Raw genomic sequence first — 72,089 nt, 5'->3', positions numbered from 1 at the left:
ATTCAAATGTTTATTTCAGTTGATTTGATGCTAGCTTGTCCTGTAATCTTGATTGATATTAATTAACCAGATAATTAATCGGTTGTGCGCTACATCGATCAAGTTCTTCGACCCCATATTTTTTGCAACCCCAAAATCATACATTCCAGCAGGAAAATGCGCGTGCACACACAGATGGAGAAACTGTGGACTTCCTGGAACAAAATAATGTTAGAGTCATGTCTTGGCCCGTGTTAGGTCTTGATTTAAATCCTATTGGACATTAATGTGAGGAAATGCAAAGGCTATATACGTAAAGTAGAAAAACTCATCCCTTCACGTTTAATTGGAAATATACTTACTTTTAATTCTAGACACCTGATTAAATCTGTGGAATTTCATGGGTCACTGTTTTATGACAAGTTCACAGATATGTATTATTTGTAAAAGATTTATCAATCAATATTTGTTACGTCCGCTTTTATTCATTTTCATATTTGATGTTCAACTTTCTGATACCCAGTATTAATACTGAGATACCTTGAAGTTTTAAAATGGATTTGTATTTTTAAAAAATAATATTTTTAAAAAAGATTCAAAGAGCTGTCGATGTACAATTTATGTGTTAAAGAAAAATCAATACTAGCAGGTGATCTATTTGACTAAGTTTGCAATCACCATTTTTGCTATAGACACCTTTACCATTCCTTCAGAGTTCGATTAAATTTAAACATGCTCGTTCAACTCTAGCTAGATCTTCTATTTCATATTCAAATATTGTAATCAAGCTAGATAGGGCTATGAGGTCCCCTCAGTAGTAATCAAAGATTCCAAGGGTTTTAGATCTTCATTTACCTTTGATTATTATATTTAAGATATGGCATAAAACGCACTTATTGTATTTTGAGAAATTATTTAAGAAACATTTTTTATAACCAATATATATTATATAAATATTGCATGTAGTTGAGTGTAACATTGAAAATTTTCACCCCTGGAAAACCATTGTCAACCGAGGCGCAGCCGAGGTTGACAATGGTTTTCGAGGGGTGAAAATTATCATTGTTACACTCAACTACATGCAATATTTATTATATTATACTGAATGTTTTATACAAATACATATAACAGTGAATCGTGCGCGCATACATTCTGCGCAGTCGCTATTTTTTGGAATACCACCCGTCGTCATGCAATGTTGACTGTTGCTACGCAGGAGGGCGTGGCTTCATTATTCAGCGGGTAATAGTGATTTTTATCAAATGTTTCTCGACGAATCAGATTCAAGTAATTTACGTGAAAGTATAATATTAATGAATGCAAACCTGCGCATCCTCTAAAGTTGAGTGGGGCTAATAGGATATTGATTTATCTTTAACAACAATGTCAAGCATCTAACACTTCCTACATAGCAAAATTTCCTTAGACAAATATAAACATAATCTTTAATTGAAAATTAATTAAATGTCGAGTAATTAAAACAATCTTTCAGAAAATTTATTGAATTCGAAAAAACATCATTAGTGACTAACCAATATTCACTTGTTGAAATGTCCAACCATTCAGTAAACTGGAATAAACATTTTCAAATGGAAATGTTTAATCGTTAAACTTTTAGTATTACTTGTAGTATTTTCATTTCAAAACAAAAATTTATCTATCCACTGACAACATGCAATCCGGTTACATGTACTGTAAATTTATCATATTTAGCGTGTACGATATTTGACGGAAATTGATTTTTGAACAAGTTAGCGTAGAATTGATTTAGTGGATATCTTAATGTTCTTATTTCTGTGTATATTTGCAAAACATTTAGCGTTGTACTTAAATTAGCGGGACTTTCTCTCCGCCAAAAGCGCTAAAAAGAATACACAGCCAAATGTAATACGGTCACACTATATTAGATGTAACTGCCGTAAACTTTGAAAGAATTATATTACTTTTTTTGGGGTGGGGCACAAGCCTAAATAATATCACAGAACGTGCTTTGAAAAATAATCAATATATATTTCTAACTATTTTACAGACTTAAAAATTCATGTTCAGCGTGATATTTTATAATGATATATATTCTTAGAGCATTTTGAAAAAAAAATCTTACTTTGCAGTTTTAGTTTTTAACATAATGACAGAAAAAATACATTATCTAAAAAATGAAAATGAAAGCCATCTATCCTATTGTATTCAGTAATTTAGAAGTGAAAAAGAATAGCATAGATGATTACACGGTCAGTTTGTACTGGTCCCTGTTGACAAAGCAGGTTACAACATTGTCTTTGTTTGTAAGGTCGTTGTTTAAATTGTTTTAAGAGGAACTGGAATTAAAATCTACTAGTGGTAATCCAACTTATACCCAAAGCTCTCTTAAAAAACTGGACTAAATTTAAATTACCATATCTATATTGGACTCCAAAACTTCACATAATCCGTACAAAAATACGCGGGTTTCAGTAAATGTTCTACAAAGTCTCTTTCTTTACCCTTCACTAATACATTAACAGTAGTAAAGGAGAAACTTCAGGAGAACTTTGCAACAATATATACGAGAAGTGATAGTAAATCATCTGGATACTTAAAAAATCCGAGGAACTTTTGGAAAATTTGAAATCACAAAATTTAACAAAAGTCAACAAAATAGCAATTACGACTTTAATACCATTCCTCACGATAAATTAAAGTCCTTTTTTATATCATTGACAGCTGCTTTTTCAAAGAATGGAACTTGCAAATTAACTCACTTCGTTAATGGTCACTTGCATATTATTGTGTTTAAAACATTTTGATTTTACCCACATGTAATCTGCAGTTGATATAAAAAAAAAGATGCTTCAGTTCTTATTGACAATATATATGGTTTTTGGAGTCCAGATCTTCCATCAATCTTTTGGAAATCCCATGGGTACCAATTGCGCCCTGTTATTAGCAGACCTATTTTTGTAGTCATATGAAGCAAAATTTGTCCAAAGTCTTGTACGTGAAAATAAGAAAACACTTGCTGTGGCCATCAAATCGACAATTAAATATATCGACGACCTATTGTCATGTACAAATTTTTATTCCCATCCTTATGTCGATACGATATATCCCGATGAGCTTGAAATGAAATATAGCACAGAGTCCGACGCATCTGTTTCATATTACGAGGGGTGATCAAAAAGTTAGCAAACTATCTCTATATCTACAAAACCAAAATTAAGATTAGAATGAAATTCGGTACACACAGAGTGATACACAAGGTCTATAAATAGCATATGCTGAATAAAGATTTTCTCCTTGTTTGTGACGTCACAATGTGAAAATGACGTCACTATGTAGGTCACTTGTGACGAAAAATGCTTGTCTCAGTCGAACTCGTTCAATAACGGCTGTACAATTTATTGTATATCTTAGAAATCCCTCTTCAGTATCATATAATAATTTGTTCACAGTTTATTAAGATAACTGAGTTCCCATAAATTCAATTAATGATTGGATTGATCGTTTTAGTGAAGGAAGGCAGATGGTTAAAAATGGTACTTGTCATCTTGCCCAGTGAAAGCAAGTTTGAAAAGATATGTGTTCTTTATTAAGCAATTTGCTATCAAAGACCTCCAATTTACACTTTGAAAAATAGTTGAATATTTGAACAATAACATAATTATTAAGTACCTAAGATATCGTTTACTTTAGATTTTAAACATATTAGATATGATAAAAAGGAGGCACCCATTCTCTATCCACCTTGAATAAAGGTCTCTTCCGAGACAGAAGATTTGTGTTTTAATGGTCGCCATGCTTATTTTTGGAAAGAATATTCTTATCCACCCATTCTGTTGCCAAAATTTGACCATTTCTGACAAATTCTTCTGTTCTTGTCATAAAAATTAACTCACATGGAAAGAAATATAAAACTCAGAAAAATCTTTCAACTTTTGTGACAGAACGCTACGGAGGTGGTCACGTGACCGCCAATATCACGTGATTCGCGCATGCGCAGAACGGTGGTTGAAGTGCATTAAAATCGGGGAGGATTAATTTAAAATATAATCAACATTGAAACCAAATATTGTTTCTTGTATGGTAGTTATTCAATTAGTTCGCGAACTTTTTGATCACCCCTCGTAGAAGATGTTGTACTTGAAAAAGACGTGAATTGTAATATATTTACATTTCCAATGTCTTTGTCCGAGATAAAAATACAAATAATTTATGTACTTTATTTCAACATAACATTTACTGGTTCATCGATAGGCACAGTTAAAAAAAATCACATTCGGACGGGACAAATAAATACAGAAGCGGGACTTGTAGCACGTTGATGTGTGGAATCAAGAGCATGTAAATAAATGGAATAACTGTCAGATTTTTTGATTTCATGACGATGACGATGATCAATCGATTGGCTTGCGTGATAATTTTATGCAATGCATATTTAATGCGTTTATGCAAATTATCACGCAAGCCACGCGATTGATAACCCACAAGCTACTTTTGCAAGCTGGAGTCTCGAAATTTTACAAATAAAATTATATCAAAATTAGAAATAAATAACGGTGAGGTTATTCATGATCAGTCACATATCTTGAAAGAAATTAAATCTTTCTATGAAAAATTTAAATCTTTCTATTACAGACCATTAAATATATAAAAAATACTTCAATCTAGATAATGAATTTAAAGATACTAAATGCTAAAAAACTTTCTTGTGAAGAATCAAAAAATTTAGAAGGCACAAATAACAAGGTAAAGCCTCAAATACTCTTTGAATATGAATTCTAACAAATCTCCAGGATCTGATGGTTTTTCCACAGAATTTTTTTTAAATGTTTTGGAAATATATTGGGTATTTTGTTGTAAGATCTATTAATTATGGTTACAGGAAAATATTACTTATTAAAGGGAAATTTTCAGACTTCAATTAATTTTCGAAAGATACTTGCTCGCCCTTTCGTTGGAAGTGGGCAATTTAAAACGGTACGAATTCAAAGTAAACAGTATAATATCTTAAACAAAAATCTTTTTGGGCGAATTTTTTAAAACGTTTTGGCAAATATATTTCCAAATGTGAAAGGGCGAAAATAACACGGGGCGAAAATAACCCTGTATACAGTATGTCTATTACACAAAGGCATGGAGTTATAACATTATTACCTAAAGGCGACAAGCCAAGACATTTCATTAAAAACTGGCGTCCTATTACATTGCTAAATACTATATACAAAATAGCATCTGGCTCTATTGCAAATAGATTTTTAAAAAAATATTTAGATAAAATAATCAACCCTGACCAAACTGGTTTTATCTCGAACAGATATATTGGAGAAAACATAAGATTGATATATGATATAATGCACTTTACAGAAGAAGAAGATATTCCAGGACTTTTATTATTAATCGATTTTGAAAAGGCTTTTGATTCTCTTTCCTGGAACTTTATACAAAAAACCTTGCACTTTTTTAATTTTGGCCCTTCCATTAGAAAATGGGTCACTCTCTTCTACACTGATATTAAAGCTACGGTTAATCAAGGAGGTAACTTTTCTGATGTAATAAAATTCAAAGGGGATGCAGACAAGGTGATCCTTTGTCTCCATATATATTTCTGATATGCGCGGAGATTTTAGCTATACAAATTAGGAAAAATAAAAGGCATTACCATTGGAAATGTAGAAAAAAAGATTTCTCAACTGGCGGATGATACTTCTCTTATTCTTGATGGTAGATTCTAAGCAGTGTAATTTTTGTCAAAGAGAATGAGAGACAATTGAGCATATCCTACGGGAATGTGACCTTGTACAATTACTCCTTAAAAATTTTGAATATCATCTCCAGCAGAGAAATCTCCAGTTGCCCATAACAAAAAATATTTATTTTAGGCATTGAGGGAAAAAATAATAGCGAATATCATAATTTTATGGCTAAAATATTATATTTATACTTCTAGATATACAAAAAAAAACTCTAAATGTGCAATCGGCGACATCACACTTGAATCAATTTTACCAAACACAAAGAAATATATCATATAAAAATGGCGAAAAAGAAAAATTTTACACTCAATGGAACAGGTGGAACCAACTTTTTCTATAACTATCTCTTCTCTCTCTCTCTTCTCTCTCTCTCTTCTCTCTCTCTATCTTCTCTCTCTCTCTCTCTCTCTCTCTCTCTCTCTCTCTCCCCTCTCTCTCTCTCTCACTCTCTTATATGTAAAAATACACAATTCTGTAACAAAGATTTTTATTGTTTCTGTATAAAATGAATTGTGTTAAAAAAAATTAATTAAAAAAAAACTTTTCTAACGTCACCTTCGCTTACTTATGCAGCAATAAACCATTTGCAAACGGGGTTATATTTCTCATATAATTCGAAACACAAGATCATGCTCTACGCACGAACAATGTCTCAAACGAGGTGAATTATTGACAAACAAGTTTCTGAAATAAGAATATCATTAGTCTCGTTCAAAGTCATCATTTCGTGTTTTCTCTATGATCGATACATTGATCTTGTCAGAAAATACATTTTGTTAATTAATCAAATGCTGACTGACATTTTTAGTAATAATTGTTAGATTGTTTTTTAACACGCTAAATTGTCAACGGATGAAGAAACATACGGCGAGTGTGACTGGTCGGCAGGTGAATGCTCACTCCTCCATGGCACCTGATCCCACCTCTAATGTCTTGGAGAATCGCGTTTGCTCTGCTCTTATTTTGTATTGTTTAATGGACTTTTGAGCTTGAATGCCGTTCGTTTTCTTTATATAAGTGAAGTAAGTATTGGGTGATATTAAGATTCAGAAAAAGCCTTTTTAATGAGAATAATTAGGTATCTAACTAACTTTTCACTAATTATTCAGTGTCTTGATCAATTTTATTAAGGGTTTTATTTAGGGTTTGCAGAGTAAGACATTTTATTTTGAAAATCAGTTTTTATTTTCCCTTCTTTTCCATAAGAGTTCTTATATTTGGAAGTTAAGGGTTGTATTACTCTTATTTTACCGAGAAGCCCGACGCTCAAACCACTGTGGCACAGTGGTTTGAACGCCTGCTCTAGAGTCGCAGAGTGAGAGCTGATCCTAACGTCGCAGGTTCCAATGCTCTGAGGAACATGGGGATCGGTCCTTTGGAATAAACCATATAAACCACTTCGCAGAAGGTATTGACACGCAAAAGGCTCCTCGCTGCTCTGTGGCCCAGAGTGCAAAGTATTGGTGTAAATTTGCATCCCTCCACTGCCAATGGTGACGTCTCCATAGTGAAAAATTCTCTTGAGGAACGTTATACAACAAACAAACAAATAAACAATCAAGAAGCCCCCTTTCTTGTGCAGAAAAAAATACACCTTGGGAGGACAAATTTAATAAAATTCTTAATGAATTTTATACATAAAAAAAGCTATATTCATTTTATTTGCAGTAAAACGAAAGAAATGTTTTTCAACATTATACTCCACATAGAGGGAAATTGTCATGAAATTGCAAATGGATTTTGTAAGTTTATTTATCTGCATATAGTTTATGATTCCAAATTTCCAGCTACAACGCCATACTCTATCCTCTTAAATAATCTGTAATAGTCAAATTTTATTCTTTATGAAAAAGCTATCTGAATCCTTAATATCATCATTACATTTTTAGCAATACTAGTATTACTTATCAAGGGTTCGTAGTTTGGCTTAGGCTTTTTGGTTTTCCATTAAATTTGGCTAAGGGATGTTCCGTTTTCCTGATTAATACACAGTGATCACGGCGGGAGTGACCAGTAAACACGGAATGCTCATCCCTTCGAGGGACGTGATCTTACCTCTGCAATTTCCTGGGCATGGTATGTATGTCTTAATCACAATTTTGCATTGATTGCAGTTTCTAGAGATGGACCACCGTTCACTCTCTTTTTCATTCAAAAATTTGAATTTTACTTCGGACAACCAGAAAAATTCATATAGCTTTTAAATAGTTGCTTAAAGATGGACAATAATGACCACACGTCTTGGGAAAATGCATTTGCAAATAGGCTGTAGGCGGACTTGGGAAACCGATCAATGAATGATAGAACAATTTACACCCATTTATGGCTATTTTCAGACTTATATAACTTGGACTTTGTGTGAACAGGTACACATAGAAATAATAACTAAACATTGATAACATTAGATTTTCATTTCATTTTCGTTTAATACAATTTTAAAAATCTGCTCAAATTGAAGTGTTCAAGAAATATGAATGAAACAAATTCCACTGGTTCGTTGAACGTTGTGAGCCATGAAAGACTTCCAGACGCTATTCATTATGTTTTTGGTGTTTCGTTCCTCATCTTTGATGTGGCAGCTACCAGCGGTAATATTGCCGTTCTCTTTGTGTTCTTCAAGAGTGATCAGCTTCGATCTGCAAACTGTTTTCTTGTAGCTGCTCTCTGTTTTGGTGACCTATTGATGAGTTCGGTGGGATTAACAATGCTGATAATCTCTAGCTTTGCCACTCACTGGATCTTAGGAGAAAAGGCATGTACAGCATACGGAACTTTAATGACCTTTTTGGGTCTTTCACAAATCACATTACTTGCTGCTATAGCCTACACAAGATATCTTTTAGTGGTCCACAACAATTGCATCAGACCTTTGATCGCACAAATTATCGCCCTGTCTTCGTATGTTTATGCCCTGGGAATCTCTCTTGCTCCGATTTTAGGGTGGAGTGTGTTTGTTTTGGAGCCAATCGGAACGTCGTGTGGTCCAAACTGGGTCGGGATTGATTTGGAAGATATCAGCTATAACATGACACTGCTAATTATTTGCTTTTTGGTGCCATTTTCAATAATATTGTTTTCTTATACCAACGTATACATAAAGGTAAGATTACCCTCTAAAAGAAAACAATTGAATCTTCTCCAGTATCCAATTATTCAAATTATTAAATATTCAAATGTAAATATTTGTGAATATACAAGGTAAGCCAAACACTTTTCTCCATCAAGGATAGAGTTTACCTACAACCTATCTTGACGCTGTGAATATTTGAAAATAATGCTGCTAAGTAATAATGACCTTGTAAATTCTGAAAAATGTTTGTTATCGACAAATTTACTACTGTTATTATATTTTATAAATATATTTAAAAATGATTTATTTTATTTTTATAAATATATTTATGCCCCCCCCCCCTTTTCTTCAAGAGCTGGAGTTAGGGATAATTTACTATTTAGCGCTGGTATCAAGACAATGCCTCAATTCCTACTGAACTATTCTTTGTATTAAACAAAGTATTTATGGCCAAAATGCCTTTTATATTGAATGAAATGATGGCAAAATGTAGGCGGGAATCGAGAGTTAGAGTGCGTATTTCTTTAGTGTGTTAGTCAAAGAACAGTAATAAAAAAGAGCCATTTTATGCATGAAGTGATTACAGGTTTTCATCATTTTTTTAACAAAATTGATAAATTACCAAATCTACCGAAACCGAAAGCGGGGTATGAACACCCCCCCCCCCTCCGGAAATATCAGAAGTGAGATCAGCAGGCTATGAGGAGTACTAGCAGCCCTTGTCGACATGTCAAAGCATTCTACCCCAAGTAATGCATCAACTTTTATTTGAGAAACAGGTAGACGAAACAGTAGTCAAATTTAGAAAAAACATAAGCTTATCAAAATGGTAGAAAACACGTCAGCCAATATACGTTCCAATGTGAGGTAAATTGTATTAACAAGGTCAACAGGGAATATGCGAACTATAGACTATGAACGAGATGGTTGGAATTCCCACAGCATCATCGAATCTGTCATGATCAGTTTCTGCATGTATGGCAGAATGTTTGTTTTTGTTTGTTTTTGTTGATTGTTTTTTTGTTTTTCTTCTTTTTCTTCTGTAAAATTACATGAAGTTAAACAAGGGCCATGGCAAAGGGACATCCCTTTCCGTTTCGCATAAGGACAAACTAAAACATAAACAAGCGCATGAATATAGCCCTAACAACCCCTTTGCAAGGGGAAAATAATTTCGACGTTGAAACAAACTTTGTAATTGGAAAATTTTCTATAAGAAATATACCTCCCAAAATTATAATTAGGCAGATTCATATACTCCTCCATGGCACTTGATCACCCCCTGATGTTTTGGAGTGTCCGTGTTTGCTCTGCTCCTTTTGTATTTTTTAATGGATTTTTGAGCTTGAATACTGTTCGTTATCTCCATAATTATATTTCTTTGCAGCAAAGTCAGCGGGTACTCATTTGTTGGCAGAAATATGAATTAGCGATATATACTCCCACATAATGTGTTTTCATTTATGATTTATTAAAGGTATCCAATTTTTGTCTCGAAATGATTTTATCAAACTCTCACTCATTTAATGCACCTGATCCCTCTTCTGATGTTTAAGAGGATCGTGTTTCCTCTGCTCCTGATGTGTATTGTTAAAATGGACTTTTGAGCTTGAATATTGTTCATTAGACGTCGCGCATAGTATTGGGGTTTAAAATTGAGTAACTTGTAACACTGTAAACGACGTGCGTTAGTATTTTGGGTCATTTTTACGTTTTGGCTACATGGATATTTCTGCCAATTTGTACTAATCTTCTATAACGTCCTGTGATGATGTCAGGCAATATTCATTGATAAATTTTCAATATACCGGCCGATTCGGAGTGTTCGTAAAATGGAAGCATTCCGTAATATGCCGTGATCTAGACTAGTTACAAGAAAAGATGGAATGTTTGGTAAAGACTTTTTACTACAAAATGTATACAGTAGGTTCTTTTCGTAACACTAAAGTGATAAATGCAATGCGCAAATCAAGAGGTTTCTTTATAAAATTATAAGCAAGTAATAAGAGAGATTGATAGGGCTATTTTGATGTCTAGGAAGTTTTGTAACAACGACACAATTATTCGTATGACGGTTTTTAACTCGGCGTATATATCATTAATGTGAGCTGTGATCTCTTTTTAATGGACACACTTGTTACAGATAAAATCTTATTTTTAAAATGTGCAAATAAATTAAATTTTGTATTTATAAAAACACCAAAGAGTTTGACATTTTTCAGGTAGTCCGATCCTCCGGTTTATAAAATAAGCAGTTAAGTAATCAAAAAAAACTCATAAAAGTATCACTGAATCCACAAAGTTATGTAAATTTATCCACAGTATTTCGTTAAAATTAAAGATTAAAGTTAATCATATTATGTAGGGAAACTTGTCAAATCTCATATTTTTGCAGAAAAAGCGAATTGGAATATCAGCAATGCATTTTCTAATTGCAAATTGATCAACAAATATTTTAATTTTTATGTTAAAGAATGATAGGTATCCAGGCATTCAGAGAAATTGTCATGATTTGTATACGCATTTGGTATTTTTTGTCTTGTATTTCCGTCATGTATTCTATAATACATATAGTGTAAAAGGCTTTAACTATCATTGCAAGACACCATAAATCACTTCTTATTTCATATCATGCTAATAAGCATTGGTATCTACGGCTGGATTCAAGAAAATCTTATTTCTCTAAAACTGTATAATTTTTTTTCCTTTTAAAGGGTACACATGTCAACTTTTATAGTACCTTTTCTAAGACCTCCAAAAACCTGCAATCTTATGAAGATGAATAAAATGAAAATTGTTTCATGAAAAAATTTCATTTTCAGGCTTCATTTTGATGCATTTCAAATTAAATATTAATTTTTGGAGTTATCCTTCCTGATTGAGGATCGGATATCCGTAAGAAAACAAGAGTGGAAATTGAATGTTTAGTCTCGTTTGTTAAATCTTAAATCATCTTAAATTTTTGACGTTTGTACGCTCAAACGACGTATGAATAACGTCATAAATGGATATTTTGACGTTACAAAATCAGCCCTTATTCTGTGCGCGACGTCTAATCTCCATCTATTTCACTCATAGCTAGATTAGAAAAATGTATGCCCATTCCTAGCACTGCTGCAGTATAAGAGTCCTTACAGACTAGGGCTCTTAATCATTTCCACTGCCATGCCAGAAAAATGTATGATAATTCTTCAAAATAATACTAGTATCTACAAAAAAGAGTCTCAAAATGAAGCTTGAAATTGGCGTGCTTTTTGCAACAATTTTATTTTAGGCATTCTTTTTATATTCAAAGTCTAGGACGCGATGTTGCACATGTATATTTGTACCCAATTAAAGTACAAAACTGTTGTTGGAAGTCTTCTTTCCTTCAGATAAGCATTAAATACCGTTTTTAAGTATTAAAATAATTCTTAAATTAACAAGAAACAATTTGTTTTTATCTCAAAAATATCTTTCTTTAATTTAATGTCCAATAAGGAAATACATCGCTGACGCCCCTTTGCATTTCTTCAAATGATATTTAAGATTATGTAATATTATTAACAACTGTGATAAACTTTGGAAAAATATCAAGGACAGATAAATAATAATGAATTCAAAGACATGTTTGCGAGCTTAAAAATCATATAATAGATGAGATAACAAAAATCAATCAATCTCACAGACCTAGTTATCAACACATTTATCGCGAGTAAGGCATAAGTCGGATTCAAAATGAATTGCGTTTGGGTTTTACTTCAAGTCTCATTAAATTAAAATAAATGAGAAGTACCGTATAAGCAGAATTTTAGTGAGGAATATATATTGGCATTATAAAAGAGGGAACTGAGATCGCTAAAATGGAATGCCGCTAAGAAATAATTGCGTTTAATTTGTAATACCTTGTCTTGTTAGCATTATAAAATTGCTAAAATTACTTCTCGTTAAAAAAATAAATACCAATTTTTAAGGATAAATCGCAATTTTTGCGTCCGGCTAAAAATCTTAATTAAAAAAAAAAGTAATGCAATTAAAGTTCGGGAAAGAACAAGAGCGAAATCCTTGTCAAAACAAGAATATTTTATTGAATTTCACGCCATAACTACAAACAATTTTATCTTCAACACCTCAAAATCGAATGAATAAAATGCTATTTATCTTGTATAGCTCGGAAAAAATTACACCAATGAGTTTATATAAGGTTCTCAATAAATAAACATTGTCAATAACAAAAACAAAGCATTTGTCATATTTATGTAGCATTAAATTTAAAGAAAATGGTGCTGCACCATTCCCCTGTGGTATAAATCTGAAGCAAAATAGCATGGCGCTCCGTTATGTGCCTTTTTTCTCGGTACCATGGACTTTTTCCAGCGCCATGCCCTTTTTTCTTCATCAAAAATTAATAGATATGCGCAGCAGTTTCAAGATTCACTAACTGAGCTATATCTCCTGAAAAGGATGCAAGAATTGCAGTGCATGGACATGATTACATAACAATAATAAAGGATGTGTGGCTAAAATATGTTTATTCGATGCATGCTGATTAATCCCATTGTTTTTATAGCGCACGCAAGTTGTGAATTCAGGACAGGAAATCCCTTCTCAATTGAAGGCACACAGCTACATGGTCTGGATATATGTTTGTTTTTATGTTGTTTAACGTCCCTCTCAAGATTTTTTTCACTCGTATGGAGACATGCCACCACTTGCAGTTGGAGTGTTGCAAATTGTTTGCTATGCTCGGCACTCAGGGCCATTGCGCAGTGAGGGATCTTTTTTGTGCCAGCACAATTTGCGACACAGGACCTCGGTTTATACGGTCTTATCCGAAGGGACTGGTTTCCACGTCCCACAGTGGGATTCAAACCCGCTACGTAAGGATCAAGTCCTTAATTTGCGACTCTAGAGCATACAAACACTCTAACTACTGCGCCACGCAGGCGACTTGTGTAGATTTAACAATTACTTATGTTAAATTAGTGTTGGACAAAATATTCCGGATCATTTGGAACTTCTTGTTTTACTATAGTGTTTTTGTTTTTACTTGAATACAGTTCTTTACTTACACTTTCAAAAAAGTGGGTAGATTAATTATGTATAATCATTTTTTATAAGAAAATATTCTCTTTCTTAGAAGAAGTAAATCTGAAGGAAGTGAAAAAAGACCTAACATCTGTATGAGCTTTTAGAGAGTAAAACTTGGTAGCTCAAGAATATTAAACGATATTTGTTTGCTTGTTTGTTTGTTTGTTGATTTATGTGCTATTGTTACATCAAATTATTGTTATTGTCTTCTATAAAATTACAATATAGTTAAACAAGGGCAAATGCAAAGGGAAATTTCTTTTCGTTTCGCATAAGGACAAACTAAAACACAAACAAGCGCATTAATATATCCCTTACAACTCCGTTGCGAGGGGATAATAATTTTGACGTTGAAACAAACTTTGTACTTCGAACACTTTCTATCAGAAATTTACCTCCCAATAATATGATTTGGCAGAGTCATATACTCCTCCACGGGACTTGATCACACCTCTAAGTTTTGGGAGTTTGTGTTTGCTCTGCTCCTTTTTTTAAATTGTTTTATGAACTTTTGAGCTTGAACACTATAATCTCCAAATATTTCTTTTAAGCAAAGTCATCGGATATTCATTTGTTGATTTAAATACGAAATAGCGATATATACGCCTATTTAATGTTTTTTTGATATATTCGATCAGTGCCTACTATCAATTCAAGATATATTACTGTAGTCAGCGGCGACTCACACAAATTGTTTCGACGAAAATAGTTCCATCATGATAAGTAGATACAACATTATTGTTCATGATAAGAATAATGCTGTGTATGTCATACGTAAAAGAAACCAAAATTAACGTAAATTTTTTTCCAAAAATCACTTTCCCCCCGAAATACAAATTAAAAATATTAATATTCCTATGCTTGCTCCCTCCTCCCTCCTCAGCTATTTTTTGTAACATGTTTGATAACAGAGAATATCTGGGTTATTCTTCGATTGATATTTTTTCACCGATAAATTGATTATACTATATCAATAATTGTATTAAATTCATGTTAATTGTTCGTTAATTATCATATAGTTTTTTTTTTAGAGAAAAAAATAATCATTCTGTGTGTGTTTATTATTAAATGACGGAATTTTCAATCCCTGGCCTGATTCTGCTCGTGTGTAGACTGTGTAAACTGTAGGAAGCGTAGTTATAAAATGTGTAGCAAAACCCGAACCGGGTCGGAGATTTCTAAACTGAAAACCGGGTTCGTGTTGAAGTTCAGCATATTATTTTATATAGAATTTGAATTATATAAGTAAATTCTGTGACGAATACATTAGTATATTTCAGAAATTAAAAAAAAAAGGTTTTCAGTTTAGAATTCCTCGGCCCGGCCCTGATTTTCCTAACCCATTTTAAACACACTTTGTTGCAGATGCAAATGTTAGAACAAAATATACTGAGTAGTTCAGCAGGGATTGTATAATTTTTATTAATCAGAATTCGTATTCATATGATCTAATTAAGAAAAAAAGTTTTGTCTGCCATCGTAACTTCTCGGCAAAACAAAATGTGTTTCTCCGAGGTCGCTAGATGCGTTTGACAACTCCATCGCACCTGTGTAGACCAAGGCTAACTGGTCTTGCGGACACAGGTATGTGTACTGTTTGTTATGAGACTGGGTGACCGTAATGCTACGGACTCACGAAATTTACACCAGTTCCATAACTAGACAGCGCAGTTTATTTTTTATAAAAGTCATTAAACACTGTTAAACATCTTAAATCTAAAAGACGAATATCTTTGGATATGGGGTAACCCATATCTATTCTTGTCATTTATGATTTATTAAAGGTAACCAATTTTTGTCTTGTTATGTTTTATCTTGAATCTTCACTCATTCATTGCACCTGATCCCTCCTCTGACGTTCAAGAGGTTCGTATTTCCTCTGCTCCTCATTTGTATTGTTTTAATGGACTTTTGAGATTGAATATTTTTCATTCTCTCCATGTATTTCATTCATAGCGAGATTAAAGAAATGTATGCCTTTTCCTATTACGGTTGTTATATAAGAGGTCAATTCATTACAGACTAGGGTTCTTAATAATTTCCTCTACCCTGCCAGATGAATGCATTATAACTCTTCAGAATAATATTAGTTTTTACCAAAATAATTCTCAATATGAAGCCTGAAATCGACGTGTTTTTGTGCATCAGTTTTCTTTCAGGCATTCTTATAATCAATCTTATTAAAATTATGTTAGACCCTCTCGTATACTCACTACACTAACATGTATATTTGTACCCACCAAAAGTACAAAAATTGTAGTGGGGAATCTTATTTCCTTGAGTTAAGCGTTAACTACCAGTAAACGTAATTATGATAAGGATTGAAATTAATTTTTTTCATGCTTTATCATGGTCTTCTAATGACAAGCACGATATCGAAGAAAGAGCAAAAAAGTTTAAAAGTATAAAATTAATTACTTAATTAACACGAAATAATTTTTGCTTCATCCCAAAAATATCTTTCTTTAATGTCAAATGAGGAAATACATCAGTGTGGTCTCTTTTAATTTCTTGAAATGATATTTAAGGTTATGTAAGATTAAAAACAACTGTGATAAACTTTGGAAAAATATCAAGGATAAATAAACAATAATTGAATACAAAGACATATTTGCGAGCTTTACAATCACATAATCGATGAGATAACAAAACTTAATCAATCTCACAAAAATGGTAATCAACACAAATCGTGAGTAAGGCAAAAGTGGGATCTAAAATGAATTGCGTCTGGGACGGGTTCTGCAACTCTCTAAAAAAATAAATAAGAAGTGCATCTAAAAAAATAAATAAGAAGTGCATATATGTGTATGTTAATTTAAAAAAGGTAATGCGATGAAGCAGCGGGAATGAAGACAAGAGCGAAATCCTTGTCAAAACTAGAGAATATTTTATTGAATTTCACGCCATAACTACAAACAATCTTATCTTCAACACCTCCAAATCGAATGAATAAATGCTATTTATCTTGTATAGCTCGGAAAAAATTACACCAATGAGTTTATATAAGGTTCTCAATAAATAAACATAGTCAATGACAAAAACAAAGCATTTGTGATACATCTACTTATGTAGCATTAAATCTAAAGCAAACTAGCATGGCGCTGCGCTATGCACCTTTTTCTCGGTGCCATGCACCTTTTCCAGCGCTATGCCCTTTTTTTCCTCACCAGATATTAAAAGATATACGCAACAGTTTCAAGTTTCACTAACTGATCTTTTTATTCGGTGCATGCTGATTACATGTAATCCTATTGTTTTATAGCGCAAGCAAAGCTGTGAATTCAGGGCAGGAAATCCCTTGTCACTTGAACGTACACAGCTACATGAGCTACATGATTTTGGTTTATGTTTGTTTTAACCTTGTTTTTCACTTGTATGGAGACACGCCACCACTGTGTCCTATGCTCGGCACTTAGGGGAATTGAGCAGTGAGGGATCTTTTTCATGCCAGCCCCTATTGCGACACGGAACCTCGGTTTATATGGTCTCGTCCTAGGGACCAGTATATTTAACGATATTTGTTTGTTTGTTTGATTGGGTATTTTTTTTGGTGTTATTTTTACATCAAATAATGTTATTTTCTTCTTTTTCTTCTTTAAAATTACATAAAGCTAAACGAGGGTCATTGCAAAGGGACACCTTTTCCGTTTCGCATAAGGGCAAAATGAAACACAAATAAGCGCATTAATATATCCCTTACAACTCCGGATAAAAATTTTGACGTTGAAACAAACGTTGTACTTGGAACATTTTCTATCAGAAATATACCTCCCAAAAATATTATTAGGCAGATTCATATACTCCTCCGTGAACCTGATCCCACCTCTGATGTTTTGGGGGTCCGTGTTTGCTCTGCTCCTATTTTGTTTTGTTTTATAGACTTTTTAGCTTGAATACTGTTTCGTTATCTATATGTTTCATACACAGAAAAAACAATACCTACTTCTCTGCGAAAAGAAAATAATTTATCTGAACGTCATTGCTGGTTTGCTGAATATTGCTTAAATGTTTTTTTCACAGATCATTGTCAAAGGTTGAGAACCCAATAACCTTTTGTAGAAGAGTTGAACCCTTTTTTTCTCTTTAACATTAAAAACAATCGCCATTTCATCGACTGGTTCGACATGTTTAACCGTAATTGCGAACTTGAATGGGTCGATATGTTTTACTGTTTAATGCAAACTTCAGTTCAAATCTGGCGACACGTTCCTCGAATTTTTAATTTTTACCAAGAATTTGTCTTTAAATTATTGCTACTTAATGTTTCCTCACAAAAAATTGATAATTTTTTCGCAATATTCTGGACGGTGATATTTCTTATATAATCGTAAGACGTTATCTTTTTATGTCTAATCAGTTTTTGGCAGTTATTTTTTTTTCAAACTTTTTATTACCAATTTATAAATCACAGAATATCGTTAAATAACAATAATGTATTATATTTTATATCATATGAATGTATAAAAACATAGAATTGAGGAACGTGTCTTCTGACCAAATTTTGTTGTGTTTTGTCTCTTAAGGACAGATGTTACCAACATTTTTTTTTTCTTTGGAGGAAGCTTAATATCATCTCACAGGCTAGAACAATGTATTTATCTCGTTGAATTTTTTCTCCTTAGTCTTGGAAAGTGAAACAGATTTGGAAAATTTTAGTTAATACGTCAAAAAAATAATAAATATGAAGAAATCATACTCAGTAATGGCTTACAGATGAAAACAAATTTCAGAATGTGTTAGCTTAGTACGAAAAGTGTGACACAAAATTTAGAAAAATATACCAAGCCAGGTAAATTTTATGAGGAACCACAAAATGGTGAAAAATGAGAAATCACAAAGGTTGATTTTTACCAATTTGCTTTTCCTCATAAAATTCACATGGCGTGGTATATTTTTCTAAAGTTTATACAGTATTACATATTTTTCACTAAGCTAACATTTTCTGAAATTTGTTTTATCTGTAAACCTTTACTGAGTATGATTATGATTTGTTTATATTTGTTATTTTATTGAAGTATTAACTACTACTTTCCAAATCTTTTTAATTTTCCAAGACTAAGGAGAAAAGATTCAAAGAGTCGTTCATTTTTCTAACTCATAAATATTGAGAGGCCAACACTAACTCGTGAAAGAGTGCAAATTAAGACCAATGCTTAGCACCCAAAGCCAATGCCAACCAAGCAGTAAAATTCCTTTTTGTGACGGCACTATCTGCGAAATGAGACCTTACTTTATACATTACCATCAAAAAGACTGGTCTCCACGTCCCGCAGTTGAATTAGAACCTGCAATGAAAGGATCAAGTCTTTGCATAGCGACTCTAGAACAAACGTTCTAACCCCTGCACCACTGTTACTTTCTTTTTTCTCTTTGAACCTTAGAACCAATGTAAGTTGCTCTTTGTTTTCCTAAAATATTAAACATTACTGAACCTTATGGGGTTGGGGGGGGGATGGAAGGGAGTACATATCAAAGACAGAGATAATGAATGTCGTAAAACAGTCTAACACTTTCAAGGAAACTCTGAATACTTCACAAATAAAGAGTTCTATTTGAAGGGTAGTTTTATGCAGTTAAAATGATCGGCACTTAGAAGTAAAGTACAAAAAATAGTTATTTACTGTTAATTACACAATTTATGATAGATTATAATATTTTTAGCTTCATATGAGACCAGGAATAAGTAAATCTTATTTTCCCTATTTAAGTAAACAACGGCAATTTCTAATTAGGAATAGTCCATTGTCTTTGAACATTTTTCCTGTAGAAATAAGGGAGGTACCATATGCTGAAAATTGACTAAATAGTCACAGTATGCACACCTTGATGTGAGATACAGTGTATTTTTCTCCACGTCCAAAAAACACCTTTTGTTAGTACATAGAGCCTCCTTAAAAATGATGATAATATTCCTTATTCTTGATGGTTAGTATGAAGAAAATACATCTTTTTATGTAAGAGTTAGTTTCATACGGAGTGACCTTTTCCATTTTTATTTCTCTGTGCAGTTAAGTTACGGGTTTCTTATCACCCGATTTCATAATAAAACAATAAACCAGGAACTGTGTTTGCTTATATATTAGAAGTTATATAATCAAACTTGTTGAACACTGAAAGAGAATTTATTTTAAACGTGGAAGATTCACGTTACAATTTTTTAGGAATGAATTCAATATCTTCCAAACTTATACCGCATAACCAGAGTTGGGACATTTTAAGCTTTATAAAAAGTTAGTAAAAAGGTATAAATTGGATAGTTATTAGAATCAATCCTTACAATTTTATTTTCATCGGTAGAGTACAAATAAAACAATTTTTTTTTCAAAAATCAACTAAAATTTATAATTCTTACATAATTATAACTTACTTATCAATCGTAGCAGACCTTACGTAATTATCGATTACAATATTAGTAAATTAACAGGTCTGAACCAGATTTTTTTGTTTTTTTCACTTGACACTACACGTGAAAATATTTTTTGTGTGTTTAATAAAAGTCAGTCATGATAATTGACCTTTCAAAAATAAATTTGTTCAATTTGATTCCATTGCGTATATACTCACGTTACCCGCCTCGTGTAAAAAAGCACGTGGTTTTTATCTATTTTTTATTATTATTATTATTATCTTATTTTTTCTTTAAACTGTTTGAAGACTAAATTTGGGTCAAAATATATGCGAGAACTCTCGGTCATCTAGTGCAATTTTCTTAAATCTTGTAGTGGCGAATTTTTTTTAATATGATCATTGAGAATGCAAATGTATATTTATGTTATACCGTTATTAGTCCCCGACCATTCATAGCTATTTTTATGGACCACTGGCTTTTCAATGAGGCAATACGTGGGGTTAGATAATACAAGTTAGTGCAATTTTCAGTTATCCTTGGACTTTTAGTAAGGCGTGGCATTCTCGACCCTACGAAACAAGCGTCTCTCAATGGTGACCTAAACTCTCATTGGTTGCTACCTCATCAATATTCATAACAACATAAACAAGTAGAATGGTGTCAGTTCGAGTTTTTTTTAATGTTTTACACATATTAAAATCCAGAGTAGTAAGTGTAAACTTGAATGGTCAACAGATACTTTCCAATAAATTATGTAGGTTATATAGAACTCAGGCCCGTAGAAAAGCTTTTCAAAATAAATGGGGTAAAAATGATCTCAGGAATGAGAGAAAGGGATACTACATACATGTAAACGCCCCAAGTCCAGCTACTTGATTTAACATCTATTACGAAGGAATCTATAGCTAGCAACACTTTATTAAATACCTTCGAAATTAACATTTTAATATATCTACAGTAAAAATATTATGAAGTTGAATTTTCGACCACCGTCGTGTAAATGTGATGATTATCAATAAACAGTTTCCTATGCATACTGCATACACATACCCCCTAGCCCCATTTTACACTATTAAGTATTTAACTAAAAGGCCGGGTTGTGGTCTCTTCGTCATTTTCCAAAATTGATATGTAATTCGGTCGAATCAACAAAATGGAATTTACACAACCCTTCATTCACTGTTGAAATATACATGGGACAGAAATTTGGGCAGATGTAAACGAGTGTAGCAAAAATTCAATGCGTTTTGTACGGCAAAGAGGTAAGGCTGAAGTCACCACATTGTTGTCAAAAACAATTTAAAGGTGCTGATGTTATTAATTTTAAACCAGTGAGAATCTAAGTCACCATTTGAGAGACGCTAATTATGTAGCTACAAGAAAACCACACTTTAATGAAAGTCCAAGGATTAAAAAGAGAATTGTACTACATAATACAGCCTCTGAAATATTCCATACTCATAAACCCGAGTCAAGGAATCCCTGTTTGCATGAATCAAATAAATACTTACCATTTTATCAAAATGTGAAGATGTGTTTATTTGATTATGTATTGCTTATATATTGGAAACCATAACATAATTGTTGTGAATTATCCTATTTATTCATGGACATCTGCATGGCAATTTGTTTACTTCATTCTATTAACAACTTTCCACACTAAGCATCCAACATTGTTTATATATATAATCAACAAAGAAATTAAAAATTAAAAATTCATAATCGCTGCTGGCCAATGATTTGAGAAAAATGGATTGGGCTTACATGTACTTGATCATATATTGAAAGTAGATTTTAGACCTAAAAATTGTGAGGGTAAGTGTCGGTTTACGTGTAAATTTTAATGGAAACTTCACTTTTTTTCATTTGCGTTTTCTTTCTTTATGCCAATAAAAAGCTATTTGTTTGTAAACTTATTATGAGCAATTAGCTTTTAAAAATTTCAAAATCGATGCCTCCTGCATAAATCATGAATCAGGAGCTTAACTGTAGTTACGTTAGTCATAAACTTAAATTTAACACCTTTACTTGAGTTTCTTGGATTCTCGCTGCGCACTGCATGGTAAGGTTATTTATTCTCAAGCTCTCGCAAAATTGCCAGTTTTCGTCACATAAGCCCAGGCCAGTTGATCCCAAGATGACTGTCAAGGCTCTTTGAGCACCTGTTAGAAATGACACGACTTAGAAATTGGATAACCTCTAAATATCTCTCATGTTCTTCACTTGTACTTCTAAGTAAGAAGCATTTTATAGGCGGAGCAAAAGAAGGATTCTTTAGATCAATAAATACTTCACATCGTGAATCAAAAGGTCATTTATATATAAGCTGCTGTGCGAGTGTTAAATGACCATATGTGTGAGTGAATAAAAGTTATTCAGATTTTATCCGCAATTGATTGAATTTAAAAAAAAAACAATCAATTTAATCATACAAGTGATATAGCTTAAAAATTTTCATCAAAATGAATAGCACTAATTACTCTTCAATGTTCAGCGGATATAACAAGCTACCAGATGCTGCCCATTATGTTTTTGGAGTACTCTTCACTTTTTTAAATGTGGCAGCCACTTCTGGAAATTTACTTGTGCTCTTTGTTTTTATGATGAGTTCAAAGCTTCGAAGTGGACACTGCTTTTTGGTTTCTGCCCTTTGTTTTAGCGATTTGCTGATGAGCTCAATTGGTCTAACGATGCTGACCATTGCCAGTTTTTCCACATATTGGGTCCTAGGAAAAATGGCCTGTACTTTGTATGGAACTTTGATGACTTTTCTGGGCCTTTCACAGATCACGTTGTTAGCAGTCATCGCCTACACAAGATATCTTGTAGTCGTGCATAGCAGGAAAATCGGAACTATCTCCGCTAAAATTATTGCATTGGCTTGCTTTGCGTATTCCTTGTGCTTTGCACTTGCTCCCTTATTTGGGTGGAGTAGTTTTGAACTGGAACCTATAGGGACGTCATGCGGACCAAATTGGGTCGGCATTGCTCTTGATGATATAAGCTTCAACCTGACCCTGTTTTTCCTTTGTTTTCTAGTGCCTTTATCCGTTATACTATTTTCATACACAATGGTTTACAAAAAGGTAAGTTTCATTTTTCAGATTTCATAAATATAAATAAACATTGTCATTTTTAGCTTACATCAGTCTACGACACGAAAGTCTTTTTGATGTTTTATTGCACGACTTATTTCTGCCTTATTCCATTACAATTAGAAAATATATCCAAGACTACCAATGGACACCGTTACTTACATAAGCACTAAACAAGTAATATGTTACTAGAATTTAACAAGTTGTTAAAATATGAAAATAATGTAATCAATAAGGTATGATGAAATCATGTTTAATGTTATTTAAATTATTTTTACTTTTATTTGTCATGTTTGAGTAAAAACAACAGCTGAATAATGTGTTGGGATTTTTCTCTCATATCTTTTGTTGCATTCATAATTACATATCTAATGCAATTTTGCAACACCCCATAGACTTTCTATGAACTAAAAGCTCCCAATGAACTTGATTTCTTTATGTTTATATGTCATCTTTATAAAGATGATAAAGTTGTTGTCTGGCTGTTGCTCAATATGAATGGCACACATTTGCAGAGACAATTAATTGTCCACCTTTAATAGAATGAATCTTTTTTTTTTCTCTCTCTCTTAAAAAAAGATTTGTCAAATGGCAGAGGAATACTTTTTAATGTGTGAATTAAAATGAATCGAAAACAATTTCTTAACTCGTTATAAAAGGGTAAAAAAAAAAAGAAGCTTTCTGAAGTTACTGAAAAAATATGCTGAAAGTGTTATTTATTCACTGGTATGCAGAAATGTTCCTAAAAAATCTGCGTCTATTAGATTACCCGTTGAAAGTTGATTGTTTAATTAAGGAAGCTCTAAACACTAACAGAAACTGTTTTTTGGACTCAGAGAAGAATATATCATATAAAGATTTGCATATTGAGACTTTTCATTCATTTAGAACACAGGGACGTGTCTTATTTGTGCAGGAAAAATGTTTAAAAACAATGGACTAGAAATCACTGTTGTTTATCAACATTGGGAAAATTAATGAAAATAATTAATTAAATTTCTTACTCTTGGTCTTATATAATGCTAAACGTATTTTAATCTATTATAAATTATGTAATTAATGGTAAAAAGCAATTTCTTTAATCTTACATCTAAGGGCAGATCACTCTAACTGCATAAAAATACCCAATAAATAGAGCTTTTTGGTGTGCGGTGTTTAGAGCGTCCTTAAGTTCGATTATAAAACTGTGATTGTTACGTGCATTCATGTTTGAAATGTTGTCGCTCATCAGCATTTGTGTCTGATTATTTTCAATATTCATTCTCGTAAGACTTCAAAGCCAGTTTATCCTATTTTGGCACATAATTATCGATTTTAACTTCCGCCCTGTGCGTTGTCACTGTAAAGAGATGTAACAAAAAGCCCTGCTGAGTGCATTATCGCAATAATTACACGTCAAATTAGTCCTATCGTCCAAAGAAAATGTTTTAAATTAATAGCAGGGACGTGATTTGGAGAATAGTTTTATGGTTTCCATTGCAATTACGATAGCATTTAGTTTTTATGTTGCATAAAGTCAAAAAATGATAGAAGTCGTGAAAAGGATCGGAACAAGTACGAGAGTTCTTTCTGTGTAATGTTCTCTCTGTCATATTTCATTTTATCAAATAAAATCTGCAACATGTTATATTTTATAAAAATTACTTTGATTTCTTATATTCTTTTTAACTAACATACTTTCTTATTTGAAGCAAATATAGATTATTAATTGATTTTTAACGTGTTTAGTAATATTGTGGAATGTGCACGATTCCAAAGTGGCTTAATACTAATGTCTTGTGGAATTCATGGGTACCCTTTATCCATGAATTTATATCCTCGATAAATTATCATTCAAGGGTTTCAAAAGGATGTTTCCTTTTGTGGATACGAGTGAATACACTAAATAAAGTGCAACCGAAACCTGTACAATTTCAGAATTCCTTGAAAATTGGTCCCTTTTGAGGATTTTGAGGATTTCACAGTATGTCTTACTTGCTTTGTCATCTTCACTTTCCTGATACGTAATCAGTATTTAATCAATTTCATTCAAAGAAAAGGTTAATCACACTATAGCCTCTTTTTAAGAAAAAAAAAATAAGAACTACCATTTTATTTTTTTCATTCTTTGCTTCTATTATATTTATTTATTTATTCATTTATTTATTTATTTATTTATTTATCAATTGATTGATTGATTGATTGATTGAATGACTGATTGATTGATTGATTGATTTGTGATAAACGCCGAGGTGGCAATATTGCCATATTTCGGCGGCTTTTATATTTGTATTCAAATGATGTCTAAATGAATGGAACGTATTCAGACGTGTTTATGTCGCACGAATCAGGTACAATGTAAAGGATAAACTGCTGTGGTGATAATTTTTAATTCTGAGGATTCTGTGTTTTCTTTGATAACATTATTCTTTTATTTGAATATCTGAAAGAGTCTGTTAAATTAAACTATATTAACTTCAAAGCAAGTGGGACTGTGTGATCATGTCTTTTCTAAGACATATGACACCGTTAATATGTTTGGTTTCGTTAAGTATGAAAAATTTATTGATTTTTCCAAGCGAGAAAAACCCGAATGAATTGATATAGAAAATAAAGAAAGACCCAATGATTGTTATAATGTAAGATGAACTGGAATTGAAGACTACTTTTTAAGACTACTGTTTTAATGAGCGATTCCTCATACCTTTTCCTGACCTTGTCAGCAAATACAATTTATCATTAAGTCAAATGCTGACTGACGTTTTTCATATTAATTGTTAGTCCATTATTTACATACTGAATTGACGCCGAATTTTTGCGATATTTCCCGATCATGACAAGAGCACGTGTCAGATGCGGCCGGTCAGCATGGGATGCTCACTCCTCCATGGCATCTGATCCCACCTCTGATGTTTCGGAGGTCGTATTTGCTCTGCTCCTGTTTTGTATTGTTTTATGGACTTTGACATTGAATACTGTTCGTTATCTCCATATCCTCCCTTAAATTATCTAGAAATAATAACTATTGCCGATCATGTGCTGCTGACATATTTTTTCAATTTCATTCAAACCATAAAATCTAAATATAATACACCATTTAACTCATAATTACACTTTAAATATTTTATTTAGCCATAAGGTAAACAAAATTCTTGCTTAAAATCACGTAGACCTTGAAGTAATATTTGATTGTCACAATACACAACATAAAATGTACTAATAATCAAACTTGACAGAAACCATACGTGAAGCTCATATTATTTGTTTCTGTATGTACCTACATCATCCGAAAAATACTTATATTCGTACGAGTATACATAATTCATAGTAACTAAGGAAAATATTGTAAAAAAAAAAAATAAAAGGTTATGTTTGCCTTTCTGATTATCCAATACTATCACTAATTATTTGAAGTTTAATGTCACTAATTGTTTGAAGTTTAATGTCACTAATTATTTGAAGTTTAATTTCCGTGTATAAATGGAATGTTTTCTCGAAAGTCTTTTTACATGGGACATATATCCAATATCTGTTCAGAAATGCGACTTAAAATACTGCGGGAGACAACATTTTTTCTATGGGACTTTTTAATTATCCTATAGGATTTTGTCGGATATCGGGTAGGATAAGAAATCCCATAAAGATCCCACAGGATTTTTATTTTTAAGTTATATCCCCTACAACTGTGACATACAAGTTTCAGGTATAATTTTGTTAAACAATATGAGAGTACAAAATCACACGATATGATAATTAAAAAACGTTATATAATATGTAGAAAAAAATGGCGGGTGAAAATCCGGACAAATGTCGTGACCGGAGTTCAATGTCGCACTGATCAATAAAAATTGTACTTTATCCCCCTGTGTCTTCATTTACGTTACTCTGTATAAAACTTGATACTTACATAAAGAGTCAATTTTCACAAAAAATAAGTTAACATTTTGTATTGTTTCATATAGATCAAGAAAAGGAAAATCCGGAAAAAGTCAGAAGGATACGAAATTCACGTGACAACCACCATCTTAATTATGATAGGTAAGTGTGATATGATTGATTGGTTTATTGATTGATTGTTGTTTAATGTTCTGTTCGAGAAATTTTCACACACATACAGACTTCACCATATACCCGTGAATGACTTCAAATGAAAGCAATACTGCAGAAGCTACGGTGGGGGATTCATTTCCATTGATTTTAGAATTTTAATGATTTTATCCATTTTTTTCTTGAAAAATCAATGCTATACTAGTTTTTTTAGGTTATAAAATTAAATTGGGATTTAATTTCATATTGAATTAATATTAAATTTACCCCATGACATTTTCTTCTTTTAAAGTGTTAAACAATATATATTTTCAGTGGCATTTCTTGGTTCCTGGACTCCGTACGCATGCATGGCATTATACATCGTCATAACCAAAAATAACCGGATAAATCTGGTTGTTTCTTCCATTCCTTTGCTTCTTGCCAAATGCTCCCCTGTCTGGAATCCTTACATATATTTCATGAGGAATCACAAATTTAATCAAGAGTGCCGGAAGTTATTACCTTTCTTAAGACACCTTGGACTTTGGCGAGTGAATCCGCGTGAACAAAGCGTTGTCACTCAGCAACAAGTGACCAGTTCTCTACAAAGTTCTACTTATGTCTGACGGCGGTGGGGAAAAAAGAATACAGAGGCAACGACATTGCAATGGTGCTTGTATTATAGTTTTAAAAAATTATTGTGCTGTGTCATTCAAAACATTTCATGGTTTGTTTTTCGTACAAAAAGGAAAAACAAAATGTGTCTTTAAATACAAGTCACTCTATGCTATTACGTTTTCAAATTATACTGAGCAAAATAAGTTTAGCAATTTAAGATATTTATCATAAAACAAAGTAGAACAAAATAGACACAGCGCTTACAGTTAAATTGTGATGTGAGCTTGTCATCACATAACAAAATAAGGCAAAATTTGTGCTGTTTTGTAAGAAATGTCGTGAAACTGATCACAGATACGGGTTTGAAAAGTCAGATTCAGTTTCAATATTGTGTAAGGCCTCCAATTGCAGCAATAATAACATCACCACTGCGTCTCATGTTCCTTTGTATCTCAAGCGTGGTGATCTGGTTCCACTCCTGCTGCAGGACAAGGGTCAGTTCTGCTACGTTGTTGACGTTATGTCGCTGCCTTAAACGTCGACCAAGAATGTCTCAAACGTGTTCAATGGGTGACAAATCTGGCGATCTCGCGGGCCAATCAAAGATCTCAACACCATTCTGATGAAGGTCAGTTTTTGTGTCGTGCGGGCATTGCCCATGCGAGGCGGCACTGTCGATGACGTTGAGTTAGTGGTACTGCTGTGAGACGTTTTCAAGCTCGAAGATTTGCAAACCTAGCTGTGTTTTTTTTTTACACTTTGTTCACATAACCTCAGTTCAGTTACACGGCGTAATTCGTCTGCAACTTTAAGAGCAGCCATAATACGGTTACGTCTCGACCTTGTAACAGTAAAACGATCTTGCCTAACCGTCGTTTTCCATGGTCGTTCTTAGCGTCGACAATTACTAACATGTCAAGTGGTCCGTGGTCGGTTTAAAAGTCAACATATGGTGAACGGATGCACAAGAAAGTCTTCAGCGACATTTCTTTGTGAGCAACCGGCGTTAGCATCTCTATAGTAGTTCGACATTCATTTTTGAAAAGTCCTGGGCGTTTCTCAATTTGACGCTTTTGCAATCTTTCACCGGTTTTCTTTTACAAGCGTGCTCGAAAGGCTTTTCAAGTAAAAAATTCTTCCAGGACCATGTCCGTTCGAGCGTATTCTTTTTGTATTGTTGAATTGTCATAACGTTGGACGACGCAGTTTCTGCGCATCAAGTTGAAAAAAATGAAGAGTGTCTTTTGTTACCCTTTTCTATATTGATTTTATGCAGAGACGAAATAAAATAATTTCCAAAAATATTTTTAAAATTAGAAAAACAATTGGCTTGCTAAACTTATTTTGCTCAGTATATATAATTTTTTTATATGAAATGTTCATTGAAAGATTAAGCTTTAACCTTAAATTACAGAATGTCGATCCAGACTTTAAAGGGTAAAATGTAATAGATAGAAGGAAATGTTCAGACTATAGGATTAAAGCACTTTCTGTTCTCTGAAATCTATAATTCATTATTATTGATCATATGTCTCTTATTGCTCGGTGTGAATTCACAATCACCGGCAAGTGCTGACAATAATGGCTTTATCTGTTCATTCATGTTATACAAGGCCTCATAGATAAATCAATTTCATTCACACCTAGTGTAGCCATCTTAACATTGATAAAAACGTGTTTTACGCATAGTTTCATGTGCCAAAGTTATAACTCTTTTATTCCTGTGCTTTTGAGTTATGAATTTTTCATTTCAATGCAAAAGAGAGACATTCATGTTGATAATGGTTCAATTTCCTTATTGATATTAGTCCTTACAGTTCACTGGCCTCTAAAAAAAGATAACTCAATTGTCACAAGATAAACGATTGTATATATCATTTACAAAATTAATATCTAAAGCTAGGCAACTATTCCCGGCAATGAATGGTGGAATTGTATGCATTTCATCAAAAGTATGATTTCTAATCATTAATTGTCATAAATTTTTACAAAAAGTTAATAAAAGGTTGATGGACCCTAAATTTGTTTGACGGGTTTTTATACGACTATTGAAGATACATGTATCTTGTAAGGAAAGGGGGACAATCTGTCTAGCTCTTTCTCCGACTGTAGTTAATAATTTCATATTTTTCAAATACAGTACACCGGTAAGTCAAACCTATGTAAAGCAGAGAGAGAGAGAGAGATGCGAGCGGGAGATTAAGAGATTGAGAGGTGGTGGTGGTGATGAAGAGCATTATCAAGAAGATAAAGTGCATGAAAATCTACATCTTCAAAATATTTGACTTTTCGTTTGTCCTTTCAAGTTATCTGTGTTGCGAAAAAGAACTATTTTGTAACGCTATCTAATAACGTGTTGTTATCTTTGTATTATATATGTTGATGCTTTAAAAGCCGTATTTACACAAATTGTTGTTGTTGTTTTTTTTAATAAGTTTAGATTGACTACTAATAAGGTTGTCAAATAACTCTAAAAACTTACCAACACAAAAACCTTAGAAATGGTATAAATAACATCAGTCAAGACGCAATCCAGTGATTGATTGTTTATTGTTTAACGTCTCTCTCCAGAATTTTTCACTCATACGCCCAATTCAATGATTGATCGTATTTGCTAACAAGGTCATGATAAACATAATAGATTTTATAAAATGCCGATTTTGAACGAGGCTATTGAGTTCCCTGTAACATAATTTTATTTGTCAGTGGCCTATCTGGGCATGCTCTTGAGTAACGAATACGTTAGGGACGCAAACATTATAGACAGGTGATAGAGCGGAATATTACCATATATTCAGTAAACAAGGAAGGTTGACAATGGAAAATCTGACCTCATCTCGTCTATTCGGTATAGTCGTTATAGTGGGCCCTTCTTTAGTCAGTACAACAGCCAATATTATGGAAGACTCTGTGGTATCTTATATTTTGATTCAACAGTGATACATCGAGGTAGCAAGAGAAGGGAAGCGAATATTTTGGATTGCAGGATAAAACAATGTTGTTATATCTGAATGCCAAGTTGAGTGCCAAAGCAATTTTTAATCTTCTTCTCAATTTTGAATAAATTCTGTCATAGAAAATAAATACCGTACGTTGATCTATAGAGAAAAAATTTGGGATGTTAAACATCATACAATCATAATCATATCAATTTGAAAGTACTGTATTGTAGATTCAGAGTGAGTTTAAACACAAATAATGAACCTTTTAAAGTTTCATTTCTCGAATATGTTGTTGTACATTACTCCTGATCCCACCTCTGATGTTTTGGAAGTCCGTGTTTTCTCTGCTTATATTTTGTATTGTTTTATGGACTTTTGATCTTGACTACTATTCGTTATCTCCATATATTTCACTTCTTGTCTCTTACACTAAAACGTTAAGTTTAATTCAATTCAAGAAATATTGTAGAAACGTCACTGACATGCATTTTTATTTTGCTCTTGTGACAAATTCATTATTTGTATTACTATTACCTTGGAGCTTTTCAGAATACACATCTGATTTTAGCCTGATTTGAACTATCCATTTAATGCCATATAAGAACAGAAAGGAATATTTAATTTTCTCTTCAAAAAAATTCTTCTTTCAAGGTATTTTTAAAGTATTTTAAATTATCATTATGCTGCATTGAATTTGTTAAACAAACCATTTTTATGATATTGGATTCCAAATAAAACTTCATAAACATCCTTACAAAAATACATAGCGAGTTCCAGTAAATGTTCTACCAAGCCTCTTTCTTTACTCCTCACTACATATTAACAGTAGTGAAGAAGAAACTTCAGGAGTACTGTGCAATAATATATTCGAGAAGTGTTGTAAATCAGATGTGGATACTTAAATATACCAAGGAAGCAAGAAATCGCAATATTTTACCAAAATCAACACATAAAACGAACGACTTTTCAACTTTATATCCAACCTTCCCAGCGATAAATTCAAGTCCAAGTTTTTTGACATCATTGACAGCTGCATTTTCAAAAAAAAAAATGGAACTCGTAAATTTTCTTACCTTGTCATTGGTCATTTGCAAAATTAGTTTGTTAAAACCATTCTGATTGTACACTTAAGTACTCTGAAGTTGATATTAAAAGGGTGTTTTAGTTTCTGATTCACGATATCGAAGTTGTTTAGGAGACCACTGCAGGTCTTTCAACAATATATTGAAATTTCCATTGGTACCAATTGAGCCCGTTATTAGCAGACCTATTTTTGTATTTATATAAGCAGAATTTGTCCAAAAATATTTCATGTGAAAAGAATAAAACACTTGCTGTGGTTCTCAACTCGACATTAGATATGTTGACGTATTGTAAATTAACAATGGGTATTTTTCCATTCTAATGTCAATACGCTATATCCTTGTGAACTTGCAGTAATAGATACCACAAAGTCTGACACATCTGTTTCATGTTTAGATATTTTACTTGAAAAAGACGTTGATTGTAAGCTAAATTTCATTAAAAAACGTGATGACTTTAAAATTTCAATCGTCAGCTTCCCTTACCTATTGAGCAACTTACCAGTTGATTACATACACAAGAACATGCACTAAATACTTATGGATTTATTCAAAACGAGGTAAATTATTGACAAACAAATTGATGAAATCGTTTAAAGTCATCATTTCGTAAGTTCTATTTGTTAAGACATTATTTAAACACTGAGTTATCGACTGATTTTTCTGTTATTTCTTGTTCATTACAAGGAGCACATAGAGAGTGTGAGCGGTCGCAAGGGATGCTCAATCCTCCATGGCACCTGATATCACCTCTGATTTCTTTGAGGATTGTGTCTCCTCCAATCTTGTATTGTTTAATGGACTTTTGAGCTTGAATACTATTCCTTATCTACATATATTTCGAATAAGATTTCCGTCTTACAAGAGAGGGGAAGACGTCAGAATTAATCAAAAAAGAAAGAAACATCTTGATTTTTCTTAAGAGTAAAAAAAGGGGTGGAAAGAAATGTATTATCTTCTTATTAAAAATAAAAAAGGGTGAAATAACTTGTAAATTATAAAAGTTATAAAATGGAGAAAAGAAAGAGAACCATTTTGTGAAACATCAAGGGAAAAATATTTGAGCTACCCTTTAAAATAGCTCAAAAATCTAAATTTCAATGGTTACAATTTCAAATTTTACACAGAATAATTCCTACTAAAATCATCTTTATAAATCAAAATCAATTGATTCACCATTATGTTTTTTTTTTCTGTGATACTGATATTGAAACTATTGACCATCTTTTTGTTGCATATTTCTGTGTTAAAGAACTAAATTGGTTGGAGATTGAAGAATGGATTCTGATTAACTAAACTTGCTAGTTTGCTTTGATAAGAAATCAATTTTATCAGGTAAATTTATAAATAAGGATCTATACAAGTTTGATAATCTTCTAATAATGATTATCAAATAGTATATTCTTTCAAGTTAGTTCAAAAATCCAATGAAATTCAACATTAAGGACTTAAAACATGTAATCATTGACAGAATTAGAATTGAAGAGTTTTTACTGTTAAAAAACTAAAAATTTGATGAATTTAAAAGAAAACTGGCAGTTAATAGTTGAAATATTTTAAGAACTAAAGTCTTTTTAAGTAACAGTATTCTGAATTTTAAGTGCCCTTTCTTTCTCAACCCCCCCCCCCCCCTTCTCTCTATTTCTCCATCTTTCCTTAAATTCTTTTACAATTTTCTTCCTTGCCTTGCATGCAACAGCGATCTTTAATTGTTTGTATTTGTAATTTGTGTGATTGAAGAATTAAACAAGAGGCCAAGGGGCCACATGGCTCACCTGAGTACTGTGCCTAAGAAAAAAGCAAAAATCAGTTTAGTATTAAAAAGCTCAAATACATGAGTGGTCCCATTGATCCCCCATTGTGGCCCCATCTTACCCCCAGGGGTCATGATTTGAACAAACGTAAATTAACACTACCAAAGGATGCTTACTCGTGCGTTTCATATTCCATGGCCCAGTGGTTCTTTAGAAGGTTTTTAAAGATTTTCCCTATATATTCCTATGTTAAACTTTTAAACCTTAGCATGGTTCCACCCTTACCCTGAGGATCATGATTCCCTTTGGAGAGCTGCGAGTCTTGATTTGAACAAACTTGAATCTACACTACCAGATGATGCTTTCACATGAGTTTCATCTTTCTTAGCCCAGTGGTTCTTGAGAAAAAGAATTTTATAGATTTTTCCTATGTATTCCTATGTTAAACTTTGACCCCCCATAATGGCCCACCCTACCCCTGGGATCATGATTTGAACAAACTTGAATCTTGATTTTTCCTATATATTCCTATATACAACTTTGGTTAGCCATTGTGGCCCCGCCCTACCCCCAGGGGTTATGATTTGAACAAACTTGAATCTACACTACCAGAAGATGCTTCCACATGAGTTTCATCTTTCCTGGCCCAGTGGTTCTTGAGAAGAAATATTTTTAAGATTTTTCCTATATATTCAACGTAAAACTTTGATCAGCCATTGTGGCCCAACCCTACCCCCGGGGGTCATGATTTGAACAAACTTGAATCTACACTACCTGAGGATGCTTTCACATAAGTTTCATCTTTCGTGGCCCAGTGGTTCTGGAGAAGAAGATTTAAAAGATTTTTCCTATATAGTCCTATGTACACCTTTGATCAGTAATTGTGACCCCGCCCTACCCAGAGGGTCATGATTATACCCCCCGCTTCAAAAGCTGGATGGTATATAGTAATCAGTATGTCCGTTCGTACATCCGTCTGTCTGTACGTCCATACGTCCGTCTGTTACGCTTTGGGTACCCATCTCTTTTCCGCAACTCCTCTTATACCACTGAGTGAAATTTAATAAAACTTTCACAGAATCTTTATTACATAATGACATTGTGCACCTCCTATTTTACTTTTTGATCCGACACCTATTTCCCACAGCAAAATATAGACACTGTCATTATATTCATATGGGAGGCGGGTGTATCAATACCTCTAGTTTGAACAAACTTCAATCAACACTACCTGTGGAAGCTTCCACATGACTTTCATCTTTCCTGGTCCAATGGATCTGGAGAAGATTTTTAAAAGATACCACCAAATTTTCATTAATTCCCAATTTTCAACCCCTTGAATGAGGGCTTGGCCCTTCATTAGAACAAACTTGAATCCCCATCACCCAAGGATGTTTGTGGCAAGTTTGGTTGAAATCAGCCCAGCGGTTTTTGAGAAGAAGATGAAAATGTGAAAAGTTTACGACGACGACGACAACGACAGACAACGGACAAATTTTGATCCGAAAAGCTTACATGAGCCTTCGGCTCAGGTAAGCTAAAAAGGAACAATACTAATATGCGACTTCAAAGACCAAGATGAGAATGATCTTTGACGTTTTTTGTCTTCAATAAGCTTAATGTTAACTTTTAATCATACAGCGTTAAGTAATGAAGTGTAAAATTCTTTCACCAAATTACCTTTCTTGATTAGTCCTGATCGATAGAAAAAATGAATCAATAATTTAAATCAAACCTGCTAGAGAGAGGAAGAAAATTACAGATTTTCACAGAGACGTACTTTTAGAAAAGAAATATCAGGGGCAAATTCTTATCTAATTAAAATAGAGGCTTCAAGATTAATTTTCTTTGATTTAATCTCTGTATATACCTACTAATGTCTTCATTCGATCTACCGATTTTCAAAAGAAGATACTTAAGTTTACTGGACGAAAAGGAATTAAACAAAAGCTTTTTCGCTTAAAAAATACTTTCAGAACGTATCATTACAATACTGTAGATTCCTAATTATAAACGAGGAATTAATTTCCGGGTAATTTCGCAAGAAGCATCACTCGCGAAAAAATGTAACTCGCTTTTATCTTTATGGTGCTGAAATCTATGCAAAATCTGTTGATCAACCGTCCATTCGCAAATTATAATTCTCGCGATTTGACGTTTAAGAGCCAGTTCGCGATAAAAAGTACTCGCAAAAAATAAGGAATCTACAGTAGCTATGTTTGAAAGGCATAAAGCAGAAAATTTGGAACTCTCTGAAAAAAGCTTATATTCCCCATTACTTGCTCTTAAGAATAAGAATTATGAATTCAAAACTTCGAGGCCTCTGCTTAGAAAAAAATATTCCATTTGTAATTTCACTGAAAATTTTTCTAATTAAAAAAAGACCAGCATTTACTGACTTTTCATCAGAGAATGGGATCAAAAACGTCGTTTTTAAAACGAGATCATCGAAGAAGCTTTTAACCTTCGAATTCAATTTGGGACAAAAAGGCCAATAACCTAGTCATTTTTTTTATTCTTTTGTTCTTATATATATTGAAGTCGCCTATGGTGACATTTACTTTTAGCGCCTTAATCAGGAGACCGTAAAGTTTTGTCTTAACAGTTTTTTTTTTCGTGTTACTAAGTGTCGCCCGAATTAAACCAATAACTCGTCAACGACGACCACAGATGCTGTTCTCTTAAATGACTTCTGAGACTTAGTCACTCGTTGGAAAAAATATAATTTACATTGATTTTTCACTCTGTGGAAAATTTAAAAAAAGCTTTCAACAGATTGCATGCAATCAACGTGTTAATCTTATAGTAAAGAATCTGCGCAGTTCTCAAGAAACGTTTTAAGACGTGCCAATCATTTAAACTAAAAAGTTACTTGTTTCTCGAGATTTACTTTCACGTGATGCCCGAATAAAATCCAAATGAAAAATACTAAAAATAAATATAAAGAAGAAAAATTTCCGAAAATGGCAATTCTATTTTACCGTGTGCAAATTTCTCGGTGCAAGAAAAAAAAATTAAGTCTGCTTAACAAAAGATTTTTTGTTGTCAAAGACTTAATATTAAAAATTATGTTCTTTGTAATATCTCGATCGTTCAATAAATAATGCAAAACGGCATCTAAAAATAAGAAATGTAAGTAATACATATTCTTAAAAGTTTCAATCCCTCGAGGCATTTCCTGCTACCCTTTACACATTGCCTGAGGTCATTTCAAATTTAAACGATCAAATTTTCCGAATAAAAGTAATAATATTAGTGTTCTATTGTCATTTTCATAGCTGTACTACGCTCAGTAAGATATTCATAAATCTCCTACTGAAACATTAAGAAATAATTGAAAAAATGAATATCCGCCATTTTGAATCACCATTTTGACTTATAACTTACAGCTTCACCATCATCCAGTTGTAGAATAGTGAGATGCAGAGGAAAAAATACAAATCTGAAGTGTATGGATATTTGCAAATGTAAAATCCTGAACAAAGCAGAATATAGAAACAATAGACAATTAAATCCATGAAAATTCGAATTAAATGTAGAAACGACTAAATTTTCTGAGTTAAAGCAATAAAATTAACAATCTATTATCATTTTCATAGTTTCATTACACTCAGTGAGATATTCATACATCATTTCTCTGTTTTGAACGATATTAATAGAAAATTAGAAAAATCGGATGTCTGACATTTTGAATCGCCATTTTGACCTTTTTAACGCCATTTTCATGAAGGCCAGCATACTTTTTCGGATTCAGCATACTCGAAATAGGTTAAAAAAACTTTGCTGGACCAAATAATAATTATTTGCCGTTAGAAGTATTTTTTTCGATAAATCGGACCAGACTACTAGTATTAGGCTATTTATGTAAAAAGCACAGTTTTCACACACGCGCTGTCATTTTGATCTTCTTGGCAGAGATCATTTATAAACAGTTTTCTGCTCAGTGTAGTGACCATGCTTACTTTCACTTAAAAGTCAGTTTCTTTGCGAGGACAATAGGAAAATTCATGGGGTTTTCTGTTTAGGAACTCTTATAGAACTTTTTAACTATGAAAAAAATAAAATAAAATATCTCAACATTTTCCATAATATACTATATATTGCATTACTTACTGAATGACCCTCGTAAAGATATGTATAAACGGAAAGGAGAGATGCGACTAACCAGAATAAATTCGACATATCTATATTTAGCCAGCCGTCTGACATCATATACCTCATTATAAATAGCCTTCGGACTCCGGCAAAGGCACCGTCTCCGACTCTTTAACTTTCACCTTTGAGAGCATGACAAGACACCAAATGTAACGGTGGTGCAGAAAATTTTGATGGACCAGATTTCGGTTAGAATCTGGACCCACAGAATCTCTAGGCATGTGCTATTTTACTTACTTACTAGAGTATATCGAACCCATCTAATTGCCACATCCCTCCCTCCTTAAATTGTTTTCACCCTCAAACACACAATCCCAGTTCCTTTTTGCTTCTTGCAGGGTTTTCACCTGCAAGTTCAAAGGTAGTCAACGGCACCACTTCAGTGACTGAAAAGAAAAGAAAATGTACGACTTGACTGGAAATCGAACTCAGACCTCCACTCCAGGAAAAAAAGAAAATGTACGACTTTTCAAAATATTAAAACCATTTTCTATTTAATGGAAAAAATAAAGTTTTAAGCAGACCTAAATTTTGTTCCACTCCTTTTGTCTGTGTGTCAGAAAAAGCCTCAGAACAAAGGTCACACTGGACACAAGAAGATACTCACCAACCAATATCTTAATGATCTTTTCATGACAGACTTTAAACGTTGTGCACTGGTCCCCTATGAGAAGTCATTAAGTTAAAGGTTAGGGACCAAAAGAATAAATACATTTAGGAATATATTATCAATTGTCAGATAATCTTGCCAACTACTTGATGACTTTAGCATCACAGTAGGTGTACACTTGCGCCCCCTATGTGTATTAAAAGTTAGGCAGTTTGAGAAATGAGATTTAATCTATATCAAAATTTTATCTCTCTCACTGGAATATCTTATTATTGAAAACATGCAAAACATAATGGTGACGTCATAAGTGATCAACGTGATCAACACATTCAATTTACACCGTTGAGTTTGGAAAAAAATAAATGCTTTATGGATTTAAAACTTTGGTACCTCACTAGTTGTTAGAAATCAGTCCTAAATGTAAATATAAGTAATAAGGTATCACGTATGTCTTCGGGCTTTATGGGATTTGATCACGTGACCAACCCGTTTTACATCCCAATAAAACTCAAAAAAGATATCTTATTTCTTAAATAAAAATCATTGATAGTGTAGTTACGTTTTTTTTTCATTGATCGTTTTTGATTTTTTCCCATTGATCTCCTTAACCAGAAATATTTATATACGATGATTTACCAAAAATTATGCAAGAAGCGTTTCCTAGAGTGGGAATAGGAATTAAATATTTTATTGCAACTCGATACAAATTTCCAGATTATTACATTAGAGAAAAGTGGTGCTTTTCTTTATTTCCCACAGGTGCTACTGACACAGCAATTTCTTTTGACATTTCATATTTATTGTGAGGTCCATCGTCTGCAGACACTATCGGATGCCGATCAGATAATTCTAGGGTTCAAAAATTAGCTTTTGAAAAAGCTTGCCTAAATAAGCAGAACATACAGGTACATGTGATATAATCATGATAAGAAATAAATGTTTCCAATATGGTTCACCCATATGGTTCTAGCAGTGCAATACTCCTCACTTTCAAATAACTTGGTCAATGACCTACCTCTAACGCTAGTGGCCCCTTGGTATTTATCAAGAAACACTCAATTTTTCACGTCTTTGTAAATCAATATAATCTACGAGAGGTGATTAAAAAGTTTGCAACCTAATTGAATAACTTCGTTAGATAAATAAAATTTGGTCCCAATGTTTATGATTATTAAAATTTTGTCTCTACATCAACAGGATGTACCACGGAGTTGAAAGGAGAAAATATACGACTTGACCAGACATAGAATCCGGATTCCATGAAACTTCAGTCTGAGCTATCAGGCCATCGATGCTCGAACCCGTCACACCGGCACATACTATTTAAGGACATACGCAACGTACCCTACAGTGTACCTATTGATAATTTTTCAAGATATTCTTAATTTAAGATAATAGTGTCATCAGATAAAAATCAGCATGCGTTACCAGAGGTTTTTGAAAGACTATCAATTGATGAAAATTCTTGGATATTTCACAGAAAAAAAATATTAAAAATACTTAAAATATATTCTATGTGTTTCTTGTATTAAAGATGAAGTGCACAACACCATATATAGACATTAAAATACAGTACACAATTATTGCAAGAATTGGAAGTCTTCAACTCCATGGTTAAAAAAATGTTCAAACTACGTTGCCTGCGTCCTTAACAATGATTTATTCTTTTTTCGTACAATTGTGTGCAACTTGATATTTTTAGCTTTTTTTAAAAAGGGCCTAGCAAAAAGTTTTTAGAATAAACAGAAAACTAATGTGTAATCAATTTTTATCACAATATTTCTATCTTATCGAATCGTGAGGGATAGGTGACAGAGATGTGAAAGGATTTTTGACCTTCTTAAATTTACAACTATAATTTCCCGTCTTTTAAACATTTGTTGGAGAATTGATTTGCATAGCTTCTGGGGATCTTGTTAATTTGGGAAGCAATACTGTACACATGTAAGTTTTCGCCCCGTTTTATTTTTGCCCCTTTCGCCCTTGTCGGAAATGGGCGATTCTACAACGGGGCGAATTCAAAGTAAATAGTATAATATCTTTAACAAAATTCTTTCTGGGCGAATCTAAAACGGGGCAAACTTGTTTCCAAATGTGATAGGGCGAAAATAACCCTTTATACAGTATTGTGCAAGCAAAGCTTAATCCTAAATTTTCTTATGTAAAACTTTGATTGTCCATTTGGACCCCACCTTTTTTTGATATGAGTAATAATCTGAACAAATTTGAATCCACACCACCTAAGGATACTTTCACAAAAATATCACCAATCACTGCTTTGCTGTTCTTGAGCTGAAGATTTTTAAAGATTTTTCCTTAATATTTCTATGTAAAACCTTGATCGCGTCCATTGTGGCCCCACTCTACATCCGGAGGTCATGATTTGAACACACCTGAATCTACACCACATGAGAATGCATTTACATAGATATATATTAAAAGTTGTAGAGTTGTACCCCCAGGTGTCATGATTTGAACAAATATGAACCTATTTACACCAACTGGGGATGCTTCTACATGGGTTTCATCTTTCCTGACTCAATCGTTCTAGAGAAGAAGACTTTTTCAATGATAACATTAATTTTTCACTATTTCGTAATTATCTCCCTTGGAGGAGGGCGTGGTCCTTCATTTGAATAAACTTGAATTCCCTTCACCCACGGATACCCTATGCTAAGTTTGGTTGAAAATGGTCCAGTTCTTTTGGAGAAAATTAAATCTAGACAACTTTAAAAATGATAACGACAATGCCGTGACATCAACGACGACGACAACGGACAAATTTCGATCAGAAAGGCTAACTTAAGCCCTTGGATCAGGTGAGTCAAAATGTTTACGTCATATATATTTTTTTGATTCCTAGAAATGTGGTGTTAACTTGTTTTTCATGTTTTTTTTCGTGTTAACCAGAAATATTTATTTTTAATAAAGTTTATACGAGAAGCGTTTCCTAGAGTGGGAGTGGGAAATGTTTCTCAACTCAGTACAAATTTCCAGTCTGGAGTATTGCATATAAGAAAAAAACTGATTGTCAGCCTTGTTTTGGATTTTCCACAGGTGCTTATGTCACAATAGCCCGTGAACAAAACAAAATGTGGGCGATTTGTTGCTTTGCGGTATGTATTGTCATGTCCATGATTGAATCATTAAATTTAGCACACTGTTTGCTTCTGATTAACAGTACAAATTTCCAGTCTGGAGTATTGCATATAAGAAAAAAACTGATTGTCAGCCTTGTTTTGGATTTTCCACAGGTGCTTATGTCACGATAGCCCGTGAACAAAACAAAATGTGGGCGATTTGTTGCTTTGCGGTATGTATTGTCATGTCCATGATTGAATCATTAAATTTAGCACACTGTTTGCTTCTGATTAACTTACGAGGGCTGTTCAATAAATAATGTCCTGAACTGTACGACATACAATACAGATATCATATGACATTAAGCTTGACTTTTTCGCATTATTGAGTCTTTCATAAATTTATAACAATTGATGTGACCACTTTTCATCATATAGTTTCATTGTGAGAAGCTGGAAAACAAGGGCTATTCGAGACACTGCATGTAAAATGAATGGTAAAGAATTAGTAAACTAGAGTGAAATTAAACGCTTCATTCAAGCTGCTGTAAAACTCGTTAAGAATCCCAAAGAAATATTCACTGAAATATGTAACATTTACGGCAACCAATGTCTGTTTTATAGACAAATGAGCAGGGGGATTTAAATGATAAAAAATTATATAATGGGCATCAAAAATGGGTACCGTCCTTGCCAACAAAAATTACAACAACTCATGTACTGTTTGCCAATTTTCAAAAAATAATCACTGATGATGTATGATTGACTTTAAGACACATAGCAAATTTGATAGACATCATTTCGGGAGTAGTTCACATTGTTTTGAAGAAATGTTTGACAGTAGAAAAGCTTAGTACTCAAAGGTCACCCTATGTTTTGAAAAATGAGTGAAAACGACAGCGTGTTAGAATATCTAAACAATTATTGTAGAAAATGAAAAATTGTAGTTATCCAAGATTGTTTGAAATTCAAAGAGATAATGAAACTTGAATCTATTGGTTAAAACCCTCGAAACAAAATTTTACAATAAAATATACTTGACAAAAACAGCAAAGGTCTGAGAAGAGCAAAGAATTGCAGGAGCACAAAGACAGATTTATATGCAATTTTCTTAAATATTAATGGTCTTGTTGTAAAAATTCGTATTCGGGGAGGCAGTTTAATTTCTGGAAGAGTCTAGAAAGCAAATGGATGGAACCAGAATCAGTAATCAACTACATTAAATTTCTTCGTGACAGCGTCCAAACCCGCACACCATGAAGAGTAAAGGAGTTTTGGGGATAAACAGAAAGTGAATATTTTTCACATTGACAAAATTGGCCAGATCTTTCGCCGTTTGACTTGTTTCATTTTCCAAACTTGAAAAATCACCTTACAGAACGAAGAAACTAGTCCAGGAAATCATAAGATCTGCCATTTTCCAGTATACTAAGGGTCATACCAAAAATTGAGTTCTAAAAACAATCAGAAGTTGGATAATCGAAATGTGTTTCAATTGAAAGAGAATATTAAGTTAAATTATTAAGACTAAATCACTGTAAAGCGTCTTTTGCTTTCTTCTGAGTACTGAGGACATTATTTATTGAACAACCCTCGTAATTCTAATACTGTACGACTTGACAAAGATATATGTAAGGTACATTGAGACTAGAATCTATCATGGATTAAGGCTTTTCTAGAAAAGCTGAGTTTCTCCAATCAAGTAAAATTATTAAACGTTTAGACGTTCTCAATTATTTAAAACAAAAACAATTTTCTATATATTTTTAAGGCTTTTCTAGAAAAGCTGAGTTTCTCCAATCAAGTAAAATCAAGTAAAATTATTAAACGTTTAGACGTTCTCAATTATTTAAAACAAAAACAATTTTCTATATATTTTCTTCAAGATACCCACTTTACTGAAAATGACATAAACCTTGTTAGATCATTATGGGGATTTGATGTGTATATCAGTCCTGGTAGATCAGATGCCAGAGGAACGGCAATACTCTTTAACAATAATATTGAATATAAGATAACAAATAAATATATAGATGAAACAGGTAATCTGGTTATTTTAGAAGTTAACTTAACAAAAAAATATGATTTTTTATTAATAAATTTGTATGGACCTAAAAAAAAAAAAAAAAAATTAATTATACCCAAAAGTGTATAAGGTATATATAGTGAACAGGATGTCTGTCCGTCCGTCTTCCACGCTTGTGAGTACCCATTTCTTATCCTAAACTCCTCTTATACCACTGAATGAAGTTTAATGAAACTTCCACAATCTTTGTTACACAGTGCCATTGTACACCTCCAACTTTACCTTTTGATTAGACACATATTTGTGGTTTCCATTAGCAAATATGGACACTTCAATTCCCTTCTATAATATTAAAGGGTATCCATCTCTTATCCACAACTTCTCCTATACCACTGAATAAAATTTTATGATGCTCTCACATACTCTTTAGTACATAATGCCTTTGTACAACTCTATTTTGCTTTTTTCACTAATATTTCGGGTCTTCCAAAGCAATACATGGACTTTGTCATTATAATCATTTGGGAGGTGGGGGTTTGATATAATGAGAGCAGTGAGAGCAGTGCTCATAGATCGCCTTTTTTATTTCGATCCATGAAACCTTCAAACTGTGCGGATAAAGACATAGGAATCATATTCATCAAAATTTCATAAAAATTAGAAGTCATTTGTGTTTGCTTTTATCATAAAAAAAACGAACTTGCAATTATATTAAACAATTTAAATTTCAGAACACCTACGTGCAAGACACATTGCTTTCAATTTTTATAAAATCATGACCTTGGCACAATTATAACTACACCTATTATACCTATAGGTATTCTAACTTTCTTATTTCATGTACAGTCTATATATTTTTTAAACAAAAAATGCACTTGATTGAATAGCCAATACATATATTATATACCATACCGGTAGTGCAAAGAGGTGAAAAGTTCTTAGAGATAAACAACCTGAATGATTACAGAGAAAAGAATCAATATAAAGTTTGTTCATGACAAGGATGCACGCATATCCGAAGTCCATGAAACACTAACCAACATTAAATACGAGGGGTGTTAGAAAAGTTCGCGGACAGGTTCTATTGTGAGCGCGCCATTTCCACGAAACCGGTCAAACTTTTCAGATAAAATCTTAACCCATTTTCCAATAAATATACAAAAATTTCGTGCTCTCCGGTGATCAATGAAAAGTATACAGCTGTTTTATTTTGATAAAACTTGCTTCACGGAGCATGCTACAAATTGGCACGTTTTCATCACAAAGACTCTTTATCAAAATTAAAATTGCACAATTGTAGCGCAAAGAGATTTGTGATATTTTACCTGTCGCTAAAGTATTCATGAAACGTCACTGGGAGAAATTTTGAATCAAATTGGAGGGTATATATCTGTTTTATAGCCATTTATAAACGATCAAAGCTTAAAAACACAGCCAAAAATCGGAACGTCATTGAGCGTCGTGGAGCACTGCACTTCGTAAAAATTATGTGTGTAGACAGGAAAATGTCTGAAAAGTGATTAAAATGTTCAAGATATTGCGAGGAATTTCCTATACATAACAGGACAAAAGGTTTCAAATGATTGTAGCTTTATAAGAATGTAAGGATTAACAATATGAATGATTTACTCCATCGATACTTCAATGCCCCCTTATTGCATGGACGCTGTGCCTATATGGTTTTGCATATTTCCCATACTTGATCGATTACTTGCATAGACTTTTCAATAGGTCTCAATAATATCCGAATCAATACAAAAGACACAGTGGAAAAGTAACATGTCCTGATATAGATATTCAATTTTAAAGTAGAAAAAATGGGAAAAAAATATGAAAAAATGAAAGATTAAATGAACTGCGACAAAGCTTAACGATATGAAATCTTTTTGTCACGTTGCCTTATGTCATGTGATTGCTCCTTGAATCCCATGACCTCTTGGTAAAAATCGTTGTAAATTTTCAAGATTTTAATAAATGGACCTGATTTTTTACGTACTAATAAACAAAATGTAGGAATTTATTTAGACATAGGTCAAAATTCACAGTACACAATATATTTTCCGTAAATCGATGTGTCCGCGAACTTTTCTAACAACCCTCGTATATTAGTATACCATGCTTAATGAAGGATATAGAGATAACGAACAGTATTCAATATCGAAGTCCATAAAGAAGGATATGTAGATAACGAACAGTATTCAATATCAAAGTCCATAAAACAATACTAAATAGTAGCAGAGCAAACATGGACCTCCGAAGTATCAGAGGTGGGATCAGGTGCCATGGAGGAGTGAGCATCCCCTGCTGACCTGTCACACCCACCGTGTGCTCCTTATCATGATTGGGAAATGACGGAAAAATCCGTCGCCAATTCAGTGTATAAATAATGGTCTAACAATTAGTATGAAACACGTCAGTCAGCATTTGACTCAATGATAAATTGTATTTGGTGACAAGGTCATTGTATCGACCATAGAACTTACGAAATGATGACTTCAAACGAGACTGCAGATATTCTTGTTTCGTCAACCTTTTTTTTTATTTCAACTTTCACATTTATATCAGACAAGTATATACAAAAGTATATTCACACATATATATATATATATATATATATATATATGTATTCATTCAAGTAAATATTATAGATAGCACATATAGGTATCAAATTTACATAAAGACATTCACATACACATGTTCACATTTAATTTAACACATGTGAAAGTTGTTTTTATATAGGATAGAAAACGGAGGGGAAAAAGAATGAGAGAGAGAGAAAAGAACAGTCGAGCAAGTTGTTTCATCAACTTGCTTCTCAATAATTTACCTCGTTTTAGAAATTTACGTTGAGCATGCTCTTGCGTATCGAATCAACTGAGATCTATATACTCCGTATGCGGGTGATGAAGGTATATAGCTGTATAAGTAAGGGAAGTTGACGAGAGAAAAGTTAAAGTCATCACGTTTATCATATAGCTTAGTTGTTAGATTACTATTAACGTCTTTTTCAAGTAAAATATCCAAGTATGAAACAGATGTGTCAGACTTTGTGCATGGTATCTTTTATCTCAAGCTCATCAGGATATATCGTATCGACGTAGGAATGGAAATTACCATTGTTAATTGACAATACGTCGTCGATATATCTAAAAGTAGAGTTGAAGGCCAGAGCATGTGTTTTCTTCTTTTCACGCATAGATTAATTAATTTTCATAAATGAAAATAGTCAAAATACACATTCATTAGGGGATATAATGACACCGAAAGTCAGATTTGTTTGGTTGTTATTTGCATTCATTAAATAATGCAAGATAAGATAATGAACAGCGATCCATCTCGTCAATTCTACTATCAAAACAACTCTGTGAACAGGATATTAAACGGACCTCTGGAATTTCCAGAGGTGGGATCAGGTGCCTAAGGGAATAAATATCCCAGACCCATGTTATCAGATTTAAATCTTAAAATTAATATTTTGTAGACCTGTTTAAGAAGTTCCGGTAATTTATTTCCATTTTTTATGCGCCCGAATCAATAGATTCGGGGTGTATATTGTTTTTGTCCTGTCTGTCTGTCTGTTTATCTGTCTGTTGTCAACTTTAACCTTCGCCTTAACTTTTGAACCGTTACAGATACAGACTTCATATTTAGTATGTATACTCTACTAATTAAGCTCTTTCAAATGACACCAAGGTCATTGACCTTTCGACCTTGATGGTGACCTATATGCTAAGAATAGCTTTTTCAAACTTTTGCCCATTACTTTTGAACCATAGGAGATAGGGTCTTCATATTTAGTATGCCTACTCCACTAATTAAGTTCTTTCAAGTGAAACCAAGGTCAATGACCTTATGACCTTGACTGTGACCTACATGCTAAAAATAGCTTCTTCGAGGTTTGTTGCCGCCGGGTGCATAGTGTTTCACAAACACATCTTGTTTTATTTAAGCAAAAACTCTCATTAACGTAACGTCATTTTGGAAATGACACATGTATATGTGACGTTTGCCAGTAGAAAGGGAAAAAAAAGAGGGCAACAATTTTCTTTCAATAAATTAAAATGAGAGATTTTATAAAAGTGTTATTTATTCTCAATACTAAAAGAAAAACACGTACAATTTCCAATCAAAAGAAAACGTAGAAACCGATTACACACAGGTCAAGGTCACGGTATATATTTTCCATTTGTTACCATTAGCTTATAGACTTAAACATGTCTTTTCTCCTTCTGGAAGATATAGCTTATCGATAATCAATGTATTACAAAATTGACTACGTAATATATAGTCTTATTAAATATGAAGAAAACAAACATTGATTGAAACAAAACAATTCAGTAACAGAGCTAACAAGGAGCTCAATAAACTTATAGAAACTATAGACTTTTTGAAAAGATTTTAAACGAGTGTGTTAATATCCTTGTTTCATCAACTTGTCTGACTTGTTCTATTTAAAAATTGTTCTACATGTAACTATCAAATACCTAGGGGTCACAGCGGATGTGCCGCATCGACAGTGGATGCCAATTTCTACAATTCCTCAATGGCACATAATTGATCTCATATACGGATTTCTTTTTAAAATGAAATGAAATCGAAAAACACAATGTCTTGAAATCTGATGAAAATTAATCGGATAATAGTATAGGCTTGCATATTCACATGTTCTTAATTCTGCGTGATATTTGTTAAGATTGGTGTTAACTTTCAAAGGTTGATTCTCTATAAGGCCATTTTCCGGCCTACGATAAAATCACTTTAAAATGTGATTTTATATAACTATAATCATTCTATTTAATGATTTTGATGCTTGTTTTTCAACATCGATCACCTAAGTCACGTGATTCAGAGATCAAAATGGCCTTCAGTTTAAGAAAAATTGAGGGTAGGACTAAACACATCAAGTTTCTATGCATTTTTCTGAATGTTTATATATGGTGGAAACACATCTGACCTAAGTAAAAATTCGAAGATTTTTTAAATTAAGATTTAAGATATTTTTATAACATGAATTTTGATGAATCCACATTTTGCATATTCTGAATGCAAATCTTTACAAAATGCACATCGTGTGATGCTTAAAAAGGTTTAATTCGCATTTAATTAATAAAAGTATTATATCATATATCTTGACATTGTAACTGTACATTACCAGGGTATTTCAATAGATGTTGTATCTATTTTACGCATAAACTGCTCATGTAAGAAATGAGATTCTATAAAAGTTACTTATATAGTATGTCTCAAATGTTGTAAGCACTGAGTGGATTTTGATTGTGATCAAATAAAACTGAAGTAGAAATTAATAAAATAAATTCAATACTTACAAAACTTTAAAAAAAAAATAATCAACAACATAAAAATATCAATGCGAGAACATGTTGACTACCCAAATACATGTGAATAGTCAATACATAAAACTCAGAGCGGTTGCATTTAAATATACATCTCTTTAAGTAAAATGAAAAAGCGTCGTACGTAAATAAAAATGGCTTCGATTTCATTTAATTACTCATATGCATGTTGCATGATATATTCAATTAAAAATACCATCTAAACTTTATGTATACACATGTATAAATTTTTAAACCCACCCCCCACCGTTTAAAACGGCGCTGCATAAAAATGGAGTAGCTTTTTAACAGCTCCTTCCATTATCCATATCAGAAGTGTTAGTATATCTACAGACTAACAGAGTTCTACAACATCCCAGGTACAAAATGAGCGCAAAGGGATTTGATGCTCTTTTTCCACTCTTGAAACCTGAAGGTTAAATTCAGTCTCTTTTCCACTGCAGCATCAAAAACTAAGGTGTTTGACATGGGTAATGACAATTCTTATCCTAAGTCTTAAACATTAAAAGTAAATGACATGGGTCGTTTGGATATTATCTTTAAAAAAAAAGAAATCCCATCCCGCGGTTGGCATTGGTCAATAATACAACTATGCATAAATTAAAATTGTGACACTTGTCCTTAAGTGGATGATCTCTTTGTCTGGATGAAAAATCATAAAATGGAGTAAAACAACATTCAATCATCAATCACATATGACATTCAGGAACCCCTCTCTTCCTTACCGGTTTATTTTCTAACAGAGGACCGCTGTTCTCGAAACTTATATTGATGCTATCATAAAAAGTGTGATGAAAAGATTGAGTCCTCTCAATCAAGACCCAGATAACAAAATATATGTATATGGATACGGAAAAACTTAGTGTATTTCTAAAAGTTCGAGCCGAGAATTTCTGTTATATAAAACCATCCCATCAGTAGTTCCCTATTTATAAAAGTTACGTGTATACCCGTAGAAAATAGGAAATGTGTGTACCCACTACAGAAAATATAGCGTTTCTAGAACATTTACCAGGTATGTAGTACTCATAAGGAAATAAAAGAATATATGCAGTACGCATAAGGAAATACACGGAAGTAGTATACATAGATTCACTATACTATAATTATAAATATAAATAATTATAAAAAATAATTATATTCACGTCTTTTAGCCAATAAAAAAGTTTTTTTCTTAATTGTTAGCAGACATTTCAACGAGACTTCTCCATGTGTGTAATTTCATGACCTCCAGTCGTCTCAGTCCTTTGATTTTAGATTTTTTTAATGTAAAAAGTTGACATTTTTTGAGTACGTGCATGGCTTTTATTAATTCTTAGTAAATCAACAGAAAATTGTACTCTAATCAAAAAGTTCATGAAGAGAAATAATCAGTATAAGCTGATATCCTTCATTGTGAGTAGTTAGCTTTTCCTGCAAATATCGTAAAAATGAAGCGAAAAGTTTTATTTACATGTCATCACCACCTTTAACCAAGGTCATAATCTGATAGTCACTTTTTATGTTAATAAGAAGTTTACACCCAAAGTTAGGTGTTGGTTAAAGGTGGTTATGACATGCGTAGGAGTTATGTAACACAGCCACCCTTTTGAGTTTTCCCATTACTCTAATGATAGTACTTTGTGACCCTATATCATAACAAATAATATTGTATCATTAACCAATCAATATTTTGATTTAAATTGGAACATAAGCCTACTGATTCATGCAGTTTTTAGGGGGAAATTATACTATCTGAAAATTTGAAGTCATTGTAGGGCGCAAAACGGCCTTATAGAGAATGAACTTTTAGTGAAGTTCATTGAAATATAAAATGAAGCTCTACATTATGAGCTACCATGTTTTGTGGAATTTCCAAAACAAAAACCAATAAAGCATTTGCTTGTACATGCGCTGAAAATCAAATCTATTAAGAAATTAAACAATTCTCATTTTCTAACTATGGTTGCACAGAACACAGTTGCAGTTGTTGTCAATTGCCGACTCTAAGGTATTATAGTTAAAAAGAATATGTACTAATATTAACATACCGGTATTTAATAAGCTATCTGTGTGCTCCCTTTAAAACATTACTTCGAAAATAAGGTATAGACGTTGATAAAACAAAATTCTGTCTTATTTACTAGCTTATAAGGAATACGGCACCACAATGAGTAAGGGGGCGTTTAAGGAACAAGAGTTTTGTAATGTTCTTTAAAATTACTACTATTTTTTTCTTTAGTTCGATATTAAACAATGGTAACTTCTGTGTGTTTGCAAAACTTTTCTGATTAAAATTTTGCTTCATTTCATCGTAGGATCAGACAAAATATCTAGAAGTTTATACATAATTTAATATTACCGTAAATCTGGAAATTTTTATGTCGATTTTATTTTGCGAATTTGGGTCAAAATGGTGTTGATTACTTTTTACGTTTCAAAATTTTGCGCTTTGTTTACATTTTCTTATTGGTAATTTATTCTTAGGAAAAATATTTTTGCGAATGAAATGAACTCGCAAATTTGCTAAAAATTCATCTACAGCAAAAATTTCCAGATTTACGGTATATAGCTCCAAAATAATGAAAACAATTAATTAAGATGTCTTTTTGATATTCTTTCTCATGAAAAGATATTAATAAAAGGAAGATATCGTTTAAAAAAACAGTGTTCGTCATTTAAACAATAAAATGCTTTCTTTGGTTGTTAGTACGGGAATGGATGAATTAGCTGTTGCAGAAGAAATACATAACCCCGCGTAATGTAATTTTTTTCTGCAATACCTGCGACATTCATTCCCGTACTAACAACCAAAAAAAGACATTTTATTGTTTATATTTATATCTGTTTAAATAATCATTTAAAGTAGGATTAAAAAGATTAATTATTGTATTAATGATGCAAATGTCTTAAAGTTGTACGTTTCATTGATGGAACAGCCACTGATCAAGGAATCTGTACAGGTGACATGTCTAGTGTAGTTCATACACTGATAAATGCAATGGGTTTTCTTAAGAAATAAAGGAGAAATAAAGGAGAAAATATTCAGAGGATGTAAATATATTGATATGAAAAATTTCTAAAACAAAGTGACCGGTCGGTAGATGATACTCCATGGCACCTGATCCCACCTATGATGTTTTCGAGGTCCACTGCTTACTTCAAGGTATTAATCAAATTATCGAGTTACATAGATAAAGAATATAAACAAGTCTGTCCTTCGTCGTTATTTGTGTTGGTTACTTTACCATCTGAATGTATTTCCGAAATTTCACGTGTATCTTATATATTGTTTTTGTATATATTGTGCATAGAACCCCATGTTCTATTAATTGGTGTAGGAGAATAAATTGAACTTGAAGTTCGTGCATGTTTTAGTAAATAATATTTTCAAATATTCACGAAAATCAAAATTGTATCAGTTATACTAAATTTATGGTTAATTTTTTTTTTAATTTTATTCGTCATATCCGTACATCTCATATTTTATATCAATCTAATTAAAATTAGATGTTAGATCCTCTCGCATACTCGCTACACTAACACGTTAGTGTAGCGCGTATGCGAGCGGATCTAACATCTAATTTTAATTAGACTGATTTTTATATAATTATATAAGTAATTACAGTGTATATACCACTTATATTTTTGTTAAGTTAACATGTTAACATAAATCATAGCATGCAGGATTCATGATGTTTTGGCTACAAAGGGCGTTCATTTGATAAATTGAATGTGAATATTATACCAATTAAATTCTAAAAATTTATAGATAAAAGTGAAAATTTTACAGATAAAAGTGTAAATTTTTCAGATTAAATTAAAAATATTCCAAAAATTTCATCGGACCTTTTGTCAATACATAAAAAATCTTAAAACAGGCAAAACAACTTACATTATGAACAATAATAATGAATAAACAAGAGGCCCATGGGCCGTATAGGTCACCTGAGTATCATGCAACAATTTTCCAACAACTGAATTTGATTCATGTTTTAAACTAGAGGCCATGAAATTCACAATTTTGAAAGAGGCACCATTGCTTATCATAATTATACACTCACTGACAGCATGCTTATTTTGGTTACTTAAAACCCAGAGGTAGATCAGAGAAACAAAGTGAAAATGCATTTCCACTTCTAGTGAATTTCATGGCCCCTGGGTCAGGGCTTCTTCTGTTAGGGCGGGTCCACAGTTGAGCTCCCCATCCTACAGGAACCACTGACCCTGGGGCCATGTCTTTCAAAATTTTGGAATTTTTAAAAGAAAAAATTTCATCATGCTGTTGATTAATACCAAAGTGCAGACTTCAAAGCATTAAATTATTTCAGACTATATTACCACTCCCCCCTCGCAAAGTACCTCTGTCCCAGGGGACAGAAAATAAACCGTTTTTGGAAGAAGCAGGATTTTTTTCATAAATATATACTAAGTTCATTGGCATTATACCCAATAACAAAGGAAAAGATTTTCAAACAATTCAAGCATTTTCACTATATAAACATTAGAGCCCCCTCCCACCCCAACACAAGAATCTCTAACCCAGGGACCCTGAAATTCAAAAATCTCAAAGAGGCATCCTTCCTCCTCATAACTATGTACATAGTTCATTGGTTAAATACTCAGGTGCAGAAAAGAAGAGTTTCAAGAATTTATGCATTTTCACTATACATTCAATAAAGCCCTGCCCTAACACCAGAACCCCCAACCCAGGGGCCATGAAATTCACAATTTTAGAAGAGGTAGCCTTATTCAACATAACTATGTACTTAGTTAGTTTATTTAAAACTCAAGAGCAAAGAAGATTTTCAAAGAAATAATTCATTTCCACTATATAATCTATAAAGCCCCGCCCTAGCAGTAAAACCCCTGACCCTGGGGCCATGAAATTCACAATTTTGGAAGAGGCAGTCTTATTCAACATAGTCATGCACTTAGTTAGTTTATTTAATGCCCATGAACAGAGAAGAAGAATTTCAAAGAATTTTTGCATTTTCACTATATCATCTATATAGCCCCACCCTACCACTAGAACCCCTGACCCTGGGGCCATTAAATTCACAATTTGAGAAGAGGCAGTCTTATTCAACATAACTATGCACTTGGTTAGTTTATTTTAAGGATACACCAAAGGTTTCCAAAGGGCAAAATTTAATTTGCTTGTAATTCTTTTATTAACAAAGATAACATATTAAAAGTATATATCATTTGAAAGCTTGGTAAATTTACTATTTAATGATCCTAATTTAAATTTTCATTTTTATCTTATTGAAAAATTATTAATATTTTAATGTAAATATTAGTGCATTTATATTTTATAAATCAACTTTTTTGTATTCCATTTCTCAAAGTCAGAATTTTGCCTCAATGTAGATTAAAGATTGAACTTTAAAACCGTATCTCAGATTTTTAATAAATCTTCTTATTCAAAAGTTACATCCATTTGTCTTTCAATGTTACCAATTTATTAGCCCAATTCTACATTTCCCCCAATAATTCGAGAACTGAGCAAGATATCAAAAATCTGAGATACGGTTTTGTGAACACACATTTGAGACGCATTCTGGCCACTTTTCAGAGAAATTGATCAATGAATAAGGGAGCTGAATCCTTTGAAATAATACCACCAACTGTCTGATCTTACTTTACAGAGAGGGCAAAAACCCATTACACAATAAAGTCTGCCAAAGCTAGAAATATATGATACCTTGGAGATTCAGCTTTGGATACCTGTCACTTTTCCATATTTCCTATGCATATTCACAAGAATGGGAGGTTCTTTTCTTTATTTAGGTGCTTTAAATGAAGTAAAATAGGTTCAATTCTGAATCAGAAAGATTTCCCGGCAAAATGGCAAGAGCTAAGCTCCACCTCATATTTCATGGTCATTAGTGACCTGTTAGATCTCCTTCCCTAAATCTAGAGTCCCTGTAGAACCTCTGTGTGGCTAGTGAAGAATTCCCCAAGTGGTCACAGTGATTTATTGCTCCTTTCAGGAGCAGGCAGTTACAGACCAAATCAGAAGCTTCAATAACGGCACATTCACATGTGTTAGTGTTTATGTTTGATTATTGTTAAATAATTAGAAAACCATTTAATAATCAGCAAGAATTTTTCATGCATTATAAAGCAGTGATTAACATTGTTTTCTTAGCCAAAAATCTCAAAATTGACAAAAATCTTGAAAAAAGCCTTTGGTGTATCCTTAAATGCCCACAAACAGAAAAGAAGAATTTCAAAGAATTTATGCATTTTCACTATATAATCTATATAGCCCAGCCCTAGCACTAGAACCCCTGACCCTGGGGCCATGAAATTTACAATTTTGGAAAAGGCTGTCATTTTCAACTTACCTTTCCACTTGGTTAGTTTATTTAATGCCCACAAACAGAAAAAAAGAATTTCAAAGAAACTAGAAAACTGACCAGTCAGCAAGGGCCCCGCCATGGGGTAGAATTATAAGGGTGCAGCTTATGGAATGATTCAAAAATATATGACAAATAAGAAACAGCAACTGTATTCTTGAAATTTCAAGATACCGGTAATTCCTGAATATCCAAAAACCTGTTAATAATATCCTTGTATTTACATAAGGCAGTAAAGAACAACTCAACACTGAATGTATATCTGAACAATAATGAAGCTTGTGTTATCTAAAATGCCAGCCTTCAATGAATGCAAATACATATCATGAAGGCTTGACCTTAATTTCCAAACAAACAGCAGTTGTAGACAAAGGTTTTCATTAATCTTAAAGTGACAGATAAAGATAAGCCTTCTAAATTTTCTGCAGCAGACTAGATAATTAATCCCAAGGGATTAATTGCACTTCTCTCTTATCATTTTCTTCTGAATTTATAATAAGAACTTTTTCAGTAATGATAGAATGAGGTTTTTATCCTACTACCCTAAAAATCAATAATATTCTTGAATTTACATGAAGCAAGAAAAAAAAATAAATAAAAATATATCTTCTTTAATCTATTTCTTGTTTTAAGAATTCAATGAAATCAGAATTCATTGTGTAGGGTATTTCAACAAAAATAAAGTAAAAACATTTATACTTCAATCCACTTAAATGGACTTAACTTCAAAACAAATTTCATTTGTAGACAGAGGTGGTAACTAATCTCAATGTGACAGATAAAGATAATGCTTTGGATTTTCTTTTTAGGAGGAAAGCTAATTAATCCCAAGGGACTCATTCATTGCAGTATTCAGTTTACAATGGGAACATTTTCAGAAGTTATCTCTCTTTGCCAATTTATTCTTATATAAAGTTAAGGAATGATATGTATACCCCAGCTCCAAACCAGAGGACATAGAGAAACAAACTTAGCATCAAAATATGTCTTTTTGCCTATTGAACTACCATACCAAATTTGAACTTAATTGGACTACCATAAAAAAAGTTATTAGGAAAAAACGGAAAATTTGTGAAAAATGACAAATGATTACAGACGGACGGACAGACAGACAGAGTGATTACTATAGGGCACCCGCAAATCCTTGCAGGGCCCTAATAATGCATTTTCACTATATAACCTGTTTAACCCCTCCCTAGCACTAGAACCCCGGACCCTGGGGCCATGAATTTCACAATTTTGGTAGAGGACTCAATGCTGATTACAATCATACCAACAGTTTAACTGCTTGATGTCCAGGAGTAAAGAAGATTTTCAAAGATTGCACTAATTTTAGTGGTTTTTGCCCCACCCCCCAGGGGGGCAGGGACCATGAAATTCACAATTTTTGTTCCCCTTCACCCATAGATGCTATATGCCAAATTTGAATGAAATTGGTTCAGTGGTTTCAGAGAAGAAGCTAAAAATGTTCAAATGTTAACGCACGATGCACGACGCACGACGAACGAAAACAGATAGCAATAGGTCACCTGAGTAAATCATGTAGACTACAGGGGAAACAAAAAAATAGGCTGAACATGCGTATGAATTAGTTAGTTTTCTTCACAAGGTTCTCTGTCTAACATCTGTCAATAACTCTGACTGTTTAAAATCGTGCAAAGGGCTGATTACAAGTTGATGCTACTCACATCATGGTTCTAGGTGACATATGTCATCCTATAGCACTGTTTATTGGATTTGATTAATGGTTCCCACAGCGACCACATCTGCTTGCTAGATATGCATTTGAAGCAAGACAAAGTGTCGATATTTCATCCATACTTGTTACTTGATAATATCCTGCCTCAGCCATCACAAATCATTCCGAACTTGTTTGTGTCAAAATACGTACATTTAGTGTATATAAAGTATCATTAGCATTCCTGAAACCGTCAATGCTCTAGTATAATGATTCATTTATTACTATGATAGCTTACGACAAATAACTACTTTTTGGCATCAGAAAAGATTCTGACCACAATGTGTTAACTTTGATCTGGCGGGAAAACCATAGGCGCTTGGTTTCAGGATGGTGTATTTTGTGTATTGTGTGTTTTTCTAGGTGTGTCTGAATACCCTCATCAAAATAAAAATAAAAATTCGCTGAAATTAGCACGTTTTAAAAATATCATATTTACTGTATATAAAAAGAGTAGGCGCTTGGTTTCAGGATGGTGTATTGTGTGTATTGTGTGTTTTTCTAGGTGTGTCTGAATACCCTCATCAAAATATCTACATTTTTCCTACCGGTGTCGGGTGAGATCTAGCTTCAAAAGTGATTGAATAAGCCTTTCAAACGTCTGCCGATTTGAACTTGCCGTATAAAACATGCAGTAAACCCAAAACGTCCTCGATACCTAGCACAGAAATCAGAAACCACGCCAAACTTCTCTCTAGATTTTCCGTGTAATTCCGGGACGCCTCTATATTTTTCATCGTTAAAAATCAGCACTTCCATTGCTTTCGATAAACAGGTGCAAGAATCGAGGACGTTTCGGTTCACTGCATATTTAAAACGGCATTAATAGGTCAACAGATGATAGGGAGTAGTCATTCGATCATTTTTGAAGCTAGATCTCACCCGACACAGGTCGTAAAAATGTAGATATAGATGAAAATTAAGTGTGAACCGAGGTACCCCCTGATTTTCAAGATGGAGAGTGACGCTCTTTTACTCTTTCTATATACAGTAAATATGACATTTTTAAAACGTGCTAATTTCAGCGAATTGCTATCCGTTTTCGTCCGTCGTCGTGCGTCGTGCATTAACATTTGAAATTTTCAGCTTCTTCTATGCAACCACTGAACCAATTTCAACCAAATTTGACATAAAGCATCTATGGGTGAAGGGGAACAAAAATTTTGAATTTCATGATCCCTGCCCCCCTAGGGCCTGAGGGGTGGGGCCAAAACCACTAAATTTAATGCAATCTTTAAAAATCTTCTTTACTCCTGGACATCAAGCAGCCAAACTGTTTGCATGATTGTAATCAGGATTGAGTCCTCTACCAAAATTGTGAAATTCATGGCCTTGGGGTCCGGGGTTCTAGTGCTAGGGCGGGGCTAAATAAGTATATAGTGAAAATGCATTATTTCTTTGAAAATCTTCTTCTCTGCTCCTGGGTATTAAATAAAGCAACTAAGTACATAGTTATGATGAGCAAGAGCCTCTACCAAAATTGTGAATCTTATGGCCCCAGGGTCAAGGGTTCTGGTGTTAGGGCAGGGCTCCATTGATTATATAGTGAAAATACATGAATTCTTTGAAAATCTTCTTCTCTGCTCCTAGGTATTAAATAAACTAACTAAGTGCATAGTTATGATGAGCAAGAGTGTCTCTACCAAAAATGTGAATTTTATGGCCCCTGGGGTCAGGGGTTCTGGTGTTAGGGCGGGGCTCTATTGATTATATAGTGAAAATACATGCATTCTTTGAAAATCTTCTTCTCTGCTCCTAGGTATTAAATAAAGTAAGTGCATAGTTATGATGAGCAAGAGTGCCTCTACCAAAATTGTGAATTTTATGGCCCCAGGGTCAGGGGTTCTGGTGTTAGGGCGGGGCTCTATTGATCATACAGTGAAAATACATGAATTCTTTGAAAATTTTCTTCTCTGTTCCTAGGAATTAAATAAACTAAGTGCATAGTTATGATGAGCAAGAATGCCTCTTCCAATTTGGTGAATTTTATGGCCCCAGGGTCAGGGGTTCTGGTGTTAGGGCAGGGCGCTATTGATTATATAGTGAAAATACATTAAATCTTTGAAAATTTTCTTCTCTACTCCTGGGTATTAAGCAGATGAACTACCGATATAGTTATGATGAGCAAGGGCCCTAATCTTCCAGAATTGTGAATTTCAAGGCCCCAGGGTCAGGGGTACCATTGAAGGGGCTGTACTTATACACTGAAACTTGTTTGAAATCTGCTCCTTGGTATTAATCAATTATTTTTGAAAAGCAAGGATGCCTTTTCAAATATTGTGCAATGTGTGGATCTAGGCCTAAGGGTCAGGGGTTCGTGTGTGGTAGGGACACTACCGATTATTGCTGAATATTACTGACTAGTTGAAATGCATTTTTTGTTCCCCTACCCTGCCTATGCGTATTAAGTAACCAAACTAAGAAACTCTTAAGTGTATAGTTATGATGATCAATGGTGCCTCTTTCAAAACTGTGAATGCCATAGCATCTGGCTTAAAACATGAATCAAATTCAATCACTGGAAAGTTGTTGCATAATGCTCAGGTGACCTATGAGGCCCATGGGCCTCTTGTTATTTTTATTTTGATGAGGGTATACAGACACACCTAGAAAAACACACCAATACACCCCAGGCACCCCAGTACCATCCTGAAACCAAGCGCCTACTCTTTTTATATACAGTAAATATGACATTTTTAAAACGTGCTAATTTCAGCGAATTTTTATTTTTATTTTGATGAGGGTATTCAGACACACCTAGAAAAACACACAATACACAAAATACAACATCCTGAAATCAAGCGCCTATTGGAAAAACAACCTGTCAGCCTGACAGGTTTCAAGGATACCAGTGAACACCAAACTTAAAGCAAAAGATGAAAGTATAAAGTCATGACAGATACCGCATTCTGATTTGTTTATTCTTCAAGATAATGATAAAAAATCACAATCAAGTCCAAGCCAACAAACGACGAGCATCAAATATTCTATGCACAATTTAAAATACGAGGTCCAGTCTAGAGCCAATTTTACTCCACATGAGTGTGTTGTATAGGTGGCTCTGGACGTGATATAACACTGAATAACTGGGATTTACATAATTGAAAGTTTCTTACAGAGGCTTAAAACGCTAGAACGTATGAGCACTGAATTCAGCAAATGAAAAATCTTTTTATTCATGTTTATACAAATCTAAGAGAATTAAACATTTCTTCGACATTTTTCTTGAAGGTGAAGCAAAAACTAGTGCAAATTTATGACAAGTACGATGCAAATTAAATCTTTTTTAACCTTGAAATGTGAAGAAGTTTATGGAATTGACATACTTACTATCACCAATTAAGTATAGGAATAATTTTGCACCATTGATGAGTGACCCTTCCATGGGCAACTGGTTGCGTCTTTATATGATTGAAAACTAGTGGTACTGTGAGCAATGAGCTCACTAAATAATACCCCCCCCCCCCGCTTCCCATATGAATATAATGGCAGTGTCTATGTTTTGCTGTGGGAAACCCAAAATATGTGCCGGATCAAAAAGTAAAATAGGAGGTGCATAATGGCAATATGTAATAAAGATTCTGTGAAAGTTTCATCATTTCATTCAGTGGTTTGAGAGGAGTTGCGGATAAGAGATATCTACCACAAAGCGTAACAGACAGACGGACAGACGTACCGATTACTATATACCCTACCGCTTTTCAAGCGGGGGGTATAAAAAAAAATTCCCTAATGAAACGTAAAACAAATAAACAAACAATTAATATATCAAAGGAAGTACTATCTAGGGAATGTACTTGTTCAAATTCATATAAATTCATTAAATCAGTCAAACTTCACTGGCAAGGTTTAGTACTACAGAAAATAAATAGATTTTTGTGTAAAGCAAGATCATAAATTTTGGCTTACATTGTTATATAACGGGTAATTCATCGACTTTTGCGCTTTTACAAATGTTAGGGATAAACGTGATTTTCGTTACATGCACCGGTAATTCATTAATTGACTTTTGCGCTTTTACAAATGTTAACGATAAATGTGATTTTCGTTACATATACCGGTATTTCGTTGACTCTTAATTTGCAACTTTACAAATGTTAGGGATACACTGCGCACGTGATTTTCGTTACAAGTACACTTTATTTTCAGTTATACTGATAAATTGGAGCATTGACACAGAAAACGTACGTAACTTGAATACCAAACAAAAAATGATGTGCTCTGGTCTCCCTATACCCTCAGTTCATTTATATCAATATCAATTTCAATCAATTTCAAATGGCATTATTCTTTATACAACTACATTACACTCCCAAATCGTCACTGTAAATGTCACTTTTGTATTTCTCTCTTCTACAAATTTTTCCGGAATCATTTTTCCCAGCTGAGATCAATAATCGGTTTTATCTTTTTTGTCTAGGATAGGTGCTTGTAAAACAATTAGCTGTCTGTTGATTGCCGATTTTTCCCATTAATCCTGAACTTCTGGAGTTTAGTCACACCATGAATTGTCCTTTTTCCCATTATGTAGCTGTCAAGTTATGTCTCTCTCATTTCTATCAGCACTTGGAAAGTCTCTATGTCAAATTAACATCCGTACATGTATGTTTGTAAACTGATATTTTGGTATCTTCAGTCAAGTCCTTTTTTCTCCCATGCAGTGGAAGACTATAAAAATGTCTTTCAAATGTGATCATGTTTAAAAACTGATAAAACTTAACATGATGCTCCTGATACAAAATTTCAAACAAGAGGCCCAGGGGCCACAGCGCTCACCTGAGCACATCGGGCTTGAATTTACTCCCCCCCCCCCCCCCTCAAGGCATTCATCATTTGAACAAACTAGAATCTACACTACCTGAGGATGATTCCATATAAATATCACCAATCATAGCTTTGAAGTACTTGAAAAGAAGATTTTACAAGATTTCCCTATATATTCCTATGTAAAACTTGGGTCGGCCATTTTGGCCCAACCCTAGCCCCCTGGGTCATGATTGGAACAAACTTGAATCTACACTACCTGAGGATGATTTCACATGAGTTTCATCTTTCTTGGCCCAGTGGTTCTTGAGAAGGATTTTTAAAGATATTTCCTATATATTCCTACATAAAACTTGGGTCGGCCATTTTTGGCCCCACCCTTGCCCCAGGGGTCATGATTTGAACAAACTTGAATCTACACTACCTGAGGATGATTCCACATGAGTTTCATCTTTCCTGGCCCAGCGGTTCTGGAGAAGAAGATTTTTCCTATATATTCCTATGTAAAACTTGGGTCGGCCATTTTGGCCCCACCCTTGCCCCGGGGGTCATGATTTGAACAAACTTGAATCTTCACTACCTGAGGATGATTCCACATGAGTTTCATCTTTCTTGGCCCAGTGGTTCTTGAGAAGAAGATTTTTAAAGATTTTTCCTATATATTCCTATGTAAAACTTTGGTCGGCCATTTTGGCCCCACCTTTGCCCCGGTGTTCATGATTTGAACAAACCTAAAATATATTCTACCTGAGGATGATTCCACAGGAGTTTCATCTTTCTTGGCCCAGTGGTTCTGGAGAAGAAGATTTTTAAAGATTTTTCCTATATATTCCTATGTAAAACTTTTGTCGGCCATTTTGGCCCCACCCTTGCCCCGGGGGTCATGATTTGAAGAAACTTGAATCTACACTACCTGAGGATGATTTCACATGAGATTCATCTTTCCTGGCCCAGCGGTTCTGGAGAAGAAGATTTTTTAAAGATTTTTCTTATATATTCCTATGTAAAACTAGGGTCGGCCATTTTGGCCCCACCCTTGCCCCGGGGGGTCATGATTTGAACAAACTTGAATCTACACTACCTGAGGATGATTCCACATGAATTTCATCTTTCCTGGCCCAGTGGTTCTTGATAAGATTTTCAAAGATTTTTCCTATATATTCCTATGTAAACCTTGGGTCGGCCATTTTGGCCCCACCCTTGCCCCGGGGGTCATGATTTGAACAAACTTAAATCTACACTACCTAAGGATGCTTCCACATGAGTTTCATCTTTCCTGGCCCAGCGGTTCTGGAGAAGAAGATTTTTTAAAAATGCCATTAATTTTTAACAAATTCATGATTATCTTCCCTTGGAAAAGGGCGTGGCCCTTCATTTGAACAAACTTGAATCCCCTTCACCCAAGGATACTTTGTGCCAAGTTTGGTTGAAATTGGCCCAGTGGTTCTTGAGAAGAAGATGAAAATGTGAAAAGTTTACGACGACAACAACGACAACGACGACGACAACAACGACGACAGACAACGGACAAATTTTGATCAGAAAAGCTCACTTGAGCCTTCAGCTCAGGTGAGCTAAAAACAAATTAAGGATTATTCTTCTTGGAGAATTTGGAACTCTTCATCTAAGAAGATAACTAAGGCATGTCATCATAGTAACAAACAATGGCCTGGTCAATGTTCATTTGACATTTGTCTATGTAGTATCGAGCAGTTTCTGAGTTGTCACAACTTGTCACCTCCACAAATTCGGCAATAAGTGACGTCATCACTTTCTCTACATCATCATCTCCCATACCTAAAACGATGCCATCTTCTATATTCCTTATCATTAACATATGTACATTATTGTAATTCACAAGGAACTTAGCCTCATTTTAAGTCATCTCAGTTCAGAGGAAACAATTTATTTGAAACAACTGAACAAAATGTTGAATCAGAGTATAGAGCAAATCTTGTGTTTTGGAAGCTTACAAGTCTTTATAAAAATTGTACGTCTTTTATACTGGAAAATTTTTCTTGCGATGCTTTATTTAAATACTGTCCAAAAGCACAGAACTTGATTTGAACACATCTGAATGCAGACTATATGTGCTTGTAAGGATTTTGGATATACATCTTATTAACTTTGCCTCTTTCTTTCTTTGGGGATATTATCTGAGTGCGATACATTGACACCCTGTTTTCCAACACTGTGGGATTTCATGTATTACCATCAAGACACCGAAAACAGGGGACGACAGTTCTTTAAATTTGCTTGTTTAGCCACAACCCTCGTAAAAGTGTTGCTGATTTACACAATTCAACAAGTGGTAAAGAGGTGCATGTTTTTTTCATTTCAATTTCCGAAATATACAGACCACAGGTAAAGCTCTGGGAATGCGGAAGCATTGTGGTGTTAGTGGTGGATTCTGTGAACGCTCCCTCTAGATCCTCCGGCTGAAACTGAGGCTCACTGGCCGCATGTCTCATTCTGGCTTTTTTCTGAAGTTATAAAATGCATAATAATCAGGCTTACACACTGGCAGATACATCATACCTCACAAGAACCAAGTTTAAAACTTCGAGGGGATATGCACTTGTGTTTTGTCCTTTTGTGAGTAACTGATGTCAAACTTTATTTTCAGCAGAAAACTGGGATGGATCAAATACTTTAATGCTTCTAATCAAATTCATTTATTTTGCGAAGCATTTGCCAATGCAATATGAATACAATTATTTAGACGGTTGAAGGCAAAATCCGATCATACATCATTATGATGATGCATGTACATAACTAACCTCTTCCAAACTTGGTAGTGTTTTTTCATCCACATTATGTAATTTCTGTAGTCTTAACCACATTTCTTTGTCCTTCATTTTCTTTTCCTTCAAACAAAAACATTTGTTAACAGAAATGGGGAAAAAATGAAGCATTAAAAAATTAATTCAATTCTTCCTACCCTCTCTTAAAACAGTGAACATACTGTATGTATATAGATTCATGTGTAATTGTATTTCCCCTTTTTATGCGCCCGGATCGATAGATCTGGGGCATATATTGTTTTTGTCCTGTCTGTCTGTTTGCTTGTTTGTTTGTCTGTAAACATTAACCTTCGCCATAACTTTTAAACCATGAAAGACAGAGACTTCATATTTAGTATGAATACTCCACTAATGAAGCTCTTTCAAATGACATCAAGGTCAATGACATTGTGACCTTGACTGCAACCTATATGCTAAAAATAATTTCTCTGCAAAATTTAACCTTCGCCGTAACTTTTAAACCATGAAAGATAGAGACTTCATATTTTGTGTGCACACTCTATTAATTAAGTTCTTTCCAATGATACCAAGGTCATTAACCTTGTGACCTTGACCTATATGCTAAAAATAGCTTTTTTCGAACTTTGTTGCAGTCGGGCGCATAGTGTTTCACAAACACATCTTGTTTCTTGTCTATTCTTCCCTCTTCTTTCAAGAGTAAATTTAAATATGGGCTTGATTTAAAATGAGGAGAATTTTTTCAACAGATGTAATTATATCTCTTCTAAACAACTGTTTATTGGCATATCCAAACTTGGCAAATGTCATTTGCAAGAGTAAAAGGACAAAAACAACCCAAAATGATTTACATAATATAGTACCTAACTATTCACTTTGCACAATCAATCCTACTTAAGCTCTCTGACCTAAGCTCTGTGGAGGTAATAAATTATCACCTTGCATTCTCTATATTTCTCTCTAGTCTCCTTATAATGTTTTATTTGTTTGTTGGTAAGTTTGTTTACCCTCCATTTCAAGGACTTTACAATCACATTGAGATGCCGTCACTTGCCCTTGGGAGGCTGGATATTTTATACCTATTCTCCGCACACAGGGTCACTGATCGGCAAAGGACCTTTTTTGTGGCAGCAACACAAGACCTCAATTTATAAGGTCTCATCCCAAGGAACAAATGTCATGTCCCACAGTGAGATTCTTCCTTATAATGGCTTCATTGCCTTATTCCTCACTTTCACTACATGTAACTTTACAATGAATAAGTGTAATGTCCTAATCTTTCTTTTTTGTCTCTTCTACGAGGGTTGATTCAAAAGTTCGTGGAATTTCTTCATATTTTATTTATTTTTAAGTGAAATCGGTTGAAAATTACAAATGACAATATAGGCACATGTTGATTATTTTAAATAAAAAAAAACATTTTAAATATTTATGAATAGTAACTCTATGCAGTTGCCATGGAAACGCTTGTTTGGAAATGCGGGGGAGACATTAAAGCGTTTATCATCATTTTAATTCTTAATATGTGAAATGAGTATAAAACCGACCTATGTGGTATATAAAACGAAAATTATGTCATTATTACGATTGCTTAATCTTTTATAAACTTTGTGTGAGTTTTACTGATTTTACTGGATATTTAGGTTATTAGTTGGTGATTTATTGTTCATCTTTAAGATGTTAGACACTGTCAAATTTCTGTCAAGTCATAAGTTTTGTTGAAAATCCCGGGATCACTCTAGCTTAAACGTGTATATTATTGACATAGGCTGGGGAAAAATGCATTTACTGGTTTTCAAGTGGCATAAGAAATGTAAGTAAAATGGAACTTCCATGGACGTTGATTAAAGGTGTGACCACCTTTTGGAGGTTTATCTACCTAGAGAAATTGAAAGCGTTAATGGACGTGGTTGGCTGACGAACTGTTCTTGACATTGCTACTGAAATTGAAACATCACATGGAAAGATATGGGAAGTATGGTATTTCGAAGTATGAGTGAAAAATGAAGATAAGCTGGTGCAAGAGGATACCCCGGCAGGCTTTTCTTGGGAAAAACAGGAGAAAGGGGCAGCATTTTGTAGAATTACGTATTGGGCATTAGGGCGAGATGCTTCTATAATTGACGTGACATATCAAGCTTGACGTAACGTCGAAGTCTCCTCCGGGTTTCACAACAATCCATTTTGCAAAAGCTCATATGACCTTATTGATAATTGGAAAGTGGTGAAATTTTCCAATATTCCGTTACATTATGACTCTATATTATAAATATGCCTGTTGTTGGCTTTCATCAAATCACGATAAAAATTTTTAAAGAAATTCCACGAACTTTTGGATCAACCCTCATACATATAGATTTGCACAGTCCTTCAATTTTTTTTTAGAAACCTCACACCATAAGAAGGTGTACAACTCCCAAAAGCAAAACTGGGGTTAAATTTATGGGTATGTGTTGCTGAGAACCATAGCTACTTAGATCAATTGCTTTTTACAGCTTGAGAATAAAGTTAAATAATAAAATGAGTTTTGTGGTGAATATTATATGAATTTTATTCTTTACCCATCTATTACTCTCCAATTAATTCTTACTGATAGGGATATTCTTATCCACCTTCCCCCTCTAGTCTATGCATAATCAGGAAATCCAGGTCTCTCTCTCTCTCTCTCTCTCTCTCCTGCATTATAAAGAATTTGTTTTTTCTCTCTATTCACAATACCTCATCAGGCTATACTATGACTTTCTCTCATTTGGTTTTTCTCTCAATCCTGATACTTCATCAGGCTGACTCTCTCTCTCTCTCTCTCTCTCTCTCTCTCTCTCTCTCTCTCTCTCTCTCTCTCTCTCATTTTGATTTTCTCTCTATTTACATACCTCATCAGGAGGGTAATATTCCTGCCTCCTCTCTCTCTCTCTATTTTGTTTTTCTCTCTATCCACATACCTCTCTAATGGCGAATATCCCCCCTCTCTCATCTTATCTCTCTCTCCACATACCTCATCAGGTGGGGAATATTCCTGTCCTCTCTCCTCACATCTCTTTCTTCTGATGGCCTCTCTGACCTGGCTTATTCTGTCAAAATGATCATCTTCATTGGCCGGTGTCTTTATTCCAATTAAACCTGTCTCTAAAAAGGTGATCCAAGATTGCAAGCTTAAACTTGACATATTAATGGGTAGAGCAAGGACTCACTCAGAATACTTGTTCTGAAAGGTGCCAACAATTCTGCAGAATCATCATAGTTTGAGAGAGACCAATGTTTGTAGATTTCAGGGGTCCCCATTACCCATGAACTTACATCCCCATAACTGGCCATGAACATTTACATTGTGGACATATTGATTCATTAAATCTTCTGTATAAATGAGTAACCCATGAAATTAACAGTCAGGGGCATGATGGAATCAAGTTATTTTTTAAAAATAACTTTTCTAAATAGGTTACTTCACTTATTTATTACTAAACAAAGAAATAACTCATTTGAGTTAACTCTTAAAACTTAAAATGCCTATCATTTTTGCCAAAAAAAACATCAATATTTTGAGTTTAAGATGATGTAAGGCTGAGAAAGTTGTAAATATATGTTTTTCTTTTAATAGACTCAACAGATTTTATATCTCCTGGTCAGATAGGATGATAATTATCAAAATATCATGATATTTTTAAGGGAAAATAATTCCATTTCGTAAACATTTCAGAGGTCAATTACACAACTTCCACCAATTTTGCCAAAAGTGAGACTAATTTTCCTAAAATCCTTGGACATAACTGTACAATCTCTCTGTCTTAAATTTTTTGTAAAAAGCTGTAGATTTTTGGGCAAGAGTTCTAAAGTGAGGTGGGTTAAGGTTGAAATAACAAAAATAAGTTATGATTTGTTGAATTTCAACTTGTTAAATCTTAAAGAAAGATAACTTTTACTGTCATGAACCCCTTCCATCTACTTAATAGCCCAAGTACATCATGAATAAAGCTTTTCAGATACCAGTAGATTTACAATAATGAATTGTAAAGTATCAATAACTGGAATAGGTTACTGAAGAAAAGCATAATCTGGGAAAGATAACCTAAAATAATGACATTTAATAACTTAAACAAATTATTTAAAGCAATATGAGCTTCAACTTTGATGTCAGAATTTTTTGTTGCAAAATTGTAAATAATTATTTCAATGACTGAAAAAATAAAGTTAAACTTCTGTTGTTCATATTTGCGATGGAAGAACTATTTATATTGATTGAATCAAAATTACATTACTGTCATCCTGTACAACAAGGATTTCTTATATAAAATTGTATATTGGATTGTATATAGAAGTCTTTCTTCTGCTTTATTTTAGTTTAATTGGTCATAAAAGTTTACATTACATACAAATTAATCATAACAACACATCTTGACAGCAAAATAAAATTTTCAAAATTGCAGCTCATATTGCTTTAAAACATAACTTGTTTCCATGATGGCCTTGACTGATTAGATAGATTATAGTTAAGTTGTTTTGGTCTAGAATGGAAGTAGGTGATACCAAATGCTATATTAATGCATGCCAGAGCAACAAATGGTGTGAAGACTATGTGTAACTATATATATATGTAGATGAGATAAAAGTAATGTTTGAAGAACTTGGTGGCAAAAATCAAGATGCATGTGTAAAAATTTTTATAAAAAAATGATTTTTATATATAATCTCTTTGTGTATGGGAGTGAGAATGGTAAACCGTATCAAGTTGACTTATGGAGAGATGATAATTTCTCACATATAATCCTAATGTAGTAGACATAATATCTGCCATTTTATATTATATTTATATTAACACTTATGATGTGATAAAATATTTTTGCATATGAAGAACGCAATATATCAAAAAAGTGTCTAAAACATTGACACATTTAAAAATCTCCACAAGGTTTGTGGTTGGATATGATTTTCATTTGATGAGTGTGACCTCCAATAAAATAAACGCTTAAAAGTTGAGAAAAAGTAGGGGGTCTGGGTTAAGTCTCTGCAAAAAATTTTTAAAAAGACTGTAAGAATGGAGTGATAATGTTGAAAGTATTTTTAGGGTCTAAAATCTAGAGAAAAGATTAGAAGGAATGAAAATTCCTCATCTTGGTTCATAGTCTCGAGTTTTCCATGAAAAATACGACAAATCGTAGATCATCTTACCTCTCCCCTGACTGTCAAATATAGGACTAGGGATCCTTTCTCGTAACGAGTCTTGACCTTGCTGGTTGACCTTGAAGGTAATGATGTAATCAATCATCGCTCTTCTGTTCTCATAGATTACATATTCATTGTAGTCTTTTGGACAACCCTGTAGAGAAAAAAAAAACTGTGTAGATCTATAAGCTTGTCATATACTGTACACGAAATTTTATTCCTGAGCATGAAATACACTGTATCACGAGTTTCATGACTTTCTTTTACTTCAAATAATGTGAATATTTATCGCTGCAAACCAAGTGCCATTTATTTATTCAAATAAAAGTTTAATTGCCTTGTCGATGACAATAAGTTAATTGTCGCAAATGGATTCTGAGCAGAAAAATCACAAACTGAAGATGTAACACAAATAATAATAGGTTTATCTTTGAATTTTTACAAAATTTATAATCATGCTCTACTAAAAAAAAAATTATTAATTGCTCATTAATTAAGATGCTTTGACTATCTCATATTTGTCTGAAGAGTACAACCATTCAGATAATCAATATTATGATAATTATTAATTACTATAAAAGTATTTCAAGTAAGACCTTCAATTACAGTTGTAATTTTAGCATTTATAATGTTCATAGTACAGAAAAAATTGTCTTATATCCACAGTTATCCATATGTTGTGTATACATGTGTACCAAAATCTTTCCTTTCATAAAGAAAAAATGTCGTCCTTTTACTGTAGTATATTCAATTCTTACTTAATTAAACCAGTTAGTATTACCAGTCAATTAGAAAGGATTTGCTGTAATTATTAGTACTCACCATGACAGAAACATTACACTTTTATTTTAAAGAATCGACTGAAACAAATACTACTCACCATGACAGAATCATAGAACTTTGAGGATCCTGGCCTGGGGTTCTCCTTCGGGGGTTCTCTCTTCAGTGTGGTATTATATTCTCCATTTCTATAACACTGATTCAAATTTAAAAAAATAATTTAACAGCTATTTTAGCTTACAATGTTGAATAATCTAATGAGTCTGCTAACCTCAGGCCATTTTCACACAAAAAAAATCTTAAGACTAAAATCAAAATTTCACCACTCTGTAATTTTTATTTCAAAAATAATTAAGTACAATTTAATCATAATATATTAATAAAATGTATTGAAAAAATAATATTTTCACAGCTTAGATATTTGATGTCGAATGGAGGAATAATTTAGTCTTAATCATAAGATGTTTTTGTGAAAAGGGCCACTGTCCTCACCCCAATTAGAATACTTCCCAATTAGAATACTTCCCATAGAGATTGTATATGCATTTTAACTGCCCCAAAAATATTCCATATAAAGACAAAATATCATCTCATATTTTCTCAACATTTTTTCTTGCTTCGAATTAACATGTCAGGTTGACATTCGAAACTCTCTATATTTATCAAAGTAAAATGCAGTGAGTTGGAGGTTTATTTTTTTTCTATTTTTAAAGTGCTTCTGTAGGACAATATCATTTCAAAGATAAAACATTACTACTAGCATTGGTCCTATTATGTGGTCACATCCTAGCCAAGGGGTCATGAATTGAACAAACTTAATCTGCATTAAATATAAAGCATAATTTAAGGCATCACTGATGTTAAATGATTAAGTTAATTAATTTTTATTGTCTTTTCTGAGTCACAGATTATAGAAAGAAGATTACAATAAAACTCGTTAAATTTATATAGGTGGGGATCCAAGATAACTTTGCTATATCCATGAATTCTGAAAGGAGGGGGGGGGGGGGGGGGGGGGGGGCTGTTGTGCTATCCATAACCTTTTTTGGTTTAAATAGCTTACACATTTCAAACTTGTGTGCTGATTTAATATGCTTCATACCAATTGATAATAACAATATTGTGAGCAACATTGTTAAGTTGGATGCCCTAGAAATAAGCAAAAGAGGTGACATTCCAGTCAGCTGTTCAACTATTAACTGACCTATCAGTCCAATGGCAATCAAAGCGGTATCTGCCCACGACGGGCATCTTGATCGCTGACATCTCAAAAATACATAAAACTTGTGGAGCCTATTCTGTTTCATTATATGACATTAATGTATTCTAACCTTCTGATCTCCGAGTATAACACGGCACTTAAGAAGGTACGACTCCCCTTTTCCATCAGAACTTCTTGCATAATTAAGGCACTTTAGAGGATTATCACTGTAATAAATACCACCTATATCATCATTGATCTCTAGAGGTTTTTATCCATTACCAGTAGTCATCTACACTTAATGCTCTGAAATTCTTGTACTAAGAAAGATAACTCCTGCTTTAAATAATTTTTACTTGATTTCATTGAATATTATGCAAAATTTTAAATAAATGATATATTATAGTTCCTGGACA

General features: G+C 33.3%; 3 protein-coding genes across 3 annotated transcripts; 2 read left to right on the top strand and 1 right to left on the bottom strand.

Moving 5' to 3' along the window:
* The first annotated feature begins 8,181 nt into the window (after positions 1 to 8,181).
* On the top strand, positions 8,182 to 9,292 carry LOC134255570 (rhodopsin, G0-coupled-like). The gene is made up of 2 exons (XM_062738101.1): positions 8,182 to 8,811; positions 9,275 to 9,292. The coding sequence occupies exons 1-2, from the start codon at positions 8,182 to 8,184 to the stop codon at positions 9,290 to 9,292; spliced, it is 648 nt and encodes a 215-aa protein (XP_062594085.1).
* A 13,370-nt stretch (positions 9,293 to 22,662) lies between these two features.
* Positions 22,663 to 30,311, top strand: LOC134255572 (opsin-VA-like). Its single transcript, XM_062738103.1, has 3 exons — positions 22,663 to 23,286; positions 27,237 to 27,312; positions 27,637 to 30,311. The coding sequence occupies exons 1-3, from the start codon at positions 22,663 to 22,665 to the stop codon at positions 27,927 to 27,929; spliced, it is 993 nt and encodes a 330-aa protein (XP_062594087.1). The 3' UTR covers positions 27,930 to 30,311.
* A 33,041-nt stretch (positions 30,312 to 63,352) lies between these two features.
* On the bottom strand, positions 63,353 to 71,934 carry LOC134255571 (uncharacterized; the record flags this gene model as incomplete). The annotated part of the gene is made up of 7 exons (XM_062738102.1): positions 63,353 to 63,567; positions 64,130 to 64,253; positions 64,551 to 64,637; positions 67,528 to 67,658; positions 69,699 to 69,846; positions 70,573 to 70,668; positions 71,804 to 71,934. Coding segments are annotated over 7 exons (878 nt in total), but the record flags the coding sequence as incomplete, so codon positions are not given.
* Between the last annotated feature and the right edge of the window lie 155 nt (positions 71,935 to 72,089).

The sequence above is a fragment of the Saccostrea cucullata genome, unplaced genomic scaffold (genome assembly GCF_032062105.1).
Source record: "Saccostrea cucullata isolate Sc308-1 unplaced genomic scaffold, CSIRO_AGI_Scuc_v1 ctg2970, whole genome shotgun sequence".
In the NCBI taxonomy this organism is placed as follows: Eukaryota; Metazoa; Mollusca; class Bivalvia; order Ostreida; family Ostreidae; genus Saccostrea; species Saccostrea cuccullata.
The sequence above is the reverse complement of the archived record's forward strand: the minus strand, read 5'-3'. Positions and strand labels throughout refer to the sequence as shown.

Excerpts from the sequence above, each read along its gene's own strand:
- LOC134255570 (XM_062738101.1), top strand. The coding sequence starts at position 8,182 with ATGAATGAAACAAATTCCACTGGTTCGTTGAACGTTGTGAGCCATGAA.
- LOC134255572 (XM_062738103.1), top strand. The coding sequence starts at position 22,663 with ATGAATAGCACTAATTACTCTTCAATGTTCAGCGGATATAACAAGCTA. Across the intron at positions 23,287-27,236 it reads ACACAATGGTTTACAAAAAG|ATCAAGAAAAGGAAAATCCG; the intron begins GTAAGTTTCATT and ends TGTTTCATATAG. Across the intron at positions 27,313-27,636 it reads CACCATCTTAATTATGATAG|TGGCATTTCTTGGTTCCTGG; the intron begins GTAAGTGTGATA and ends ATATATTTTCAG.